The sequence below is a fragment of the Triticum urartu genome, chromosome 1A (assembly GCF_056163025.1).
Source record: "Triticum urartu cultivar PI428250 chromosome 1A, HENAU_Tu73, whole genome shotgun sequence".
In the NCBI taxonomy this organism is placed as follows: Eukaryota; Viridiplantae; Streptophyta; class Magnoliopsida; order Poales; family Poaceae; genus Triticum; species Triticum urartu.
Window position 1 is genome coordinate 428670762 of NC_141873.1, and position 72089 is coordinate 428742850.

A 72089-nucleotide genomic window follows, 5' to 3' on the forward strand; every position below is an offset into this window, starting at 1 on the left:
ATTTAACAATAGCAACAGCCAAGAAATAAGAATGTATGACTTAGACAGTTTGTGTTTGTGAACAGTGCATAAATTCCGAGTAGACATTTCAGAGCTGAGTTAACCATCTTCCATCTATTTAGTAAAAGACATGTAGTACACGAGACCAAATGGGCAATTTGGTAAATTCATGCTATTGTCACTACAAAATCACATCAACTGACTGAGCATACATGTCATGCCAAAGCACCAACGGTTCAAACAGACAAAACTAATCTCCCACCACCAACGGTCCAAACATATAAACCATGAATAATCATCGGAATCAGAACTATAAGTTCTAGTTGCTCTTCAAACATAATTAACATAACAGGATAGTCTGTGAACAATGCAAAAGAACAGAAGGCACATATATACATGAACAAAAGCAACAGCCAAGAATAGATGACTTAACAGTTCGTGCTTGTGAACACTACATAAACAGATAACAGTAACCCAATGAACATGGCCAAGTTCCGAGTGGACATTTCATAGTTAGTTAGCTATCTGATGACTTTAGTAAAAACACATAGCATTCGGTACTACAAGAGACAAAATGGGAATCAGAGTATCCAACATCCCAACTTGGTAAATCCATGCTACTACCGGTAAATAATGACATCAACTAACTGAACAAACATGGTAAGGCACCACCGATTCAACAACCACGGCCGGTCTCCCACCACCAGGGCAGCATCAAGCATCACGAAGCTTTGCAATAACGACCCACTCTCCTTTTCTACATGTATTTTCGTGCTTCGGATAGTATGATGCGCGCATCCTAGAATCAATTAGGCCACATCTACTGCGCAGGACACCACAGCAGCGAAAGATTCATCAAGTAAAGCGAGGGGCTAAGGGGAGAGAGGTGGGGGGCACTTACGGCGATGATGTCGCGGTCGCACCAGGGGATGTTGTCGCCGCCGGAGAAGAAGGAGCCCACCGACTCGAAGAACTTGCTCATCTGCGCCTCCATGGCTCTCGGCCGATCTGCTTGGGGATGGGGGTAGGGGTTTCGATTTTGGGGGAGGAGGCGGTGGCCGGTGCTGGTGGGTGGGCGAGGGTTTCTGGACGCGGAAGGAAGCAGCGTCGTATCTCTATCTATGGGCCAGAAGAGGAGAATGAGAATGCAACTAACGACGGATTCGAGCGCAAGTCAAGTCCGCCGCGTGGATTTGCGTTTGCTTAGCCCACGCGGCCACGACTTCTCTCACCCACGCCTCGTGGGTCCCACGTTTTAAGCAGATCGTATGGTGTCTTTTTTTTTCTTTTTGACGATCAAGTCGAATGAAAATAGATCTAAAATGAAATGTTGGTAATTTCCCTCAAAATAAGTAAAATGTTTTTCTATGGACAGAGATCTGTTTTAAAGGTTGGTAAGAAATATAGAGCAATCCAAACATAATAAAAATTGCATCACCGCCAAATGGCCATTGTCGCCGTCAGAATGAGTCGCTGACGTGCCACTGTCGTTGCTCCCCTATTGGAGCCAGTTTGACCATGTCGATGATAGCTAAAAAATCTTCGTGCACATGCTACTAAGGACCAACGTCCCAGAGCCACAGTCGTCGCCATTAAACCATTGAACCGATCTGAAGTGTCTGACACCTACTCTCGTTGGCTAGCACACATGGCGAGAAACTCTAACCTTGTCATCCCAAGGAGACCAAGGGAATCTACGCCGAAGCTCCATCAACTATGTCCCGATAGACGAACTTGAGGAGGATCGAAGTATAAAAGACCAACTCAAAAATAAAGAGCCATCATCTGCCGAAACACTACTTAGAAAGAAAAAAAAACTAGCCTAAACTACTAATCGAAGCCGAGGCATCAGGATTCGCTCTTCTGAGCAGTGAGGAGATGAGAGGTGAATCCACGGCTCACCAGCAAAGCTTGAAGGGAAGAGTATCTTAGACGCCACAGTTGTAGGACATGAGTGTCGATATTCCTAATAGCACTCCCTTTCTACTTCCATAGAAGCAGGCCAAAAATTATTATTACTCACTCCAATCTGAATCAATTAATTTGGATGGGAGTTGTACTGGAGCTGCGTCAATTAATTTAGATTGGAGAGTAGCAAAGTCTAGTGCAAAGTAGCCCAAAATAAAATACTTAAAGGGCCTTTGTTGGGGTTTTTCTAACCATTGGATAGGAGCAGTTCAGAAAGCATTTCTGCCGGACAACAAAGTTAACATGGTTGTGCCCCACGTATCTTGCAGTATTGCACCATGTATCCCCCCTGTATTTGTTAGGTGTATTACTTTCTGCATAATTCAGTACGCATACCCCCTGTAACATCCTAAATTTTCAATTTAAAATATTATACATAGATCATCCATACATATCATGATTTATAGTATTTCCGTTCCGCAATTCTCAAAATCCTAAGCAACTCAAGGACCCACGGAGAGAGTTGGGGATTTTCCGGTTTTCATATTTGATTTTTATCAAATAATGAAACGAGGATTTTGATTTTAATAATTTTCTCTCCGAGAAATATTTCATATTAAATCAAATGAGTGGAGATAATATGACTTCTCCAAAATAATTGAAATATCGGAGGAAAAATATTAAAATCATTTATTGGATTTTATTTGGTTTTATTCGAATTTTATTTGCATTAGAAAAATTGCATGTTTTCGAAATTTCATTTTAGGGCCAAGAAAATGTTCAACTCGTCCTAAATATTTTATTTAAACGGTAAAATTTGTTTTGGCATTTTTAGGTTTTTTTTCTAGGATTTTATTTCGGTCGGCGAAGTTTAAAAAAAAAAAGGGTTCCCGCGCCGACTGGGCCTAAGGCCCAGCCGCGCCAGGCCGCCGCCGCCGCCACTCGGACCGGAGTCCGAGTTGGACTCCGCCTCCGCCGCGCCTTACCCCCTCCTCCAAGTCGCTGCCCCACCCCCTTTATATACGCCGCCACCCCGCCCCCAACACCACACCACCACCGCCGCCGCTGCCTCGCCTCGCCGGACCTATCGCCAGAGGTAGCCGCCGCGCCCCGCCGCCGGTTTTTTTATAAAGACCGTTCGGTTTTTTAGAAACCCTAGATCTGGGTTTTTTCGGATTCGCCGGTTTTTTCGGTTCTTCTAGTTAGCGGACGTTCGTCCGAACGTTCGTTTTAACGAATGGTTCCTCGCCCGTTAGTTACAACTAACGAACGCTCGTTCGTTAGTCTGTTCGTGAGTTTTCTTTTATCAGATTTATTCCGTGATTTTCTCTGATCGCGATTTCTGATCCGATCTTAGATTCTGTTTATCTTTTCGCTCGTTTATCGGAATCAGGCGATTCAAGCGCCTGGAGTTTCGTCTCGAAACCCTCTTTCTGTTTAACCAACTCAAACAAGTTTTCTCTACTGTAAAATTTGACCTAGTTTCAGATTAGTAAACGAAGCTTCTTTCTTTCGCCGTCTGAGTTTCGTTGCTTCGTTTGATTTGATTCTTTTTGCGTACCGGAGTTCTTAAGTTGAACTTTCTGGTCAACCTCTCTTATTTGAGTTTTGCTTGTGCTTCGTTGCTTGTTATTTATGTATATTATTGTCTGCTTGCGATAGAATTCCCGGAGTGCGAAGCGTGTTACTACGAGTCTCTAGGATTCGCGGATCGTCAGCAAGGCAAGTAACACTTTGATCATATCCCATTATTACCCAGTTTTTATGCATTAGTTCCAATCCTCAAACATTGCATGATTAGGATGTCATTAACTTGTGGGTTGGGAAGTAGTTGCTGAGGTAGAACTTATTGCCCTGTTATATTCAAACCCTTGGGAGTTACTTCTACGTATTGCTTATATTGCTATGCTATGCTCGTAGACGTGGTTTGGGTTTGAGTGAAATTCATGTCAGATATGAGATTGTTAATTAATGGTTCAACTTAAGGTGGCAACTTAATCAAACAACTGGGTGGATTGAGGCACCTGGGGAACCCAGTGTTGTCTGTATTTTTTTTGGAAATCCCAGGGTACCCGTGTGATCTTCCTATGGACCGCCACCCAGGCTCAAAGGGAACTGAGATGATTCATGCTAGAAACTTCCGTGTGCAGCCACAAGCTATTATGGGCTCTAGCATAGTTGAGTAAGTTACGTGAAGCTCTTGAAGAGGTAGATCAGCAGGTAGTGGGTTTTGTAGGTTTGGTATGGTCTACCCAGAGTGGAGAGTTAACGTTTCTGAAAGACTGTGTCTCGGTCATCCGTTTCTCAAACACCATGTAGTGCGAGGAATCCAACGGAGGCGATCGAGTCTTGTGGGGAAAAGTGCGCAAACCTCTGCAGAGTGTACAATCTAATCATGGTTAGCCGTGTCCCCGGTTATGGACAATTCTTGAGTATCTAGTACTTGGGTTATCACATGTATCTCACCATGTTTAATTAATATTGTTGGGTTGTTAATCACTTTAATTGGGATTGAGTTGGGGTTACCTTCTCAATGATGTTTCAACCACCATGATAGTAAAAATTAAAATCTATTCCTTTGTTGTAGGGAAAAATTGGCTTTTCGCAAAACTATAACCATAGAGCTTTCCACCAGCCATATATGCATATAGTGATAGTATTATTTTGTTCTTACTCTAATGTGTTACTTTGCCAGCATATTCCATGTGCTGACCCGTTTTCGGGCTGCAACGTATTATGTTGCGGACTTTTCAGACGAGGAGTAAGGTTCGGCCGTGCAGCTCAGCTATGCCGTTGGAGTTGATAGACTCACCTTATCTTCCAAGCCTTCCGCTGTCATCGCATTAGATGGCCTTAAGCCATATTATTGTAATAAGTGTGTGATTGCTACTCTGTTATAAATCCTCGAGTACTGTGTGTGTCAGCATTACTGATCCAGGGATGACACTGAAGCACAGAGACTTGACCATCTGAGGTCGGGTCGCTACAAGATGGTATCAGAGCACACGCTGAGTGTAGGGCACGACCACTAAGATAAACACTAGGTCACACTTCTCTTCTCATTTCTGAGTCCTCTCCATTTTCTACTCTTTAGGATGACGAAGATGAAGAACAAGTTTGCACAACCGGATGAAGACATACCTTTTAGACGCCACTTGAAGGAAGTCACTAGGTACTTGAACATTGGAATACCAAGCTTCACCGGGACGTACAACGCCACTTTACCAGAAGAAGAGCGCTGAATGATTCAAGTACAAGTTCCAGGAAGGACGTTCTCGCCAACTTCTAAACCCATAGAGTTTTCCTTCGAAGCACCAACCTGGAGTCTAGGCAAGAGCATGGCAGCTCACATCACCATGGGACGCATTGGAGAAGTTTACAACAGGGAGCTTAAGGACACTATCTACCAAATATGTGGGCGCCGAGACGAGCAATGGGAAGTGATCAGCACCTAGAAGGATAAATCCATTGCAGCTTTCATCCAGGAGTTAAACTAGCACATTCGACGTCAGGAGAACCAGATGTGCGCTGACATGATGGACCTGAAGAAGGCGAAGACTAGGATCATCGAGCTAGAGGAAGAACTCAAGTTTACCCGTGATGGATATGAGGAGGAAATCAAGACACTACTGGAGAAGAATGATGACCCAGTCAAGAAGATCTGAGTATTCATGGAAGGACCAGCACCGGGAGTAGAAGACAACGATTCCACTTGCCCAGACAACTACATCATCATCGACGACACCGACTCCGACCCTAGTGATGATGACTTTGAAGACGAAGCTGGAGCAGACATCATGGAGTCTTCCACCGATCAAAATTTCTAGATGACCACCAACTATTAGTAGTATTCTCCCATGTATTTAGTAGTAGTTGAGCACTTGTGCGATAGTTCTAGATCGTTTGTATGCCCTTTCTTGATTGATTGAGTGAAATGATTGTGTTTGTCTCATATGCATATGGGTAGTGCTTTCTCATTAGACCTCTTCTATTCTAAATCTCTCCCATCTAAACCCCTCAGATGCCTCCGAGACGTGACCCCGGTTTTGCCTTCCCGCCGGAGCTCACCCAGTTGATCCAGCAGCAGAATGCCTTGATGCAATTGCTAGTTCAGAACCAGGGCAACAACAACAACAACAACCCAACGCCAGTGGACAACCTAGCCCGTTTTCTAAGGTTACAGCCGCCGGTGTTTTCCAGTAGCACCGAGCCTATAGTTGCTGATGATTGGCTACGCCATATTGGAAGGGAGTTGAACACCGCAGGTTGCACAGATGCTGAGAGGGTGCGCTTTGCCGCACATCAATTGGATGGACCAGCAGCCTCATGGTGGGAGAATTACACAGCCACTTTTCCTGTAGCCAACGTCACTTGGGACCAGTTTCAGCAAGCTTTCCGCACCGCCCATGTCTCAACTGGAGCTATGCAGATGAAGAAGCGAGAGTTCCGCAACCTACGCCAGGGGAACCGTACTGTGGCTCAGTACGTGGATGAGTTTAGCAAGTTATCACATTATGCCCCTGATGATGTAGCCACAGATGCCGCGAAGCAGGAGAAGTTTATGGAAGGGCTGAATGAGGAGATGAGCATGCAGTTGATGGTAGCAACCTTCAACAACTACCAGGAGTTGGTAGATAAGGCTCTTATGATTGAAGGGAAACAACAGCAGATTGAGAGCCACAAGAGAAAGTATGGACAAGGGAAGTATAACTCAGGAGCTCAGCAGAAGCCTCGCCTAGCCCCAAACTCGGGAGGACTTGTTCACAACCATGGAGGTCACAACCACACTGGAGGAGGATCACATAACCACAGTGGTGCTAAGAATGGGAATGGGAACGGAGCTAACAACAATCAGAACCGCTCCAACCCGTCCACTCCTGCCAAAAGAGACTTAAGTCAGGTTACCTGTTTTAGGTGCGGGAAGACATGGCACTATGCCAATGATTGCCCCGAAGGAAGGAATGGAAACGGAAATGGAAGCGCTGGGAAGAAGCCCAATTCATTCAACAAAGGACAAGTGAACCACGTTAACGTGGAGGAGGTTGAAGAGTAGCCGGACGCGGTAATAGGTAAGTTTTTGGTTAAGTCATTTACCACTCTTGTTCTTTTCGATACTGGTGCATCGCATTCATACATATCAAGGGGATTCGTGGATAAGTTTAAACTACCAACCCAAACCCTTAGGACCCCTCTTTTAGTGAGTTCACCCGGAGCAGAATATATGGCTAGCCGATGGTGTGACCAGATACCCTTAACCATTGGCACACATGTGTTTCCGTCCGACCTAATTATCTTGGAGTCGCAAGGATTGGATGTGATATTGGGTATGGACTAGATGTCAAAGTATGGAGGAAGCATTGACTGTGCGAGTAAGTCGATTTATCTCACCACCCCGGAGGGAAAAAGGATTAAGTATGTGTCTAGGCATGTTCCAAAAAGGAGCCAAGTGAATGCCCTTACGGGAGTTGTTCAGGAGGAAGTGCCGGTAGTAAAGGATTACCCGGATGTTTTTCCCAGAGGAGTTACCAGGCATGCCACCGGACAGAGACATTGAGTTTTTGATAGAGCTGTTGCCAGGTACAGGACCAATATCCAAGAGACCCTATCAGATGCCCGCAAATGATCTGAAAGAAAATTAAGAAACAGATCAAGGAGTTATTGGAGAAAGGATACATCCGAAGAAGTGCATCACCTTGGGGAGCCCCAGTACTTTTGGTTGAGAAGAAGGATAAATCCCTAAGGATGGTTGTTGATTATCGAGCCTTGAATGAAGTGACGATAAAGAACAAGTACCCACTACCGATGATCAACGATCTGTTTGATCAGTTGCAAGGAGCTAAAGTGTTCTCAAAGATCGATTTACGATCAGGGTATCATCAGTTGAAGATACGAGAGAAGGACATACCAAAGACAGCGTTCACAACGCGATATGGATTATACGAGTACACGGTCATGTCGTTTGGACTGACTAACGCCCCTGCCTATTTCATGAGCATGATGAACAAGGTGTTCATGGAGTATTTGGACAAGTTTGTTGTGGTATTTATTGATGATATCATGGTATACTCGAAGAACGAGGAGGAGCACAAAGAGCAATTGCGTTTAGTTCTCGAGAAGCTCAGGGAACACCAATTGTATGCTAAGTTTAGCAAATGCGAGTTTTGGCTGAAGGAATTCGGATTCCTTGGACATGTTATATCAGGAGAAGGTATAGCAGTAGACCCCAGCAAGGTTCAGTCAGTCGCTGAATGGTTGGCACCCACCTCAGTTAGCGAGATCCGCAGTTTTCTTGGATTCGCAGGATACTACCGGAGATTCATTGAGAATTTTTCCAAGATTACAAAACCAATGACTGAACTGTTGAAGAAGGATACCAAGTTTAAATGGACAGAAGATTGTGAAGCAAGTTTCCAGGAGTTGAAGAAACGTTTGACTACAGCCCCAGTGCTAGTACTGCCAGATATACATAAGGAGTACCAAGTGTATTGCGACGCCTCTCGCTTAGGACTTGGATGTGTGCTTATGCAGGACGGAAGAGTTGTTTTGTATGCCTCACGACAGCTAAAACCTCATGAGTTGAATTATGCTATGCATGATTTGGAGCTAGCGGCCGTAGTGCATGCGTTGAAGACTTGGAGACATTACCTTATTGGAAACCGTTGTGATGTGTACACGGATCACAAGAGTTTGAAGTACATCTTCACCCAGAAGGAGTTGAACCTTAGGCAGAGGAGATGGTTGGAGCTTATAAAGGATTATGACATGAAGCTACACTATCATCCAGGAAAGGCCAATGTCGTAGCAGACACATTGAATCGAAAGAGTTATGCTAATATCCTTGAAAGTAAAGGACCGTCGAAGGAATTAGCAAAGGGCATCATGGAACTTCGATTAGAGATTGTACCTAGAAGGTTCATTGCCACAATGGAGGTTCAGTCGACATTGCTGGACAAGATTCGGGAAGCTCAGAAAGATGATAAAGAGATTGCCAAGATAAAGGAGAAGATGGGCAAAGGAAAGGCCAAAGGTTTTCGTGAAGATGAGCACGATACCCTATGGTTTGAGGACTGAGTTTATGTGCCCAACAACCAGGAGATCAGGAAGTTAATACTTCAAGAGGCCCATGACTCACCATACTCGATACACCCAGGGAGCACCAAGATGTATTTGGATTTGAAGGAACGTTTCTGGTGGACTGGTATGAAGAAGGATATTGCCGAGTATGTAGTCGTATGTGATGTATGTCAGAGAGTTAAGGCAGAACATCAGAAGCCAGCAGGACTGTTACAGTCTATGCCGATACCCGAATGAAAGTGGGATAAACTTGGCATGGACTTTATCACCGGATTACCCAGGACTAAAGCAGGATATGATTCCATATGGGCAGTAGTTGATCGTTTGACCAAAGTAGCTCACTTCATCCCAGTGAAAACCACCTATACAAGTGCAAAGTTGGCCAAGATCTATATGTCCAGGATCGTATGTCTGCATGGAGTTCCGAGGACCATCGTATCGGATCGAGGAACACAGTTTACTTCAAAGTTTTGGCATCAGTTACACCAGACTCTGGGAACGAGATTGGAGTTCAGTACAACGTTTCACCCGCAGACAGATGGACAGACTGAGAGAGTCAATCAAATTTTGGAGGACATGTTGAGAGCCTGTGCGCTAGATTATGGATCTAGTTGGGATGACAATTTGCCGTATGCAGAGTTCTCATACAACAATAGCTACCAAGCCAGTTTGAAGATGGCACCGTTTGAAGCCCTGTATGGACGCAGGTACAGAACACCGTTGATGTGGGATGAGGTAGGAGACCGAAAGTAGTTTGGACCATACCTGATTAAAGAATCTTAGGAGAAGGTAAAATTGATCCGAGACCGACTGAAAATTGCTTAGTCCAGGTAGAAGAGTTATGCAGACTCAAAACGCAAGGAGGTAACCTACGAAATTGGAGATAGAGCATATCTGCGAGTATTGCCCTTGCGAGGAGTGAAACATTTTGGAGTTAAAAGAAAGTTAGCCCCGAGATTTGTAGGACCGTATCACATTTTGGAACGGATGGGAGAAGTTGCCTACAAGTTGGAGTTACCTGAGGGGTTGTCAGGAGTCCACGATGTGTTCCACGTTTCACAACTGAAGAAGTGTCATGCTGAGATGGCGGATATACCATTAAGAGATACAGTACCCTTGGAGGCGATTCAGTTGGACAGTGATTTGACTTACGAGGAGAAGCCAGTTAAGATTCTTGAGTTTGCCAGCAGAGTCACCCGCAGTAAGGTTATCAAGTTTTGCAAAGTTCAGTGGAGCCACCATACCGAGGATGAAGCTACCTGGGAACGAGAGGACGATCTCCGCAAGGACCACCCATACCTATTTTCTAGCCAACCCGAATCTCGAGGGCGAGATTCATCTTAAGGGGGGTAGGTTTGTAACATCCCAAATTTTCAATTTGGAATGTTATACATAGATCATCCATGCATATCATGATTTATAGCATTTCCGTTCCGCAATCCTCAAAATCCTAAGCAACTCAAGAACCCACGGAGAGAGTTGGGATTTTCCGGTTTTCATATTTGATTTTTATCAAATAATGAAACGAGGATTTTGATTTTAATAATTTTTCTCTCCGAGAAATATTTCATATTAAATCAAATGAGTGGAGATAATATGACTTCTCCAAAATAATTGAAATGTTGGAGGAAAAATATTAAAATCAATTATTGGATTTTATTTGGTTTTATTCAGATTTTATTTGCATTAGAAAAATTGCATGTTTTTGAAATTTCATTTTAGGGCCAAGAAAATGTTCAACTCATCCTAAATATTTTATTTAGACGGTGAAAATTTGTTTTGGCATTTTTTAGGTTTTTATTTATTTTTTTCTAGGATTTTATTTCGGTCGGCGAAGTTTAAAAAAAAAAGGGGTTCCCGCGCCGACTGGGCCTAAGGCCCAGCCGCGCCAGGCCACCGCCGTCGCCGCCTCCTACGCGCGCGCGCCGCCGCCGCCGCCACTCGGACCGGAGTCCGAGTTGGACTCCGCCTCCGCCGCGCCTTGCCCCCTCCTCCAAGTTGCTGCCCCATTATATACGCCGCCACCCCGCCCCCAACACCACACCACCACCGCCGCCGCCCGCGCCATGCCAAGCCGCCGCCACCGCCGCCGCCGCTTGCCGTCGTCGTCGCCGCCGCCTGCCGCAGCTCGCGCCGCCGCCCCGCAAGCCGCCGCCCACCGCTGCCTCGCCTCGCCGGACCTCTCGCCGGAGGTAGCCGCCGCACCCCGCCGCCGGTTTTTTATAAAGATCGTTCGTTTTATTAGAAACGCTAGATCCGTTTTTTCGGATTCACCGGTTTTTTTTCAGTTCTTCTAATTAGCGGACGTTCATCCGAACGTTCGTTTTAACGAACGGTTCCTCGCCCGTTAGTTACAACTAACGAACGCTCGTTCGTTAGTCTATTCGTGAGTTTTCTTTTATCGAATTTATTCCGTGATTTTCTCTAATCGTGATTTCTGATCCGATCTTAGATTCTGTTTATCTTTTCGCTCGTTTATCGGAATCATGCGATTCAAGCGCCTGGAGTTTCGTCTCGAAACCCTCTTTCCGTTTAACCAACTCAAACAAGTTTTCTCTACTGTAAAATTTGACCTAGTTTTAGATTAGTAAACGAAGCTTCTTTCTTTCGCCGTCTGAGTTTCGTTGCTTCGTTTGATTTGATTCTTTTTGCGTACCGGAGTTCTTAAGTTGAACTTTCTGGTTAACCTCTCTTATTTGAGTTTTGCTTGTGCTTCGTTGCTTATTACTTATGTATGTTATTGTTTGCTTGTGATAGAATTCTCGGAGTGCGAAGCGTGTTACTACGAGTCTCTAGGATTCGCGGATCGTCAGCAAGGCAAGTAACACTTTGATCATATCCTATTATTACCCAGTTTTTATGCATTAGTTCCAATCCTCAAACATTGCATGATTAGGATGTCATTAACTTGTGGGTTGGGAAGTAGTTGCTGAGGTAGAACCTATTGCCCTGTTATATTCAAACCCTTGGGAGTTACTTCTACGTATTGCTTATATTGCTATGCTATGCTCGTAGACGTGGTTTGGGTTTGAGTGAAATTCATGTCAGATGTGAGATTGTTAATTAATGGTTCAACTTAAGGTGGCAACTTAATCAAACAACTGGGTGGATTGAGGCACCTGGGGAACCCAGTGTTGTCTGTATTTTTTTTGGAAATCTCGGGGTACCCGTGTGATCTTCCTATGGACCGCCACCCAGGCTCAAAGGGAACTGAGATGATTCATGCTAGAAACTTCCGTGTGCAGCCACAAGCTATTATGGGCTCTAGCATAGTTTAGTAAGTTACGTGAAGCTCTTGATGAAGGAAATATGCCCTAGAGGCAATAATAAAGTTATCATTTATTTCCTTATATCATGATAAATGTTTATTATTCATGCTAGAATTGTATTAATTGGAAACATAATACATGTGTGTAGACAAATAGAGTGTCACTAGTATGCCTCTACTAAACTAGCTCGTTAATCAAAGATGGTTATGTTTCCTAACCATGGACAAAGAGTTGTTATTTGATTAACGGGATCACATCATTAGGTGAATGATCTGATTGACATGACCCATTCCATTAGCTTAGCACCCGATCGTTTAGTATGTTGCTATTGCTTTCTTCATGACTTATACATGTTCCTATGACTATGAGATTATGCAACTCCCGTTTACCGGAGGAACACTTTTTGTGCTACCAATCATCACAACGTAACTGGGTGATTATAAAGGTGCTCTACAGGTGTCTCCAAAGGTGCATGTTGGGTTGGCGTATTTCGAGATTAGGATTTGTCACTCCGATTGTGGGAGAGGTATCTCTGGGCCCTCTCGGTAGTACACATCACATAAGCCTTGCAAGCATTGCAACTAATGAGTTAGTTGTGAGATGATGTATTACGGAATGAGTAAAGAGACTTGCCGGTAACGAGATTGAAATAGGTATTGAGATACCGATGATCGAATCTCGGGCAAGTAACATACCGATGACATAGGGAACAACGTATGTTGTTATGCGGTCTGACCGATAAAAGATCTTCGTAGAATATGTAGGAGCCAATATGAGCATCCAGGTTCCGCTATTGGTTATTGACCGGAGACATGTCTCGGTCATGTCTACATTGTTCTCGAACTGGTAGGGTCCGCACACTTAAGGTTTCGATGACAGTTATATTATGAGTTTATGAGTTTTGATGTACCAAAGGAGTTCGTAGTCCCGGATGGGATCGGGGACATCACGAGGAGTCTCGAAATGGTCGAGACATAAATATTGATATATTGAAAGCCTATATTTGGATATCGGAAGTGTTCCGGGTGAAATCGGGATTTTACCGGAGTACCGGGAGGTTACCGGAACCCCCCGGGAGGTATATGGGCCTTAGTGGGCCTTAGTGGAAGAGAGGAGAGGTGGCCAGGGCTGGGCCACGCGCCCCTCCCCCCCTAGTCCGAATAGGACAAGGAGAGGGGGGCGGCGCCCCCCTTCCTTCTCTCTCTCCTCTTTCCCCCTTCCCGAATCCTATTCCAACTAGGAAAGGGGGGAATCCTACTCCCGGAGGGAGTAGGACTCCTCCTGGCGCGCCCTCTCCTAGCCGACCGCACCCCCCTTTGATCCTTTATATACGGAGGCAAGGGGCACCCCTAGAGACACAAGTTGATCCACATGATCATATTCTTAGCCGTGTGCGGTGCCCCCTTCCACCATAGTCCTCGATAATATTGTAGCGGTGCTTAGGCGAAGCCCTGCGAGGGTAGTACATCAAGATCATCACCACGCCGTCGTGCTGACGGAACTCTTCCCCGACACTTTGCTGGATCAGAGTCCGGGGATCGTCATCGAGCTGAACGTGTGCTAGAACTCGGAGGTGCCGTAGTTTCGGTGCTTGATCGGTCGGGCCGTGAAGACGTACGACTACATCAACCACGTTGTGCTAACGCTTCCGTTGTCGATCTACAAGAGTACGTAGATTACACTCTCCCCTCTCGTTGCTATGCATCACCATGATCTTGCGTGTGCGTAGGAAAATTTTGAAATTACTACGTTACCCAACAGTTGGCATCAAAGCCTAGGTTTTATGTGTTGATGTTATTTGCACGAGTAGAACACAAGTGAGTTGTGGGCGATATAAGTCATACTGCTTACCAGCATGTCATACTTGAAGGAAATATGCCCTAGAGGAAATAATAAAGTTATTATTTATTTCCTTATATCATGATAAATGTTTATTATCCACGCTAGAATTGTATTAACTGGAAACATAATACATGTGTGAATACATAGACAAACAGAGTGTCACTAGTATGCCTCTACTTGACTAGCCTGTTGATCAAAGATGGTTATGTTTCCTAGCCGTAGACATGAGTTGTCATTTGATTAACGGGATCACATCATTAGGAGAATGATGTGATTGACATGACCCATTCCGTTAGCTTAGCACCTGATCGTTTAGTATGTTGCTATTGCTTTCTTCATGACTTATACATGTTCCTATGACTATGAGATTATGCAACTCCCGTTTGCCGGAGGAACACTTTGTGTGCTACCAAATGTCACAACGTAACTGGGTGATTATAAAGGTGCTCTACAGGTGTCTCCAAAGGTACATGTTGGGTTGGCGTATTTCGAGATTAGGATTTGTCACTCCGATTGTCGGAGAGGTATCTCTGGGCCCTCTCGGTAATGCACATCACATAAGCCTTGCAAGCATTGCAAGTAATGAGTTAGTTGCGAGATGATGTATTACGAAACGAGTAAACAGACTTGCCGGTAACGAGATTGAACTAGGTATTGAGATACCGACGATCGAATCTCGGGCAAGTAACATACCGATGACAAAGGGAACAACGTATGTTGTTATGCGGTCTGACCGATAAAGATCTTCGTAGAATATGTGGGAGCCAATATGAGCATCCAGGTTCCGCTATTGGTTATTGACCGGAGACGTGTCTCGGTCATGTATACATTGTTCTCGAACCCGTAGGGTCCGCACGCTTAAGGTTTCGATGACAGTTATATTATGAGTTTATGAGTTTTGATGTACCGAAGGAGTTCGGAGTCCCGGATGAGATCGGGGACATGACGAGGAGTCTCGAAATGGTCGAGACATAAAGATTGATATATTGGAAGCCTATATTTGGATATCGGAAGTGTTCCGGGTGAAATCGGGATTTTACCGGAGTATCGGGAGGTTACCGGAACCCCCCGGGAGGTATATGGGCCTTAGTGGGCCTTAGTGGAAGAGAGGAGAGGTGGCCAGGGCTGGGCCGCGCGCCCCTCCCCCCCTAGTCCGAATAGGACAAGGAGAGGGGGCGGCGCCCCCCCCCTTCCTTCTCTCTCTCCTCTTTCCCCCCTCCCGAATCCTATTCCAACTAGGAAAGGGGGGGAATCCTACTCCCGGAGGCAAGGGGCACCCCTAGAGACACAAGTTGATCCACGTGATCATATTCTTAGCCGTGTGCGGTGCCCCCTTCCACCATAGTCCTCGATAATATTGTAGCGGTGCTTAGGCGAAGCCCTGCGACGGTAGCACATCAAGATCGTCACCACGCCGTCGTGCTGACGGAACTCTCCCCCGACACTTTGCTGGATCGGAGTCCGGGGATCGTCATCGAGCTGAACGTGTGCTAGAACTCGGAGGTACCGTAGTTTCGGTGCTTGATCAGTCGGGCCATGAAGACGTACGACTACATCAACCACGTTGTGCTAACGCTTCCGTTGTTGATCTACAAGGGTACGTAGATTACACTCTCCCCTCTCGTTGCTATGCATCACCATGATCTTGCGTGTGCGTAGGAATTTTTTTGAAATTACTACGTTACCCAACAGTGGCATCCGAGCCTAGGTTTTATGTGTTGATGTTATTTGCACGAGTAGAACACAAGTGAATTGTGGGCGATATAAGTCATACTGCTTACCAGCATGTCATACTTTGGTTCGGCGGTATTGTTGGACGAAGCGGCCCGGACCGACATTACGCGTACGCTTACGCGAGACCGGTTCTCCCGACGTGCTTTGCACAAAGGTGGCTAGCGGGTGACAGTTTCTCCAACTTTAGTTGAACCGAGTGTGGCTACGCCCGGTCCTTGCGAAGGTTAAAACAGCACCAACTTGACAAACTATCGTTGTGGTTTTGATGAGTAGGTAAGATTGGTTCTTGCTTAAGCCCGTAGCAGCCACGTAAAACTTGCAACAACAAAGTAGAGGACGTCTAACTTGTTTTTGCAGGGCATGTTGTGATGTGATATGGTCAATACATGATGCTAAATTTTATTGTATGAGATGATCATGTTTTGTAACCGAGTTATCGGCAACTGGCAGGCATCATATGGTTGTCGCTTTATTGTATGCAATGCAATCGCGCTGTAATGCTTTACTTTATCACTAAGCGGTAGCGATAGTCATGGAAGCATAAGATTGGCGAGACGACAACGATGCTACGATGGAGATCAAGGTGTCGCGCCGGTGACGATGGTGATCATGACGGTGCTTCGAAGATGGAGATCACAAGCACAAGATGATGATGGCCATATCATATCACTTATATTGATTGCATGTGATGTTTATCTTTTATGCATCTTATCTTGCTTTGATTGACGGTAGCATTATAAGATGATCTCTCACTAATTATCAAGAAGTGTTCTCCCTGAGTATGCACCGTTGTGAAAGTTCTTCGTGCTGAGACACCACGTGATGATCGGGTGTGATAGGCTCTACGTTCAAATACAACGGGTGCAAAACAGTTGCACACGCGGAATACTCAGGTTATACTTGACGAGCCAAGCATATACAGATATGGCCTCGGAACACGGAGACCGAAAGGTCGAGCCTGAATCATATAGTAGATATGATCAACATAGTGATGTTCACCAATGAAACTACTCCATCTCACGTGATGATCGGACATGGTTTAGTTGATTTGGATCACGTAATCACTTAGAGGATTAGAGGGATGTCTATCTAAGTGGGAGTTCTGAAGTAATATGATTAATTGAACTTAAATTTATCATGAACTTAGTCCTGGTAGTATTTTGCAAATTATTTTGTAGATCAATAGCTCGCGTTGTTGCTTCCCTGTGTTTATCTTGATATGTTCCTAGAGAAAATTGTGTTGAAAGATGTTAGTAGCAATGATGCGGATTGGATCCGTGATCTGAGGTTTATCCTCATTGCTGCACAGAAGAATTATGTCCTTGATGCACCGCTAGGTGACAGACCTATTGCAGGAGCAGATGCAGACGTTATGAACGTTTGGCTAGCTCAATATGATGACTACTTGATAGTTTAGTGCACCATGCTTAATGGCTTAGAATTGGGACTTCAAAGACGTTTTGAACGTCATGGACCATATGAGATGTTCCAGGAGTTGAAGTTAATATTTCAAGCAAATACCCGAGTTGAGAGATATGAAGTCTCTAACAAGTTCTATGGCTAAAAGATGGAGGAGAATCGCTCAACTAGTGAGCATGTGCTCAGATTGTCTGGGTACTACAATCGCTTGAATCAAGTGGGAGTTAATCTTCCAGATAAGATAGTGATTGACAGAATTCTCTAGTCACAATCACCAAGTTAGTAGAACTTCGTGATGAACTATGATATGCAAGGGATAACGGAAACGATTCCCAAGCTCTTCGTAATGCGGAAATTGACGAAGGTAGAAATCGAGAAAAACATCAAGTGTTGATGGTAGACAAGACCACTAGTTTCAAGAAAAGGGCAGAGGGAAGAAGGGGAACTTCAAGAAGAACAGCAAGCAAGTTGCTGCTCAAGTGAAGAAGCCCAAGTCTGGTCCTAAGCCTGAGACTAAGTGTTTCTACTGCAAAGGGACTGGTCACTGGAAGCGGAACTACCCCAAGTGATTGGCAGATAAGAAGGATGGCAAAGTGAACATAAGTATATTTGATATACATGTTATTGATGTGTACTTTACTAGTGTTTATAGCAACCCCCCAGTATTTGATACTAGTTCAGTTGCTAAGATTAGTAACTCGAAACGGGAGTTGCAGAATAAACAGGGACTAGTTAAGGGTGAAGTGACGATGTGTGTTGGAAGTGGTTCCAAGATTGATATGATCATCATCGCACACTCCCTATACTTTCGGGATTAGTGTTGAACCTGAATAAGTGTTATTTGGTGTTTGCGTTGAGCATGAATATGATTTGATCATGTTTATTGTAATACAGTTATTCATTTAAGTAAGAGAATAAATTGTTGTTCTGTTTACATGAATAAAACCTTATATGGTTACACACCCAATGAAAATAGTTCGTTGGATCTCGATCGTAGTGATACACATAATCATAATATTGAAACCAAAAGATGCAAAGTTAATAATGATAGTGCAACTTATTTGTGGCACTGCCGTTTAGGTCATATTGGTGTAAAGCGCATGAAGAAACTCCATGCTGATGGGTTTTTTTGGAATCACTTGATTATGAATCACTTGATGCTTGCGAACCATGCCTCATGGGCAAGATGACTAAAACGCTGTTCTCCGGAACAATGGAGCGAGCAACTGACTTATTGGAAATAAATACATACTGATGTATGCGATCCGATGAGTGTTAAGGCTCGTGGAGGGTATCATTATTTTCTGACCTTCACAGATGATTTGAGCAGATATGGGTATATCTACTTGATGAAACATAAGTCTGAAACATTTGAAAAGTTCAAAGAATTTCAGAGTGAAGTGGAAAATCATCGTGACAAGAAAATAAGGTTTCTACGATCTGATCGCGGAGACAAATATTTGAGCTACGAGTTTGGTCTTCAATTTAAACAATGTGGAATAGTTTCACAAATTCATGCCACTTGGAACACCACAGCATAATGGTGTGTCCGAACGTCATAACCGTACTTTATTGGATATAGTACAATCTATGATGTTTCTTACCGATTTACCAATATCGTTTTGGGATCATGCATTAGAGACAGCTGCATTCACGTTAAAAAAAGGGGCACCATCTAAGTCCGTTGAGACGACACAATATGAACTATGGTTTGGCAAGAAACCAAAGTTGTCGTTTCTTAAAGTTTGGGGTTGCGATGCTTATAACAAAAGGTTTCATCATGATAAGCTCAAACCCAAATCGGAGAAATGTGTCTTCATAGGATACCCAAAGGAGACAGTAGGGTACACCTTCTATCACAGATCCAAAGGCAAGACATTCGTTGCTGAGAATGGATACTTTCTAGAGTAGGAGTTTCTCTCGAAAGAAGTGAGTGGGAGGAAAGTAGAACTTGATAAGGTAACTGTACCTGCTCCCTTATTGGAAAGTAGTTCATCATAGAAATCTATTTCTGTGACACCTACACTAATTAGTGAGGAAGCTAATGATATTGATCATGAAACTTCAGATCAAGTTACTACCGAATCTCGTAGGTAAACCAGAGTGAGATCCGCACCAGAGTGGTATGGTAATCCTGTTCTGGAAGTCATGTTACTAGACCATGACGAACTTGCGAACTATGAGGAAGCGATGATGAGCCAAGATTCCGCGAAATGGTTTGAGGCCATAAAATCTGAGATATGATCCATGTATGAGAACAAAGTATGGACTTTGATGGATTTACCCGATGATCGGCAATAAATGGATCTTCAAGAGGAAGACGGACGTTGATAGTAGTGTTACTATCTACAAAGCTAGACTTGTCGAAAAAGGTTTTTGACAAAGTTCAAAGTGTTGACTACGATGAGAGTTTCTCACTCGTATCTATGCTTAAGTTTGTCCGAATCATGTTAGCAATTGCCGCATTTTATGAAATCTGGCAAATGGATAAACAAAACTGCATTCCTTAATGGATTTATTGAAGAAGAGTTGTATATGATGCAACCAGAAGGTTTTGTCAATCCTAAAGGTGCTAACAAAATATGCAAGCTCCAGCGATCCATCTATGGACTGGTGCAAGCATCTCAGAGTCGGAATATACGCTTTGATAAGTTGATCAAAGCATATAGTTTTATACAGACTTGCGGTAAAGCCTGTATTTACTAGAAAGTGAGTGGGAGCACTACAACATTTCTGATAAGTATATGTGAATGACATAATGTTGATCGGAAATAATGTAGAATTATTCTGCAGAGCATAAAGGAGTGTTTGAAAGGAGTTTTTCAAAGAAAGACCTCGGTGAAGCTGCTTACATATTGAGTATCAAGATCTATAGAGATAGATCAAGACGCTTTATAAGTTTTTTCAATGAGTACATACCTTGACAAGATTTTGAAGTAGTTCAAAATGGAACAGTCAAAGAAAGAGTTCTTGCCTGTGTTACAAGGTGTGAAATTGAGTAAGACTCAAAACCCGACCACGGCAGAAGATAGAAAGAGAATGAAAGTCATTCCCTATGCCTTGGACATAGGTTCTATAAAGTATGTCATGCTGTGTACCAGATCTATTGTATACCCTACACTGATTTTAGCAAGGGAGTACAATAGTGATCTAGGAGTAGATCACTGGACAGCGGTCAAAATTATCCTTAGTGGAATAAGGATATGTTTCTCGATTATGGAGGTGACAAAAAGGTTCGTTGTAGAGGGTTACGTCGATGCAAGTTTTGACACTAATCTAGATGACTCTAAGTCTCAATCTAGATACATATTGAAAGTGGGAGCAATTAGCTAGAGTAGCTCCGAGCAGAGTATTGTTGACATAGAAATTTGCAAAATACATATAGATCTGAATGTAGCAGACCCGTTGACTAAAATTATCTCACAAGCAAAACATGATCACACCTTAGTACTCTTTGGGTATTAATCACATAGCAATTACTGAATCTAGTAAACCCTTTGGGTGTTGGTCACATGGCGATGTGAACTATGGGTGTTAATCACATGATGATGTGAACTATCGATGTTAATCACATGGTGATGTGATCTAGATTATTGACTCTAGTGCAAGTGGGAGACTGAAGGAAATATGCCCTAGAGGCAATAATAAAGTTATTATTTATTTCCTTATATCATGATAAATGTTTATTATTCATGCTAGAATTGTATTAACTGGAAACATAATACATGTGTGAATACATAGACAAAACAGAGTGTCACTAGTATGCCTCTACTTGACTAGCCTGTTGATCAAAGATGGTTATGTTTCCTAGCCGTAGACATGAGTTGTCATTTGATTAACGGGATCACATCATTAGGAGGATGATGTGATTGACATGACCCATTCCGTTAGCTTAGCACCTGATCGTTTAGTATGTTGCTATTGCTTTCTTCATGACTTATACATGTTCCTATGACTATGAGATTATGCAACTCCCGTTTGCCGGAGGAACACTTTGTGTGCTACCAAACGTCACAACGTAACTGGGTGATTATAAAGGTGCTCTACAGGTGTCTCCAAAGGTACATGTTGGGTTGGCGTATTTCGAGATTAGGATTTGTCACTCCGATTGTCGGAGAGGTATCTCTGGGCCCTCTCGGTAATGCACATCACATAAGCCTTGCAAGCATTGCAACTAATGAGTTAGTTGCGAGATGATGTATTACGAAACGAGTAAACAGACTTGCCGGTAACGAGATTGAACTAGGTATTGAGATACCGATGATCGAATCTCGGGCAAGTAACATACCGATGACAAAGGGAACAACGTATGTTGTTATGTGGTCTGACCGATAAAAGACCTTCGTAGAATATGTAGGAGCCAATATGAGCATCCAGGTTACACTATTGGTTATTGACCGGAGACGTGTCTCGGTCATGTCTACATTGTTCTCGAACCCGTAGGGTCCGCACGCTTAAGGTTTCGATGACAGTTATATTATGAGTTTATGAGTTTTGATGTACCAAAGGAGTTCGGAGTCCCAGATGAGATCGGGGACATGACGAGGAGTATCGAAATGGTCGAGACATAAAGATTGATATATTGGAAGCCTATATTTGGATATCAGAAGTGTTCCGGGTGAAATCGTGATTTTACCGGAGTACCGGGAGGTTACCGGAACCCCCCGGGAGGTATATGGGCCTTAGTGGGCCTTAGTGGAAGAGAGGAGAGGTGGCCAGGGCTGGGCCGCGCGCCCCTCCCCCCCTAGTCCGAATAGGACAAGGAGAGGGGGGCGGCGCCCCCCTTCCTTCTCTCTCTCCTCTTTCCCCCCTCCCGAATCCTATTCCAACTAGGAAAGGGGGGAATCCTACTCCCGGAGGGAGTAGGACTCCTCCTAGTGCGCCCTCTCCTGGCTGGCCGCACCCCCCCCTTTGATCCTTTATATACGGAGGCAAGGGGCACCCCTAGAGACACAAGTTGATCCACGTGATCATATTCTTAGCTGTGTGCGGTGCCCCCTTCTGCCATAGTCCTCGATAATATTGTAGCGGTGCTTAGGCGAAGCCCTGCGACGGTAGCACATCAAAAACGTCACCACGCCGTCGTGCTGACGGAACTCTCCCTCGACACTTTGCTGGATCGGAGTCCGGGATCGTCATCGAGCTGAACGTGTGCTAGAACTCGGAGGTACCGTAGTTTCGGTGCTTGATCAGTCGGGCCGTGAAGACGTACGACTACATCAACCACATTGTGCTAACACTTCCGTTGTCGATCTACAAGGGTACGTAGATTACACTCTCCCCTCTCGTTGCTATGCATCACCATGATCTTGCGTGTGTGTAGGATTTTTTTTGAAATTACTACGTTACCCAACAATACTTTGGTTCAGCGGTATTGTTGGACGAAGCGGCCCGGATCGACATTACGCGTACGCTTACGCGAGACCGGTTCTCCCGACGTGCTTTGCACAAAGGTGGCTAGCGAGTGGCAGTTTCTCCAACTTTAGTTGAACCGAGTGTGGCTACGCCCGGTCCTTGCGAAGGTTAAAACAGCACCAACTTGACAAACTATCGTTGTGGTTTTGATGCGTAGGTAAGATTGGTTCTTGCTTAAGCTCGTAGCAGCCACGTAAAACTTGCAACAACAAAGTAGAGGACGTCTAACTTGTTTTTGTAGGGCATGTTATGATGTGATATGGTCAAGACATGATGCTAAATTTTATTGTATGAGATGATCATGTTTTGTAACCGAGTTATCGGCAACTGGCAGGAGCCATATGGTTGTCGCTTTATTGTATGCAATGCAATCGCGCTGTAATGCTTTACTTTATCACTAAGCGGTAGCGATAGTCGTGGAAGCATAAGATTGGCGAGACGACAATGATGCTACGATGGAGATCAAGGTGTCGCGCCAGTGACGATGGTGATCATGACGGTGCTTCGAAGATGGAGATCACAAGCACAAGATGATGATGGCCATATCATATCACTTATATTGATTGCATGTGATGTTTATCTTTTATGCATCTTATCTTGCTTTGATTGACGGTAGCATTATAAGATGATCTCTCACTAATTATCAAGAAGTGTTCTTCCTGAGTATGCACTGTTGCAAAAGTTCTTCGTGCTGAGACACCACGTGATGATCGGGTGTGATAGGCTCTACGTTTAAATACAACGGGTGCAAAACAGTTGCACACGTGGAATACTCAGGTTATATTTGATGAGCCAAGCATATACAGATATGGCCTCGGAACACGGAGACCGAAAGGTCGAGCGTGAATCATATAGTAGATGTGATCAACATAGTGATGTTCACCAATGAAGCTACTCCATCTCACGTGATGATCGGACATGGTTTAGATGATTTGGATCACGTAATCACTTAGAGGATTAGAGGGGTGTCTATCTAAGTGGGAGTTCTTTAAGTAATATGATTAATTGAACCTAAATTTATCATGAACTTAGTACCTGATAGTATCTTGCTTATTCATGTTTGATTGTAGATAGATGGCCCGTGCTGTTGTTCCGTTGAATTTTAATACGTTCCTTGAGAAAGCAAAGTTGAAAGATGATGGTAGCAATTACACGGACTGGGTCCGTAACTTGAGGATTACCCTCATTGCTGCACAGAAGAATTATGTCCTGGAAGCACCGCTGGGTGCCAGGCCTGCTGCTGGAGCAACACCAGATGTTATGAACGTCTGGCAGAGCAAAGCTGATGACTACTCGATAGTTCAATGTGCCATGCTTTACGGCTTAGAATCGGGACTTCAACGACGTTTTGAACGTCATGGAGCATATGAGATGTTCCAGGAGTTGAAGTTAATATTTCAAGCAAATGCCCGGATTGAGAGATATGAAGTCTCCAATAAGTTCTATAGCTGCAAGATGGAGGAGAACAGTTCTGTCAATGAGCATATACTCAAAATGTTTGGGTATAATAATCACTTGATTCAATTGGGAGTTAATCTTCCAGATGATTGCGTCATTGACAGAATTCTCCAATCACTGCCACCAAGCTGCAAGAGATTCGTGATGAACTATAATATGCAAGGGATGAATAAGACTATTCCCGAGCTCTTCGCAATGTTGAAAGCTGCGGAGGTAGAAATCAAGAAGGAGCATCAAGTGTTGATGGTCAACAAGACCACTAGTTTCAAGAAAAAGGGCAAAGGGAAGAAGAAGGGGAACTTCAAAAAGAACAGCAAGCAAGTTGCTGCTCAAGAGAAGAAACCCAAACCTGGACCTAAGCCTGAAACTGAGTGCTTCTACTGCAAGCAGACTGGTCACTGGAAGCGGAACTGCCTCAAGTATTTGGCGGATAAGAAGGATGGCAAGGTGAACAAAGGTATATGTGATATACATGTTATTGATGTGTACCTTACTAATGCTCGCAGTAGCACCTGGGTATTTGATACTGGTTCTGTTGCTAATATTTGCAACTCGAAATAGGGACTACGGATTAAGCGAAGATTGGCTAAGGACGAGGTGACGATGCGCGTGGGAAATGGTTCTAAAGTCGATGTGATCGCAGTCGGCACGCTACCTCTACATCTACCTTCGGGATTAATATTAGACCTAAATAATTGTTATTTGGTGCCAGCGTTAAGCATGAACATTATATCTGGATCTTGTTTGATGCGAGACGGTTATTCATTTAAATCAGAGAATAATGGTTGTTCTATTTACATGAGTAATATCTTTTATGGTCATGCACCCTTAAAGAGTGGTCTATTCTTATTAAATCTCGATAGTAGTGACACACATATTCATAGTGTTGAAACCAAAAGATGCAGAGTTGATAATGATAGTGCAACTTATTTGTGGCACTGCCGTTTAGGTCATATCGGTATAAAGCGCATGAAGAAACTCCATACTGATGGGCTTTTGGAACCACTTGATTATGAATCACTTGGTACTTGCGAACCGTGCCTTATGGGTAAGATGACAAAAACACCGTTCTCCGGTACTATGGAGAGAGCAACAGATTTGTTAGAAATCATACATACAGATGTATGTGGTCCGATGAATGTTGAGGCTCGTGGCGGATATCGTTATTTTCTCACCTTCACAGATGACTTAAGCAGATATGGGTATATCTACTTAATGAAACACAAGTCTGAAATGTTTGAAAAGTTCAAAGAATTTCAGAGTGAAGTTGAAAATCATCGTAACAAGAAAATAAAATTCCTACGATTTGATCGTGGAGGAGAATATTTGAGTTACGAGTTTGGTGTACATTTGAAACAATGTGGAATAGTTTCGCAACTCACGCCACCCGGAACACCACAGCGTAATGGTGTGTCCGAACGTCGTAATCGTACTTTACTAGATATGGTACGATCTATGATGTCTCTTACTGATTTACCGCTATTGTTTTGGGGATACGCTGTAGAGACGGCCGCATTCACGTTAAATAGGGCACCATCAAAATCCGTTGAGACGACGCCTTATGAACTGTGGTTTGGCAAGAAACCAAAGTTGTCGTTTCTGAAAGTTTGGGGCTGCGATGCTTATGTGAAAAAGCTTCAACCTGATAAGCTCGAACTCAAATCGGAAAAATGTGTCTTCATAGGATATCCAAAGGAAACTATTGGATACACCTTCTATCACAGATCCGAAGGCAAGACTTTTGTTGCTAAATTCGGAAACTTTCTGGAGAAGGAGTTTCTCTCGAAAGAAGTGAGTGGGAGGAAAGTAGAACTTGACGAGGTAATTATACCTAACCCCTTATTGGAAAGTAGTACATCACAGAAATCTGTTTCTGTGACACCTACACCAATTAGTGAGGAAGCTAATGATAATGATCATGAAACTTCAGAACAAGATACTACTGAACCTCGTAGATCAACCAGAGTGAGATCCGCGCCAGAGTGGTACGGTAATCCTGTTCTGGAAGTCATGCTACTAGATCATGATGAACCTATAAACTATGAAGAAGCGATGGTGAGCCCAGATTCCGCAAAATGGCTTGAAGCCATGAAATCTGAGATGGGATCCATGTATGAGAATAAAGTATGGACTTTGGTTGACTTGCCCAATGATCGGCAAGCAATAGAGAATAAATGGATCTTCAAGAAGAAGACGGACGCTGACGGTAATATTACTGTCTACAAAGCTCGACTTGTCGCAAAAGGTTTTCGGCAAGTTCAAGGGATTGACTACGATGAGACCTTCTCACCCGTAGCGATGCTTAAGTCTGTCCGAATCATGTTAGCAATTGCCGCATTTTATGATTATGAAATTTGGCAGATGGATGTCAAAACTGCATTCCTGAGTGGATTTCTGGAAGAAGAGTTGTATATGATACAACCAGAAGGTTTTGTCGATCCAAAGGGAGCTAACAAAGTGTGCAAGCTCCAGCGATCCATTTATGGACTGGTGCAAGCCTCTCGGAATTGGAATAAACGCTTTGATAGTGTGATCAAAGCATTTGGTTTTACACAGACTTTTGGAGAAGCCTGTATTTACAAGAAAGTGAGTGGGAGCTCTGTAGCATTTCTGATATTATATGTGGATGACATATTACTAATTGGAAATGATATAGAATTTTTGGATAGCATAAAAGGGATACTTGAATAAGAGTTTTTCAATGAAAGACCTCGGTGAAGCTGCTTACATATTAGGCATTAAGATCTATAGAGATAGATCAAGACGCTTAATTGGACTTTCACAAAGCACATACCTTGACAAAGTTTTGAAGAAGTTCAAAATGGATCAAGCAAAGAAAGGGTTCTTGCCTGTGTTACAAGGTGTGAAGTTGAGTCAGACTCAATGCCCGACCACTGCAGAAGATAGAGAGAAAATGAAAGATGTTCCCTATGCTTCAGCCATAGGCTCTATCATGTATGCAATGCTGTGTACCAGACCTGATGTGTGCCTTGCTATAAGTCTAGCAGGGAGGTACCAAAGTAATCCAGGAGTGGATCACTGGACAGCGGTCAAGAACATCCTGAAATACCTGAAAAGGACTAAGGATATGTTTCTCGTTTATGGAGGTGACAAAGAGCTAATCGTAAATGGTTACGTCGATGCGAGCTTTGACACTGATCCGGACGATTCTAAATCGCAAATTGGATACGTATTTACATTAAACGGTGGAGCTTTCAGTTGGTGCAGTTCTAAACAAAGCGTCGTGGCGGGATCTACGTGTGAAGCAGAATACATAGCTGCTTCGGAAGCAGCAAATGAAGGAGTCTGGATGAAGGAGTTCATATCCGATCTAGGTGTCATACCTAGTGCATCGGGTCCAATGAAAATCTTTTGTGACAATACTGGCGCAATTGCCTTGGCAAAGAAATCCAGATTTCACAAGAGAACCAAGCACATCAAGAGACGCTTCAATTCCATCCGGGATCTAGTCCAGGTGGGAGACATAGAGATTTGCAATATACATATGGATCTGAATGTAGCAGACCCGTTGACTAAGCCTCTTCCACGAGCAAAACATGATCAGCACCAAGGCTCCATGGGTGTTAGAATCATTACTGTATAATCTAGATTATTGACTCTAGTGCAAGTGGGAGACTGAAGGAAATATGCCCTAGAGGCAATAATAAATTTATTATTTATTTCCTTATATCATGATAAATGTTTATTATTCATGCTAGAATTGTATTAACCGGAAACATAATACATGTGTGAATACATAGACAAACAGAGTGTCACTAGTATGCCTCTACTAGACTAGCTCGTTAATCAAAGATGGTTATGTTTCCTAACCATGGACAAAGAGTTGTTATTTGATTAACGGGATCACATCATTAGGTGAATGATCTGATTGACATGACCCATTCCATTAGCTTAGCACCCGATCGTTTAGTATGTTGCTATTGCTTTCTTCATGACTTATACATGTTCCTATGACTATGAGATTATGCAACTCCCGTTTACCGGAGGAACACTTTGTGTGCTACCAAACGTCACAACGTAACTGTGTGATTATAAAGGTGCTCTACAGGTGTCTCCAAAGGTACATGTTGGGTTGGCGTATTTCGAGATTAGGATTTGTCACTCCGATTGTCGGAGAGGTATCTCTGGGCCCTCTCGGTAATACACATCACATAAGCCTTGCAAGCATTGCAACTAATGAGTTAGTTGTGAGATGATGTATTACGGAACGAGTAAAGAGACTTGCCGGTAACGAGATTGAACTAGGTATTGAGATACCGACGATCGAATCTCGGGCAAGTAACATACCGATGACAAAGGGAACAACGTATGTTGTTATGTGGTCTGACCGATAAAAGACCTTCGTAGAATATGTAGGAGCCAATATGAGCATCCAGGTTCCTCTATTGGTTATTGACCGGAGACATGTCTCGGTCATGTCTACATTGTTCTCGAACCCGTAGGGTCCGCACGCTTAAGGTTTCGATGACAGTTATATTATGAGTTTATGAGTTTTGATGTACCGAAGGAGTTCGGAGTCCCAGATGGGATCGGGGACATGACGAGGAGTCTCGAAATGGTCGAGACATAAAGATTGATATATTGGAAGCCTATATTTGGATATCGGAAGTGTTCCGGGTGAAATCGGGATTTTACCGGAGTACCGGGAGGTTACCGGAACCCCCCGGGAGGTATATGGGCCTTAGTGGAAGAGAGGAGAGGTGGCCAGGGCTGGGCCGCGCGCCCCTCCCCCCTAGTCCGAATAGGACAAGGAGAGGGGGGTGGCGCCCCCCTTCCTTCTCTCTCTCCTCTTTCCCCCTTCCCAAATCCTATTCCAACTAGGAAAGGGGGGGAATCCTACTCCCGGAGGGAGTAGGACTCCTCCTGGCGCGCCCTCTCCTGGCCGGCCGCACCCCCCCTTTGATCCTTTATATACGGAGGCAAGGGGCACCCCTAGAGACACAAGTTGATCCACGTGATCATATTCTTAGCCGTGTGCGGTGCCCCCTTCCACCATAGTCCTCGATAATATTGTAGCGGTGCTTAGACGAAGCCCTGCGACGGTAGTACATCAAGATCGTCACCACACCGTCGTGCTGACGGAACTCTTCCCCGACACTTTGCTGGATCGGAGTCCGGGGATCGTCATCGAGCTGAACGTGTGCTAGAACTCGGAGGTGCCGTAGTTTCGGTGCTTGATCGGTCGGGCCGTGAAGACGTACGACTACATCAACCACGTTGTGCTAACGCTTCCGTTGTCGATCTACAAGGGTACGTAGATTACACTCTCCCCTCTCGTTGCTATGCATCACCATGATCTTGCGTGTGCGTAGGAAAATTTTGAAATTACTACGTTACCCAACACTTGAAGAGGTAGATCAGCAGGTAGTGGGTTTTGTAGGTTTGGTATGGTCTACCCGGAGTAGAGAGTTAACGTTTCTGAAAGACTGTGTCTCGGTCATCCGTTTCGCAAACACCATGTAGTGCGAGGAATCCAACGGAGGCGATCGAGTCTTGTGGGGAAAAGTGCGCAAACCTTTGCAGAGTGTACAATCTAATCATGGTTAGCCGTGTCCCCGGTTATGGATAATTCTTGAGTATCTAGTACTTGGGTTATCACATGTATCTCACCATGTTTAATTAATACTGTTGGATTGTTAATCACTTTAATTGGGATTGAGTTGGGGTTACCTTCTCAATGATGTTTCAACCACCATGATAGTAAAAATTAAAATCTATTTCTTTATTGTAGGGAAAAATTGGCTTTTCGCAAAACTATTACTCTACTGTGTTACTTTGCCAGCATATTCCATGTGCTGACCCGTTTTCGGGCTGCAACGTATTATGTTGCCGACTTTTCAGACGAGGAGTAATGTTCGTTAGGTCGTGGCCGTGCAGCTCAGCTATGCCGTTGGAGTTGATGGATTCACCTTATCTTCCAAGCCTTCCGCTGTCATCGCATTAGATGGCCTTAAGCCATATTATTGTAATAAGTGTGTGATTGCTACTCTGTTATAAATCCTCGAGTACTGTGTGTCAGTATTACCGATCCAGGGATGACACTGAAGCACAGAGACTTGACCATCTGAGATCGGGTCGCTACACCCCCTCTACTGTATACGAGTTATAAGCTGCTTAGCCAGCTAACCCTTCTTCATCAGACATGAAAACACCCAAGTGTGTTCACTGACAGATGCTTGTAATGAACTTAAAAATGGTGCTTTTCTCCCAAGAAACCAAATGCGGAAGAGGCGTTTTGGCGCCCGAGCTCAGCTTAGCTCGATATCGTCACTTTACGTTCTGTACTCGGGATCTGCAAAAAGACGTCTGACTGGACTGACGCGGGATTTACTCCCTCCGGTCCTTTTTACTCTGCATATTAGGTTTGTCCGAAGTCAATCTCATCCAACTTTGACCAAGTTTATATAAAAAATTATAGACATTCACATAACAACACCAATATCATTAGATTCATCTTGAAATATATTTTTATATTATATTTATTAGATATTATAGATGCTAATAATTTCTAATATAAATTTGATCAAACTTAGCAAAGTTTGATTTTCGGCAAATTCAATGTGCAGAGTAAAAAGGACGGAGGGAGTAGAAAATAGGTCTGGTGGCGCAATACAGGACGGAACAGTGCGCGTACACGGGCCTTGTGCGTAGCGGATGGGCGACGGAAACGAGCGCGTGGTCTGGTCCGTGGACCAGAACGTGACGGGATTACGGGAACAGGTCGTTAAGAAAACCTGAGCCATTTGTTATGCACGTTTGTTATGCGTGTGCAAACGGGGGCGGCACCCCCGATCCGCCTAGTATGTGGGCGGCACCCCCACCCCCTCCCGGCGGCGCAGGTTCTACACCGGCAGTCACTGCGCGCAAATAATGGAGGATGGTGGCATGGAGTTCCTCTTGGATGCGGTTGATAGGTTAGGCATCTCTCATCTGCTGCTTTATCTTGACCAAGATTTATTTGTTATGCCCGCTGACGGGGCCTAGGCGCCACCATTGCTATCTGTTACTCAGATCCCCCCTGCGAGAGGAGTTTGCCGACAGCCATGAACAGCCAGATCCGGTGCCTCTGGTCCTGCTGGCAAGCATCGGTTCGGGAGCAGTCGTGCTGGCGGACACAAAGGCTGGCTCCGGATGTGGTCCGCAAAACGCCGGTGAAGGCAATGACACGGCAAGGGCTGGGATCCGATGAAGGCCGGACTCGTCGCCGACGAGGTCCGCGCAGTCCACCGACAGGATGAATCCACAGGCCCCTGGGTGGACCTGGTGGACTCGGTCTAATTGCGAGCAGACCATCTCGGTTCCATCTGTGTCACGTTTTCACCTCCTTCCCTCCCGCTCCCTCTCCACTGGCGACCACAACGGCGATTTGGGCGACCACCGCGGTGAGGGCGAGGAGCACTGGCATGCCCTGAAGGATCTCACCGGCAGGCGTCCATCAGGTTAGTGTGCTTCATCCCCCAATGTGAAAAGCTCTTGTTCTGATGCATTGAAATGTCGCCCGTGGTTGCTATTTATTATGGTGGTTTTGTGGGGCTCCAATTTTGGGACTAGGGTTTGATGATCATCTGCCCCGACGGTTTTAGGGGGCTTTTGTAGTTCAAACGTTTGAAATATGTATACATTTGCCTAGTCCGAGTTAGGATTTGTATGAAAAAATGGCTGTACCTTTGTCTTTTGGATATGTGAAGATGATGTCAAAGATCCAGTGGCTGTAGCTTTCTCTTCTGGACATGTTAAACTTCAGTTTATGGTTTAGGCTATGTAAAATTCAGTCTTGACTATGTGAACTGAAAGCCAAGTTTCGTGTTGCTGTTATGCCAAGTTTCATGCATGTTGCTGTAAAATTCAGTCTAACTATGTAAACTGAACCTGAGTGCATCTTATATAATCTTATATATATAATGAATGTTGTTTTGTTCTCAGTGCCAAGATTATTGCGTAATGTTGCTGTGGTCAGCCTATGGCAGATAATATTGGTTCTTTTCTTGTCAAAGTGAAAATACACATACAAACTCGTTTCAGACACACAAACTCTTGAATTTTTTCAGACAATATTCAGACAAATTGTCACTGATACTAAAGGTACTCCTGATACAAAATACTTTTTTTTGTCTAATGCTTCTACCCCAAATCACAGTCATCATATTGCCATTCTCACTTGCTTGACAGAGCCTACCAACAAACGTGGAAAATGAAATGGAAATGAACCACCACATCTTGCTAAACCAACTCCAATCTGACTTCATCTTCAATGATTTTATTTCTAAAGCTTGGAACTGCAACTTCTGCAATTTCTGCATTTCAAACTTGTGCGTTGCTTCTGTAAGATCGTGATGATAGACTTCTTTTCTCTCTTTCTCCAGTTCGTCTCTGAGCCAAAAATTCTTGCAAAATCTGAACACAAATTCCAAATCAGAAAACAGAGAAGGGAAGTCAATCCAACCAGAAAAAGAGAACACTGCAGGAAATATCACCGTCCTTAGCTGCATTTGCTGTATATAGCGACTCCATACGGGATCGGAGGACCAATGTTGCAGCGGGGCTGCAAAACAGGACGACCGGGACGAATAGGAGCTGCCTGTGAGGCCTGTGCTGTGGACCACGAACAGGGCGACCGGGACGAACAGGAGCTTCCTGTGCTGCGTGCCGCCATGGATTCGAGCAGGATTAGCAAGAAAAGAAGATGAACCCTCAGCCTAGCTCAGGGAAGAAGAGAGGGGGGAACATCATTCGCGCGCTAGTTCTGGAGGCCCTCAGCTGTTCCGCGCCTTTTCTATCCAGCCGACACGCCTTGCTGGCAGGGGCCACTGGCACATTCCCAAAACCACCGTCCTAAACCACCAAACCAGACCCCAGGGGGTGTTTTGCCCGGTTTAAGCAAGTTCAGGGGATTAAGTAGGCCAAAATTCAGTCCAGGGGGTTATGTGGTCTAAATGTGAGAGTTCAAGGGGGTATATACATTTAACTCCTGGACAAAAAGGTATGACTGCAGGATATTGGTGCTGTAGGAATTTAACGTTTATCTTTAGTACCAGCGCATTACTGTATGTCGAGCATATATTCAGCGCAAACACCTAGTGCTGTAGGATTTTAACCTTAATGTCTGGTGCCTACACATTACTGGGTGCTGAAAAAAAAGTTCAGTTGTAGATTAGAATGTCTGGGTTTCATTCAACGTAGGGTTAGTACAAATGGATTGTGTGCATCTGAATCGTTTGGAGCCTTGGGCTATCATTTCAATTCTGAGTTGTGCTGTCTTGGTGTCTGACTTGGGTTATATAGAACAGAAAAAATCGTCAACAGATTGAAGACTGCTAATGGTGTTGTCGTGAACTACAGGTTATGGCTGGGTAGTGCACCACCAGATCGGACGCCATGCCCTTCCAGGATGAGTGCTATGGAGAAGTCGATCCGCAAATACGCGGAGGAGCCAACAAAGAGTGTAATAAGGCCTGAGCTTGGACTGAATTGAAGCGGCGGCGTACAATGTCACTGAAATAGAGAAGATGAGGAAGTATGTCATAGTGCCCAACAATGCAGCAAAAAGGGAGAAATGGAGCAGGGTTGAGTATGAGGTGAACATAAGTGAAGACAAAGAAGAATTTACGTGTGAATGTGGACAGTTCAAGCACACTGGGATGTTATGCTGCCATGTTCTAAGGGTAAATTGACTTATGAACTCCGTTCGTTAGAAAAGAAAATGTATCGGCGACCAACAAAACTAAAACGTTTTTGCACTGACGCAGGTGATGGAAATACTTCATGCTGAGGAAATCCCGGCTAATCATATATTGAAGCGGTGGACAAACGACGTGAGGGACATACTACCCCAACATCTGGTTCAGTACCAGAGAGATGATCCAGTTAACCTGTCATTCACGTGTAGGCACTCCACCTTGTACTTGAAAGCCATGGATGTAGTACGTTTGGGTGATGCAAGTGCAGAGGCTGTCGATCACATTTATGTTGGTCTGGATGCTTTAATGGTGAGTGGAACACCTTTGGCCGAGAGGAGGGATGGTCTGGATTTTGAAGACCGCATGGCCGGCTTAGTTCCTGGTACATTACCTAGGAACGGAGAGATTGCTTGTGTTGGCAAGCAACGAAATTGCCGAAAAATGCATTAGCACTGCCAACCCTGTCAGTGTGAATGCTCTGCATGGCTAACAGTACCAGAGAAGCAGAGAGAAGGCACCGTATGAGTGCTGAGCAAGCGTACAAGATTCTGCAACATACTAGCTGAGTGCCCGTGCGTTGCCACGGAACATAAATTTAAATACCGCTCACCATTGTTATTCCCCTCCAACGTTGATCCAACCTTGCTAGTTGCTCGCTGTTATCTACTAACCCACTTGAAGCCTTGACAACCCATCCTGCTTAAAGCGTTCACCCCACGAAATAGTATGATACCTTCTTCCCTATACAATGTACTCCCTCCGTTCCAAAATAAGTGTCAGTTTAAATTTGAACTAAAACTCGACATTTATTTTGAACGGAAAGTACTACTAAACCAAGTACATGTGACTCAAACTTGAATTCCAGATATACATACTTATCATCACGAGTTAAAAAAAAGTATCCTTATGTTCTTAATCAAATCTCGTATAGCTTGAGGGATATTGGTCACCAAGAGAAAAATGTCCGCACAGTGCCACAAAACAATAAATTTAGGCGTAGAGATCTTGAGTCAGAAAAAAAATCAAGAATTTATGTGTCGTATGTTGCTTATTACTATAGTGTGACAAATATTAAACCACCAAACCAATGTACATAGTGAAGTTTCTGAAGCTTGACATATTATAATCAAATCAATTATCTCAACTGTAGTAATGCAACATATATCTTTGCCATGATGCTTCCTTGATAGTCTTGTTCAAAAACAAATTTCTCTCTAAAATCTACCAAAGTAGCTTGATAGACAAGCAAGTAGCAAGTAAGCAAATATTAAAAAAAAATACACATATCCACATCAAAGCAAGCATCACTGCCTCCACATAACTAAATAAGAATCCTATCAAGCAGGTGCATCTGATATATCCATCTTTAATCTATGTTTTCTTCCAACTAAATAGCTCCAAGTAAACCACTATAATTGTAATCCCAGAAGCTTTACTATTGATAAAAGCATATGAAACAGCAAGTGCAAATGACAGATGAGTTATCGCTCCACGCTAACTATAGACATGTACTCTGTTGTAAAAAAAGAACTACTACAAAGATGTACTCTACATAATAGTATTCAAGGCGAATCCTTGTCCATGCCAAAAGGAAAAAAATAGAAGAGGCTTAGCAGTCTGGAATACATAGTTAGATGCCCGTGCGTTGCCACGGGAATAACAAAAAGACATGAACCTAAATGTGTCATGTGTATTTTTTTTACCATGTCATTGTACATGTTTATTGTCTTCCTCTGCCATGCTCTTCCGGTTTATTTTAGACATAAGGGTGAGAAAGAAAAGAGAATGACAGAGAAAGAATGAAGAGAGAATGGGTTAAAATAAACTGAATGTCATTGTATTTCTTTTTCCCTCTCACCATGTCATTGTACATGTTTATTGTCTTCCTCTCATTTTCTCTATTGTTTCCGCCTGCCATGCTTGGAATTTTTTATGTGATCTCTGTGTTGGATTGTACGTGAAGCTTGAGTCCACGAGGTTTCAAACAGAAGGAACACATTGCAGGTTTTGGGGCCAGCCTTTTTCTTGGTACCCATCTGACGAGCCTTGCATTCTGTTTCCTGCTGGTTCTCATTCCTGTAGCTGGCTAGAAAGTATATATCAGAGGGTGCGCTCAAGTATCAACATTCTTTGCTAGGTGGCAATGATACCATTTGGTAAGATAAGAGCATGATAGCTCAAAAATGTTGCACGAAGGTACATTGTCATTCTTGCTGTTAATGGCATCATGTGCCCGGCCGGATTCATCGGCGAGCTCAGGGTGGTCGATGTAGCCACTGCATCATACATCCTATCTAATCCATGGATGGTTGTGTGCATAAATGAAGTTCTCGGCGGCCAACCTTCTCAAGTTACTAAAATTCCTATCTGCATCAACAGAGATAGTGTAAAAATTAAGGAGAAAAGGTTTATTTAAAAAAAAAAGTTTTGCTTGTTTACTTGTAAACTAAAATTAATATTTACTTGCGAACAAGTTTAAATTTTTGATCAAAAAAATCATTTGCAATTGCAATTTCCATTCTTGGAAATACAACAATAAATTACCATTCACTTTAAAGATTGCTAAAAGCAGATGTGTTGCTACATAGAAGAATCATATTACCTGAGATTCTTAAAATGCGAAGCTCTGCAATGCTTGGTCTGCCACCCCAGAATTGAACAGAGAGCATTAACTGCTAGCACTAATTGACCTTAACGATGGCAATTAAGGACTACAAAATAATAAACACAAAGTGATGAGAAATACAAAGCCCACCAAACTTAGCCCTTTTCCATGTGAAAAATTCATGTCAAGCAGAAAACTACAGCATATGAAACAACACACGAATCTAGTATTCCTCAGAATACTGTACTGAAAATTGTTGTCTAAATATTGATCACTGCGTGTTTCAAACCTTTGCCTACAATGCTATTATGAAACACATTATATATGTGATTTTTTATACAGAGATAACTGTATTTAATAGGGCCATGACAAGAGGATAACAACTGGCATTTGTTCTTACCAGCACAAGAAAAAAAGTCAAAAGGCAAGGCAAGCTTTTAACCTCGCTGGGTTAGCGATTGAGTAGGGTAGTCAGAATACAATATATAGAAAAGTGCACTGATGTTAAGTTTTCATCGTCGCTTCTAAGGTAGTTTAAAAGTTTAAAAATAAAAGGAAAAGTATATACTGACTGTACTACACAGAGTGATGGTCCACAGATTGCAAACGGAAAGGAAATATATACTGAGAAGTTCCTGCACAAATAAAAGGAAAAGTTTGCAGGAAATAGCAAACATGTGAGAGGAGTTTATCCACTTATGTTGTGGTGCATAAATTATTATCCAATCAAAATTACTTCGGTGCCCAGTTTTTGTGGTACCAAGTAGTTCTCTTTAAGCATGCAACCAAAAGTATCTCATCCTTTCATAGCTGTACTATAACATTAAAGGATCATGATTTAGTGGCTTGACCGCTTGATTTGTTAAATGCTAAATTTTCATCCTAAAATTAAATTCTTTCATCTGACAAGAAAACAACAGAATTTGATAAGCAATACACTTCATCTCTTGGTCTTACATTAAGATCAACAAAGACTGGAGCAGTCGCAGTTGCATAGTTTCAGGGGAAATGGCAAAACAGTTGAACATGAGTTAACATTACATATATATCCAGTTCTCCTCACGGGCTTATCTTTATAAGCAGCTAGCAACCTTCTTGTTTACCAGGCGTGAAAAATCAGACCAACCACCAAACCAATCTATCAGTGGCACAAGAGACATCCATAATTCATCTCGATCAGGAGAGGGCAAACAACTACCAAGCAAATTAGCAGAGTACTTGTGAGAGTAGACACTGTAAAATGTCGTTTGGCTTCCTTGCTGAACTTAATCTTGGCATTGCTGTTCCCGAACTGCTTGATTAGGATTATTTTTTCGTCTCCACAAGCTCTTAGACCAGATTATCCGAAATCATCGCCATTTACCCTAACCTAAAAAAATCATATCAACCAATGAATTTAAAGTCTGGAAGAAAAAGGAAACACAGTATATATCTCACCATAACCGAGAGCTTCTCCATAACGGCGGCATATCAGGCTCTTTCTGATGGCCGCCCTGAACTGCACGTCAGACGACGACGGCGGCGTTTGGAGTTATGATGACCGTGATGGACTACAGACCATCTTGGGTGACATGAGGAGAAGGTGCGCCTGCGGCCAGAAGCAAACAAGGAAGTCGACGGCCGTGCCTCAGCATCGCCGACCCGCGATGCGTCGGAACCACGACCTCATCTTCCACTATCGGCGATTAGGCCAGCGCCCCCGCTGTCTGCTCCTCCCTCTCTCTCCCACCTCTCTCTTTCTCTCTCCCTCTCTTCCACGACGGGCGCAAGGGACGGGAGACACGCCTCACCTAGATCCGCGCGCGGCAGCGGATGGAGAGGAGGCGGGGTGACGAGCACAGCCGGCGGCGGCGGCAACTTTTCATGGAGAGAGATGGGATCGGGAGCGACTTGGGGAGAGAGGAGAAACGGAGGCGTGTGTGTGCGTGTGTAGCGACAGTTTTCTCTCTCTCTGTTCGGTCGTGGATGGGGCCACGTTGTACCGATCATTCGCGGGGTGGGCTGCTTTTCTTACGCGCGCGTGGAAGGGAGATCCGATCGTACATGGGAAACAGCAGATCGAATCATCACGACGTTCGATTCTGCTTTAATAGTACAGATGTCGTCGAGAGGGCGACAAGCGGACTACGTGTCCTGAAAGAGGGGATGCACCCAAAAAAACGCGGAGGCCTGGGAAGTGCAAAAATTGCGGCATGGAAGGACATCGTCGGACCACTTGCACTAGGCGGATGGGTGTTGTTGAAACATGAAAACTGAATTTTGATAATTTGTAGTTCCGAGGATTTTCCGGTGTGTTTTTGTGAGCTTTGATCGAGGCTTGTTCCTCAGTTTGGAGAGGCACGTCACAGACTGTAAACATAGGTTTGTTTCTTAATAATTTGTGACATGCATTTGGCAGACTGTAACATAAGTGTCAAATTAAAATATTTGCTAGGACATGTTCGATGTGCCATTTTTTTATCTGAACAAATTGCAGTTTGCTGAAACTCAGTTTGGTCTCCTTTTCAGCAAGAGGTGATTGCCGGGGCAATGAAAAAATAACTATGTGCATTTAAAATGGGGATTCTCACTGGATTTGGAGGGCTAGTGCAATGGTCACCGCTACGTATGAAATGGGGATTTTTCTGTTTAAGTGCGTCTGGATGGAAGTGGAGGGCGAGATAATGGGTGGGTGCATTTAAAGCCAGCCCGTCTACGCACCGTTTGGAGACCGGTGGAGTGGATGGCTCAGCCTGGCTCTGAAAACACGCTGATCCATCAGCCTGCTGCATGTTCCACCTCACTACTGTAACGCGCCGTTGCAATGATTACGCTACAGCGGTTCAGTGGGAAAATGAGAATACGACAGTGAAATACACTGGGTGGCACGGATCCACATGTGAATCGGTGGTGTAGATTTCAGGATCATGTGAGCTCGGGCTCAGAAACTGATTTTCGAACAACAATGTCTATCTTTCATATAAAAAGAAGGATTTACATGCAACCCTAATCCTTTTGTACAATTGTTCTCAAATTACAACTGCATACAAATAGCTGTAAGCCTGGAGAAAAGAAAACACCACCCATTTTCTAACTGCCGGTAGTTACATGACTGAACATCGACAGATTAACTGATTGTTCTAGCCTAAGTTGATACAGCACAACTCAAAATCTTGATACATGGGCTGCTAAGCATCTACAGACGAGAAATCTTCGCCGTCGCCCCAACCAGAAAAAATGTATGCATGTCGAATGTTGACCTTGATAGGGATGCTAGGCATGGATGGACACTAATACCTTCGATAGCCCCAAGGTTCTGGGCTGGCACCATGTTGAATTAGGGTGCAAAATGTGGTGGCTGAGGCTTCTGCGAGAACCTAGGACCTGACCTCATACCTTCCAGCCTGAGTTTGGGCTCGAAAACCTTTGTATGGTGCGCTTGGTGTATTTTTCACGTCCAGTTTATCAATTTGAAGCCCAGACAGCGCAGCCCCCATAATCCTGAATTTCACCTGAAATATTGGAAATGCATGCAGATGAGCGAGTCCTTCCTCGAGACGTAGATTTCCAGAGAGGGATGGTGCTTTGTCTTTCGGAATATGCCCAATTGTCCACACACAGGTCTGCATAAATAAACAGATGCTATTATTAGACAGACATTTCAACGTATATAGAGTGCTCGAGTGTAGAAAACATTATATTTATTCAGTAAAAATCAATTAGTATATGATTGATTCACCAGCGCACCATAACGTTTTTTAGTTCCTAGCTTCCTTAAGAAGGGAGCTAGGTCATAGGTTCACGTGTGACAACGAAAAAACCAGTATCAATCGAAGTTATAGAACTTTGGTGGTAAGCAATGTACTGACCTGATCAGCAAGGATGTCGACTGTGCCGTGGTTTGCCGTCAAATCAGCAGAAGCAATAAGGGGAGGCAACTGAAACTGCACTATTATAGAATCAATAGGTTTCCCAGGATCATTCCGAATCCCCACCATCACATGAACACGGCAATTCCCAGAATCAGATGATAATTGTGGTTTCACGTAAATTGGTGTGGTCTTCAATTTCTTAACCCTGATTATTTGCAATCAAACGATGAGAATATATAACAGGCAACCCAAGATAGCAAAAACATAGAAGAACCCATTGACAGTGGATATTTATGCACCTATAACTCATAAGCTTGAACTGCCCATCAGGAGGAACAAATGATAGGATCTGATTGGCTTCCCAGGGTCTAAATCGGACACAAGGGTGGAACCTCACATCATTGATAATTGTAGGATTTGCAAATGACAATGTCAACTCTGGTAACCCTGGAAGACTTGAATTCACTTCAATTTCACCACATGCCTCACATTTCACTAGAACCCCTTCCCTGCAAATCCGGTCAACCAATAAAGATGTCAACAGCGGAAAATTTATTTCAGAGTCATGGAAGCCAAAAGACAATAAAGTGAGGTAGATGGATCTACTCCTCACAAAGAAGAAGAAAACATATATGTCCTTCTACACTGCTAACCACCACTTTACCTACTCGATTAAATCTTCGAGCTTAAATTGTGTTTAATATTTAGTGAGACATATATTAGCTAATGGTGGATTTCAAACACAACATTCAGTAGTCGGTACTTCCGATATACTAAAGTCCAGTTTTAGTTTCCTGCAGATAGTTTAACAAAGTGTTACTGTAAGCCAAAGCCACAAATTTGATAATAACTTCTATTTACTTATAGAAAACTAAAATGTGTGAACATAATACTTGTTCACACATGATCAAGGGATCTAAAAGCCAAATTTATAGATGTGAGGAAATTTACTATATCTAGAGCATCTAAAAGGAAAAAGGTCAGAATACCTGTTCACACATGCATCTAGTTCCTCAACTATGTTAACATAGACTTCATTGCTTGCATCCTTGACAATTGTTGTTCTCCAAGGTACAAAAGAAGCAGTTGCATCTGGAAGTTTGCTACCGATAGTAGAACTCTTACCAGTCATAACATTCAACATTTTGCTGACCATATTTGGTTGGGCAACCAACTCTTTCAAGATGTTTGGCTCAGTAGTTAGTGGAAAGCCATTGTCCATCATTTCATCTAGAATCTGGATTAATGTAAGAATATAAACCTATATAAAAATCACATATTCGGTTTTACCAATCATGGATTAAACTTGATGATCGTTATTAAAAGTTCGAATGCAACACACATTCTGGTTTGATGTTGCTTTGACAGAATGAACTTAACAGTGGACTAGCATATGCATTGCCTTCATCAATCGATGGAAACAGAGTACTTGGATAGAAGCACCTAATTTTTAAGAAGTAAATAGGTAGCCTTATGTATTGAAATTTCATGAGCTTTCTACCTCTCTATAATGTGACAGGGGTAAGAAAATATACCTGATAAACAATTACGAAGTTGTCTTTGATTGTGTCTTCATTTATATCTCCAAGGTAATCTGTCAAGACATCAGCCACGCGAGAGAGAAACTGGATACAATGGAATCATATGAGCACACCCGTATGAAAGGGAACGGAAGCTAAAATTTGTAGACAATCAGGCTATCTGCTATTTCAGGGATAGATAACTTTGGGAAGTAACTTCAATATTGACCATTTCAGGCAGGGAAAGACTTGTGGATAACAATAACATTTCTTAGCTACAACCTGCAAATCCTTACTGAAAATGCATTCAACATCCCAGAGTACTTAATGTCTTGCTGTTTAATATAACATTATATGTCTTAAAAAAAGTGCACATGGGAGCCAACTTGCAACAGATCTATGTTCAGACATATCTTAAACATAACTACTGCACAGAATGGAGTGCCTGATTCAAGTTGGAGAAAACCAAAATCATATAGGTGATAAAGTACAACTCTTGGATCAGAATGAGCAGGTTTAACACATTTCCACTAGTATTTTTCAGCATGAGAACTAGCATATGTAATGTAGATGATTATATTAGTTTCCTTGCAAAACAGATACCATGATGAAGTATCATCTATCAGGCTATTTATTTAATTTTACATTTACACAGGCTTTTGGAATGTCAATAGCAAGTTCTAGAAATATTAGCTATTTCATACATATCATGTATTGGACTATTGATAAACCGGCAAGCTTAATTGTGGCTGTGATTTTGGATGCCACATACTCTTCAGAAAAAGTGTAACATCATATCAAAGCATACACCATGCATGGCAGGAAACAGGGAGCAATCCCAACCCCAATTAAAAACTGATCAGATTGAGTAGCTTTTTCTTAGGCAACTATGTTACACTATGTCTTGTAGGCAAGCAAACGATACCGAATTAAAGACAAAAGTGTGTAAGGGTATGAAGCACAGACCTCGATAGCCATCAAGGGGGGCATCTCCACTTGGGTGCACGCCAAGAACGTCACCCCACTGCGATATACTTGAAACAAGTAGTGTGTTGGGGACACCACAACCTGCAAGACCTTCCAGGGTCCAAGAAACATAATAAGTGGCGGTCCAATGAAGAAATAGGCATGAGCTCAACACTACAACAGCTCAAAATTCACTAGTTTATGCTAGATTTCTCTACAATAGCAGCAGCAATGGCACAAGATGCTGAAACCTTGGGCTAGCCCAGGAGTCCCCAGAATATAATTCAGCAAGCCATACACAACAAGGGCGTCGGGAATCAAGAACTACTAGGAGCTTCCCAAGAAGTGCTGAACAAAAGGTGGGAAGTGCAGGAGCATAGGCTGTACTTATTACCTTGGACGGGTCGCCGGCGGCGTGGGCGAGAACGTACTCCCAGAACCAGCCGCAGATGGCGCGGTCCACGCGGTGCGCCGTCATCTGCTTCTCCACCATCACCTCCCTGCCGATCCCGGAAGCCCAGCCCAACGAATCGCATCAAATTCATTTCGGATCAGTCCAAGGGTCGGAGGGATCCGGCCGGAAAAGGCGTGGGGCAACGGAAATCGGAGGGCTGCGGCGCTGAGATTACCCGGAATCGGAGAGGAGGAAGACGCACTGCAGCATTCCGCTGTCCTTCGCGGCTGGGCGCGGCGGGGTGGTGTGAGGATCTTAGGAGCGACCAGCGGAAGACGCCGTGCCGGAGAAGAAGCAGGAGCAGCAGAACGAGGCGAACCTGGAGTCGTGACTTGGCTGAAGCTTATTACAGTACTAGGGGCTGTTTATGCGAAATTGCCACCGATTTATTCCCTTGAAATGAAAATATCCACCTAACCCGATCCAATGAAAATATCCACCACGAAAACTTAACAATTTATAAGCTATGCTTAGTTACAAAATGTTTTAAACTCATACTGACCAAAGTGCAGTAAAATCTTCTTTTTACGGGGAAAGCCCTCTGGTGTACTTTATTGATTTGTGAATAAACTTGCATCGTTCAAAACTTCATCCAAAATAACACTGAGAGGACTACCATCCCAGGAAATTATAAATTTAGAATCAAAAGAATAACGCTCTAACTTGTGCGCCAATTGATTAGCTTCCCGCAGAGAATGCTTGAACGAGATCGATTCAATCCTTCCCCCAACAAGAAAATTTCTGCTAGAACCGTTGTACAATAAGGAGTTCCCCCCGCTTTATATATAAAGTAGACAACCGATACATCCAGTTTGCTGGGGCCACAGCATAGCAGAGCCCAAAAGAAAAAACAAAAAGAAAAAAGAAGAGAAATAAATGCCGACATCGGCATATCAACGGAGAAAAGGAAAGCCCGGCAACCGCTGCACCTTCCGAAGAAGTACCACCACGCTCCCAGCATCCCGAAGTGCCGTGCACCAAGCAACACCTTTAAGAAGGAATGAGATGGCGGCGTCGTTGTTGCCCGAACAAGTTCTAGGGTTTCCCCCAGTACACGGGGAATGGTGGGGAAGGGATACATCTGACGCCTCTCAGGAGGGATCGATGGCGCCCACAGGCGTCACCGCATCGCTGCCGGGCAAGCCGACATGAATTTCTCCCAGTCCACGACCACCACCACCGCCCTAGGCATTTCGACATGCATCACCCCAACATCCGCCCACCAGCGTGTGCCACCACGATTACCGGGCAACCCTCGCCGCCTCACTGGAGCTGCCAACACGAGACCTGGAGATGGAAAGGGAACAACGGCCACGGGAGCGATCACAACGCGACCGGAGGGAGGGAACAACCTCCACCGCCTCAATGGGGCTGACCGGACGTGGCGACAAGGACTTGTCGGGCACCGAATGCCCGGCCGGGCACTACTAGAAAAAGGCCTGTTAGTGGCGCACCTATTTTAGCCATTAATGGCGCACTATAGGTGCGCCACTATTACCACGCCACTAGTAACAAATACTAGTGCGCCATTAGTATACCAGATAATAGTGGCGCACCTGGCAGTGCGCCATTACTATGTCCAATAGTGCGCCATTACTATGCCTTCTAGGGGGCCATATTTACCTTCACGTATGCCCCTAGTGCGCCATTACTATGCCCCGTAATGCGCCACTGGTATTTAGCCCTGGTGCGCCACTAATGCTCAACAAGGTGCACCACTATTATGAATATTAGGATTTTTTTTTGCTTTTCTAATATTTGCACAGGTTATAAAATACATTACAGCACATAATATAAACAGCACAACATATAAACAACAGATTTATCGAATACAATAGAAGATTAGTCTCCGAATACAATTCATCATATTAGTCTCCAAATTCAAAATACCGAACAAAGTTAGAACATTACAAGTCTCGAGACCGCGAGTAGCGAGTTTGTCGTCACATTACAAAGTCGATATCGATCATTTAAACTACCATCACATAGAAGAGAGCTGCGGTTACGATGAGCATCATCGCGATGAAACTGGTCTTCATTCGGTTCCTCCTCCGCTCCCTCCTCTGTCCCGCTAGATAACGCGCGTATCTAGCTTCCGCCTCTGCCCTAGTGGTGTACCCTTTATAACTGTTACCGCTGAAACGGTGAACCTGTCTCCGACACTCCTCCCAGTCGTCGTAGACTGTGGAAACCTTACCCTTGTACACGACATACGACGACATCTCTATGCACTAGACAAACAAAACGTTAGTAGCAATTCACAGACAATATATAAGCAATATATAAGTATGCAACAAAAGGATCGGAAGAGAAAAGCAACACATTAATAGCACGATTCATGGTCCTACTAATAAATAGTATCGATTACATATAAGTTGAACGACTGTCCAAACTAAAGAGACATACAAGTTCATTAAAGTTTAATTACAACATGAGCTAATCGATATTTCAGAACTACATAGCATCACTACTTTCGACTCGACTCAGAGACCAGAGCGTGGATGAAGCCGCCGTCTTTCGTGATGGTCATGAACTGTCAGCCTGCATTTGTAGCGTTGTTTCTATTTCACTGTTGGACGGTTGATATTTGAGGTAGAACTGCCCCGAGGTATGCTACCTCTTGAGCACTATGTTGGTTTTCCCTTGAAGATGAAAGGGTGATGCAGCAGAGCAGCGTAAGTATTTCCCTCAGTTTTTGAGAACCAGGGTATCAATCCAGTAGGAGTCCACGCATGAGTCCCTCGCACCTACACAAACAAATAAACTCCTCGCAACCAACATGATAAAGGGGTTGTCAATCCCTTCACGGTCACCTACGAGAGTGAGATCTGATAGATATGATAAGATAATATTTTTGGTATTTTTATGATAAAGAGAAATAAAGATGCAAGTAAAATAAATGGCAAAGGAAATAACTAAGTATTGGAAGATTAATATGATGGAAAATAGACCCAGGGGCCATAGGTTTCACTAGAGGCTTCTCTCGAGAGTATAAGTATTACGGTGGGTGAACAAATTACTGTTGAGCAATTAACAGAATTGAGCATAGTTATGAGAATATCTAGGTATGATCATGTATATAGGCATCATGTCCGAGACAAGTAGACTGACTCCCGCCTGCATCTACTACTATTACTCCACACATCGACCGCTATCTAGCATGCATCTAGAGTATTAAGTTCAAGAGAACAGAGTAACGCTTTAAGCAAGATGACATGATGTAGAGGGGTAACTCATGCAATATGATATAAACCCCATCGTGTTATCCTCGATGGCAACAATACAATACATGCCTTGCTGCCCCTACTGTCACTGGGAAAGGACACCGCAAGATTGAACCCAAAGCTAAGCACTTCTCCCATTGCAAGAAAGATCAATCTAGTAGGCCAAACCAAACTGATAATTCAAAGAGACTTGCAAAGATAACCAATCATACATAAAAAAATTCAGAGAAGATTCAAATATTGTTCATAGATAAACTTGATCATAAACCCACAATTCATCGGTCACAACAAACACACCGCAAAAAAAGATTACATCGAATAGATCTCCACAAGAGAGGGGGAGAACTTTGTATTGAGATCCAAAAAGAGAGAAGAAGCCATCTAGCTAATAACTATGGACCCGTAGGTCTGAAGTAAACTACTCACACTTCATCGGAGAGGCTATGGTGTTGATGTAGAAGCCCTCCGTGATCGATACCCCCTTCGGCGGAGCTCCGGAAAAGGCCCCAAGATGGGATCTCATGGATACAGAAAGTTACAGCGGTGGAATTAGGGTTTTGGCTCCGTATCTGGTAGTTTGGGGGTACGTAGGTATATATAGGAGGAAGGAGTATGTCGGTGGAGCAACGTGGGCCCCATGAGGGTGGAGGGCGCGCTTGGGGGGGGGGGGGGGGTAGGCGCGCCCCCGTACCTCGTGCCTTCCTGGTTGATTGCTTGATGTAGGGTCCAAGTCCTCTGGATCATATTCGTTCCGAAAATCACGTTTCCGAAGGTTTCATTCCGTTTGGACTCCGTTTGATATTCTTTTTCTGCGAAACTCTGAAATAGGCAAAAAAACAACAATTCTGGGCTGGACCTCCGATCAATAGGTTAGTCCCAAAAATAATATAAAAGTGTATAATAAAGCTCAATAATGTCCAAAACAGGATATAATATAGCATGAAACAAATCAAAAATTATAGATACGTTGGAGACGTATCAAGCATCCCCAAGCTTATTCCTGCTCGTCCTCGAGTAAGTAAATGATAAAAACAGAATTTTTGATGTGGAATGCTACTTGGCATAATTTCAATGTAATTCTCTTAATTGTGGTATGAATATTCAGATCCGAAAGATTCAAGACAAAAGTTCAATATTGACATAGAAATAATAATACTTCAAGCATACTAACTAAGCAATTATGTCTCTTCAAAATAACATGGCTAAAGAAAGTTATCCCTACAAAATCATATAGTCTGGCTATGCTCCATCTTCACCACACAAAGTATTTAAATCATGCACAACCCCCATGACAAGCCAAACAATTGTTTCATACTTTTGGTGTTCTCAAACTTTTTCAATCTTCACGCAATACATGAGCGCGAGCCATGGACATAGCACTATAGGTGCAATAGAATGGTGGTTGTGGAGAAGACAAAAAGGGAAGATAGTCTCACATCAACTAGGCGTATCAACGGGCTATGGAGATGCCCATTAATAGATATCAATGTGAGTGAGTAGGGATTGCCATGCAACAGATGCACTAGAGCTATAAGTATATGAAAGCTCAACAAAAAGAACTAAGTGGGTGTGCATCCAACTCGCTTGCTCATGAAGACCTAGGGCATTTTAAGGAAGCCCATCATTGGAATATACAAGCCAAGTTCTATAATGAAAAATTCCCACTAGTATATGAAAGTGATAACATAGGAGACTCTCTATGAAGATCTTGGTGTTACTTTGAAGCATAAGTGTGGTAAAAGGATATAGCATTGTCCCTTCTCTCTTTTTCTCTCATTTTTTTATTTGGGCCTTTTCTCTCCTTTTTTGGACTCTTATTATTATTATTATTATTATTATTATTATTATTATTATTATTTATTTAGTCCGGAGTCTCATCCCGACTTGTGGGGGAATCATAGTTTCCATCATCCTTTCCTCACTTGGGACAATGCTCTAAAAATGATGATCATCACACTTTTTTATTTACTTACAACTCAACAATTACAACTCAATACTTAGAACAAAATATGACTCTATGTGAATGCCTCCAGCGGTGTGCCGGGATATGCAATGAATCAGGAGTGACATGTATGAAAGAATTATGAACGGTGGCTTTGCCACGAATACAATGTCAACTACATGATCACGCAAAGCAATATGACAATGATGGAGCGTGTCATAGTAAACAGAACGGTGGTAAGTTTTGCATGGAAATATATCTCGGAATGGCTATGGAAATTCCATGATAGGTAGGTATGGTGGCTGTTTTGAGGAAGGTATATGGTGGGTGTATGATACCGGCGAAAGTTGCGTGGTATTAGAGAGGTTAGCAATGGTGGAAGGGTGAGAGTGCATATGATCCATGGACTCAACATTAGTCATAAAGAACTCATATACTTATTGCAAAAATCTACAAGTTATCAAAGCAAAGTATTACGCGCATGCTCCTAGGGGGATAGATTGGTAGGAAAAGACCATCGCTCGTCCCCGACCGCCACTCATAAGGAAGACAATCAATAAATAAATCATGCTCCGACTTCATCATATAACGGTTCACCATACGTGCATGCTACGAAAATCACAAACTTTATCACAAGTATTTCTCAAATTCACAACAACTCAACAAGCATGACTCTAATATCACCATCTCCATATCTCAAAACAATTATCAAGTTTCAAACTTCTCATAGTATTCAACACACTCATAAGAAAATTTTATTATTAATCTTGAATGCCTAACATAATTAAAGCAAATTACCATGCTGTTTTGTAGGACTATCAAAATAATCTAAGTGAAGCATGAGAGAACAATGGTTTCCATAAAACAAATCTACCAACGTGCTCTAAAAGATATAAGTGAAGCACTAGAGCAAAAACTATATAACTCAAAAGATATGAGTGAAGTACATAGAGTATTCTAACAATTTCCGAATCATGAGTGTCTCTCTCAAAAAGGTGTTGTTGGAAATATGCCCTAGAGGCAATAATAAATTAGTTATTATTATATTTCCTTGTTCATGATAATCGTTTATTATCCATGCTAGAATTGTATTGATAGGAAACTCAGATACATGTGTGGATACATAGACAACACCATGTCCCTAGTAAGCCTCTAGTTGACTAGCTCGTTGATCAATAGATGGTTACGGTTTCCTGACCATGGACATTGGATGTCATTGATAACGGGATCACATCATTAGGAGAATGATGTGATGGACAAGACCCAATCCTAAGCCTAGCACAAAGATCGTGTAGTTCGTTCGCTGAAGCTTTTCTAATGTCAAGTATCATTTCCTTAGACCATGAGATTGTGCAACTCCCGGATACCGTAGGAGTGCTTTGGGTGTGCCAAACGTCACAACGTAACTGGGTGACTATAAAGGTGCACTACGGGTATCTCCGAAAGTGTCTGTTGGGTTGGCACGAATTGAGAATGGGATTTGTCACTCCGTGTGACGGAGAGGTATCTCTGGGCCCACTCGGTAGGACATCATCATAATGTGCACAATGTGATCAAGGAGTTGATCACGGGATGATGTGTTACGGAACGAGTAAAGAGACTTGCCGGTAACGAGATTGAACAAGGTATCGGGATACCGACGATCGAATCTCGGGCAAGTATCGTACCGCTAGACAAAGGGAATTGTATACGGGATTGATTAAGTCCTTGACATCGTGGTTCATCCGATGAGATCATCGTGGAACATGTGGGAGCCAACATGGGTATCCAGATCCCGCTGTTGGTTATTGACCGGAGAGTCATCTCGGTCATGTCTGCATGTCTCCCGAACCCGTAGGGTCTACACACTTAAGGTTCGGTGACGCTAGGGTTATAGAGATATTAGTATGCGGTAACCCGAAAGTTGTTCGGAGTCCTGGATGAGATCCCGGACGTCACGAGGAGTTCCGGAATGGTCCGGAGGTAAAGAATTATATATAGGAAGTGCTATTTCGGCCATCCGGACAAGTTTCGGAGTCACCGGTATTGTACCGGGACCACCGGAAGGGTCCCGGGGGTCTACCGGGTGGGGCCACCTGCCCCGGGGGGCCACATGGGCTGTAGGGGTGCGCCTTGGCCTATATGGGCCAAGGGCACCAGCCCCAAGAGGCCCATGTGCCAAGAATCAAGGGAAAGGAAGAGTCCTAAAGGGGGAAGGCACCTCCGAGGTGCCTTGGGGAGGAGGGACTCCTCCCTGGCCGCACCCTTCCTTGGAGGAAGGGCCAAGGCTGCGCCTCCCCCCTCTCCCTTGGCCCTATATATAGTGGGGGGAAGGGAGGGCAACCATACCTAAGCCCTGGCGCCTCCCTCTCCCTCCCATGACACATCTCCCTCCTCCCGCAGCGCTTGGCGAAGCCCTGTTGGAATCCCGCTACTTCCACCACCACGCCGTCGTGTTGTTGGATCTCCATCAACCTCTCCTCCCCCCTTGCTGGATCAAGAAGGAGGAGACGTCGCTGCTCCGTACGTGTGTTGAACGCAGAGGTGCCGTCCGTTCGGCGCTAGGATCATCGGTGATTTGGATCACGACGAGTACAACTCCATCAACCCCGTTCTCTTGAACGCTTCCGCGCGCGATCTACAAGGGTATGTAGATCCACTCCTCCCTCGTTGCTAGATGACTCCATAGATTGATCTTGGTGACACGTAGGAAAATTTTGAATTTATGCTACGTTCCCCAACAGGTGTGTGCATCAATGATGATTGTGTAAAACTAACAAATAAAGACTCAAATAATACAAGACGCTCCAAGAAAAACACATATCATGTGGTAAATAAAAATATAGCTCCAAGTAAAGTTACCGATAGAAGTAGACGAAAGAGGGGATGCCTTCCGGGGCATCCCCAAGCTTTGGCTTTTAGGTGTCCTTAGATTATCTTGGGGTGCCATGGGCATCCCCAATCTTAGGCTCTTGCCACTCCTTGTTCCATAATCCATCAAATCTTTTACCCAAAACTTGAAAACTTCACAACACAAAACTTAAAGTAGAAAATCTCGTGAGCTTTGTTAGCGAAAGAAAACAAAACACCACTTCAAGGTACTGTAATGAACTCATTCTATATTTATATTGGTGTTAAACCTACTGTATTCCAACTTCTCTACGGTTTATAAACTATTTTACTAGCCATAGATTCTATCAAAATAAGCAAACAACACACAAAAAACAGAATCTGTCAAAAACAGAACAGTCTGTAGTAATCTGTAGCTAACGCAAGATATGGAACCCCAAAAATTCTAAAATAAATTGCTGGAAGTGAGGAATTATCTATTAATCATCTGCAAAAAGAATTAACTAAATATCAATTCCCAAATAAAAATTTCAGCAGTTCTCGTGAGCGCTAAAGTTTCTGTTTTTTACAGCAAGATTAAAAAGACTTCCCCCAAGTCTTCCCAATGGTTCTACTTGGCACAAACACTAATTAAACACAAAAAACACAAACAAAACAGAGGCTAGATAAATTATTTATTAATAAACAGGAGCAAAAAAATAAGGAATAAAAATAAAATTGGGTTGCCTCCCAACAGGCGCTATCGTTTAACGCCCCTAGCTAGGCATAAAAGCGAGGATAGATTTAGGTATTGCCATCTTTGGAAGGCAATCTATAAGTGGCTCTCATAATAGATTCATAAGGTAATTTAATTTTCTTTCTAGGGAAGTGTTCCATGCCTTTCCTTAACAGAAATTGGAATCTAATATTCCCTTCCTTCATATCAATAATTGCACCAATCGTTCTAAGGAAAGGTCCACCAAGAATAATAGGACATGAAGGATTGCAATCTATGTCAAGAACAATAAAATCCACGAGCACATAATTCCTATTTTCAACAATAAGAACATAATTAATTCTTCCCATAGGTTTCTTAATAGTGGAATCCGCAAGGTGCAAGTTTAAAGAGCAATCATCAAAATCACGGAAACCTAGCAAATCACACAAAGTCTTTGGAATCGTGGAAACACTAGTACCCAAATCACAGAAAGCATAGCACTCATGATCTTTAATCTTAATTTTAATAGTAGGTTCCCACTCATCATAAAGTTTTCTAGGGATAGAAACTTCCAACTCAAGTTTTTCTTCATAAGATTGCATCAAAGCATCAACGATATGTTTGGTAAAGGCTTTATTTGGACTATAAGCATGAGGAGAATTTAGCTCGGATTGCAACAACGAAATACAATCTATCAAAGAGCAATTATCATAATTAAATTCCTTGAAATCCAAAATAGTGGGTTCATTAATATTTAAAGTTTTGACTTCTTCAATCCCACTTTTAATAATTTTAGCATCAAGATCTAAAGACTCCGAATTTTTGGAACGCCTTATAGGTAAAGGTGGATCATATTCAGTCCCATCATTATCAAGATTCATATTACAAAACAAAGATTTAATAGGGGACACATCAATAACTTTTAGATCTTCATCTTTATTATCATGGAAACTAGAAGAACACGCTTTTATAAAGCAATCTTTCTTTGCACGCATCCTAGCGGTTCTTTCTTTGCACTCATCAATGGAAATTCTCATGGCTTTGAGAGACTCATTGATATCATGCTTAGGAGGAATAGATCTAAGCTTCAAAGAATCAACATCAAGAGAAATTCTATCAACGTTCCTAGCCAACTCATCAATCTTAAGCAATTTTTCTTCAATCAAAGCATTGAAATTCTTTTGTGAGGTAATAAATTCTTTAATATTAGATTCAAAATAAGAGGGCATCTTATTAAAATTTCCATAAGAATTGTTGTAGGAATTACCATAATTATTAGCGGAATTACTAGGATACGACATAGGATTAAAGTTTCCTCTATACGCGTTGTTACCAAAATTATTCCTACCAACAAAATTCACATCCAAAGATTCATTATTATTCTCAATCAAAGTAGACAAAGGCATATCATTAGGATCAGAAGAAACACTTTTATTAGCAAATAATTTCATAAGTTCATCCATCTTACCACTCAAAACATTAATTTCTTCTATCGCATGCACTTTCTTATTAGTAGATCTTTCAGTGTGCCATTGAGAATAATTAACCATAATATTATCTAGGAGTGCCTCCCATGGCCGAATCTAAAAGATTTCTAGAAGCAAAATTCAATCCAGCATAATTTTTTTGTATAATCATCCACAAATTCAAACCATGTGTAGGGCAATTACGTATCATTAATTTCATCCTCTCCCAAGCTTGTGAAACATGTTCATGATCAAGTTGCTTAAAATTCATAATATCATTTCTAAGAGAGATGACCTTAGTGGGAGGAAAATACTTAGAGATAAAAGCATCTTTGCACTTATTCCACGAATCAATACTATTTTTAGGCAAAGACGAAAACCAAGCTTTAGCACGATCTCTAAGCGAAAACGGGAATAGCTTCAATTTAACAATATCATTATCCACATCTTTCTTCTTTTGCATATCACACAAATCAACGAAGTTGTTTAGATGGGTAGCGGCATGTTCACTAGGAAGGTCGGAAAACGGATCTTTGATGACAAGATTTAGCAAGGCAGCATTAATTTCACAAGATTCAGCATCGCTAAGAGGAGAAATCGGAGTGCTAATAAAATCATTGTTGTTGGTATTGGTAAAGTCACACAATTTGGTATTATCTTGAGCCATTGTGACAAGCAAGCAATCCAACACACAAGCAAACAAGAAACGGGCAAAAAGAGGCGAATAGAGAAAGAGAGGGAGGATGGAGAGAGAGGGCGAATAAAAAGGCAAGGGTGAAGTGGGGGAGAGGAAAACGAGAGGCAAATGGCAAATAATGTAATGCGGGAGATAAGGGTTTGTGATGGGTACTTGGTATGTTGACTTTTGCGTAGACTCCCCGGCAACGGCGCCAGAAATCCATCTTGCTACCTCTTGAGCACTGCGTTTGTTTTCCCTTGAAGAGGAAAGGGTGATGCAGTAGAGCAGTAGGAGGCCACGCACGAGTCCCTCACACCTACACAAACAAATAAACTCCTCACAACCAACGCGATAAAGGGGTTGTCAATCCCTTCACGGTCACCTACGAGAGTGAGATCTGATAGATATGATAAGATAATATTTTTGGTATTTTTATGATAAAGAGAAATAAAGATGCAAGTAAAATAAATGGCAAAGGAAATAACTAAGTATTGGAAGATTAATATGATGGAAAATAGACCCGGGGGCCATAGGTTTCACTAGAGGCTTCTCTCGAGAGCATAAGTATTACGGTGGGTGAACAAATTACTGTTGAGCAATTGACAGAATTGAGCATAGTTATGAGAATATCTAGGTATGATCATGTATATAGGCATCACGTCCGAGACAAGTAGACCGACTCCTGCCTGCATCTACTACTATTACTCCACACATCGACTGCTATCCAGCATGCATCTAGAGTATTAGGTTCAAGAGAACAGAGTAACGCTTTAAGCAAGATGACATGATGTAGAGGGGTAAACTCATGCAATATGATATAAACTGTTGGGGAACGTAGTAATTTCAAAAAAATTCCTACGCACACGCAAGATCATGGTGATGCACAACAACGAGAGGGGAGAGTGTTGTCCATGTACCCTCGTAGACCGAAAGCGGAAGCGTTAGCACAACGCGGTTGATGTAGTCGTACGTCTTCACGATCCGACCGATCAAGTACTGAACGCACGACACCTCCGAGTTCAGCACACGTTTAGCCCGATGATGTCCCTCGAACTCCGATCCAGCCGAGTGTTGAGGGAGAGTTTTGTCAGCACGAGGCGTGGTGACGATGTTGATGTTCTACCGATGCAGGGCTTCGCCTAAGCACTGCTACAGTATTATCGAGGTGGACTATGGTGGAGGGGGGCACCGCACACGGCTAAAAGATCAACTTGATCAATTGTTGTGTCTATGGGGTGCCCCCTGCCCCCGTATATAAAGGAGCAAGGGGAGGAGGCGGCCGGCCAGGGAGAGGCGCGCCAAGGGGGAGTCCTACTCCCACTAGGAGTAGGACTCCTCTTATTCCTAGTAGGAGTAGGAGAGGGGGAAGGAAAGGGAGAGGGGAGAAGGAAAGAGGGGGCCGACCTCCCTTGCCCTAAACCAATTCGGTTTGGGCCTTGGGGGGCGCGCCCCACACTCCCCTTGCTGCCCTCTATTTCCACTAAGGCCCATGTAGGCCCATTAAGCCCCCGGGGGGTTCCGGTAACCTCCCGGTACTCCGGTAAAATCCCGATTTCACCCGGAACACTTCCGATATCCAAACATAGGCTTCCAATATATCAATCTTCATGTCTCGACCATTTCGAGACTCCTCGTCATGTCCGGGATCACATCCGGGACTCCGAACAACCTTCGGTACATCAAAACATATAAACTCATAATATAACCGTCATCAAAACGTTAAGCGTGCGGACCCTACGGGTTCGAGAACTATGTAGACATGATCGAGACATGTCTCCGGTCAATAACCAATAGCGAAACCTGGATGTTCATATTGGCTCCCACATATTCTACGAAGATCTTTATCGGTCAAACCGCATAACAACATACGTTGTTCCCTTTGTCATCGGTATGTTACTTGCCCGAGATTCGATCGTCGGTATCTCAATACCTAGTTCAATCTCGTTACCGACAAGTCTCTTTACTCGTTCTGTAATACATCATCCCGCAACTAACTCATTAGTTGCAATGCTTGCAAGGCTTAAGTGATGTGCATTACCGAGAGGGCCCAGAGATACCTCTCCGACAATCGGAGTGACAAATCCTAATCTCAAAATACGCCAACCCAACAAGTACCTTTGGAGACACCTGTAGAGCACCTTTATAATCACCCAGTTATGTTGTGACGTTTGGTAGCACACAAAGTGTTCCTCTGGTAAACGGGAGTTGCATAATCTCATAGTCATAGGAACATGTATAAGTCATGAAGAAAGCAATAGCAACATACTAAACGATCGGGTGCTAAGCTAACGGAATGGGTCATGTCAATCACATCATTCTCCTAATGATGTGACCTCGTTAATCAAATGATAACTCATGTATATGGTTAGGAAACATAACCATCTTTGATCAACGAGCTAGTCAAGTAGAGGCATACTAGTGACAATCTGTTTGTCTATGTATTCACACATGTATTATGTTTCCGGTTAATACAATTATAGCATGAATAATAAACATTTATCATGATATAAGGAAATAAATAATAACTTTATTATTGCCTCTAGGGCATATTTCCTTCATAAACCCCATCTTGTTATCCTCGATGGAAACAATACAATACGTGCCTTGCTGCCCCTACTGTCATTGGGAAAGGACACCGCAAGATTGAACCCAAAGCTAAGCACTTCTCCCATTGCAAGAAAGATCAATCTAGTAGGCCAAACCAAACTGATAATTCGAAGATACTTGCAAAGATAACCAATCATACATAAAAGAATTCAGAGAAGATTCAAATATTGTTCATAGATAAACTTGATCATAAACCCACAATTCATCGGTCACAACAAACACACCACAAAAGAAGATTACATCGAATAGATCTCCACAAGAGAGGGGGAGAACTTTGTATTGAGATCTAAAAAGAGAGAAGAAGCCATCTAGCTAATAACTATGGACCCGTAGGTCTGTAGTAAACTACTCACACTTCATCGGAGAGGCTATGGTGTTGATGTAGAAGCCCTCCGTGATCGATACCCCCTCCGGCAGAGCTCCAGAAAAGGCCCCAAGATGGGATCTCATGGGTACAGAATGTTACGGCGGTGGAATTAGGGTTTTGGCTCCGTATCTGGTAGTTTGGGGGCACGTAGGTATATATAGGAGGAAGGAGTACGTCGATGGAGCAACGTGGGCCCCACGAGGGTGGAGGGCGCGCCTGGGGGGTAGGCGCGCCCCCTACCTCGTGCCTACCTGGTTGATTGCTTGACGTAGGGTCCAAGTCCTTTGGATCATGTTCGTTCCGAAAATCACGTTCCCGAAGGTTTCATTCCGTTTGGACTCCGTTTGATATTCTTTTTCTGCGAAACTCTGAAATAGGCAAAAAAACAACAATTCTGGGATGGGCCTCCGGTTAATAGGTTAGTCCCAAAAATAATATAAAAGTGTATAATAAAGCTCAATAATGTCCAAAACAGGATATAATATAGCATGGAACAATCAAAAATTATAGATACGTTGGAGACGTATCAAGGTTCGAAGGACATCTTGATGGATGATTTCCGCAAACTCCGACTGGATGCGAAAGAATTCTTATCTGAGGTCCGCGTCCTGGATTGTCGACAAGCATGCGGCCCAATCTTTGAGACTATTTGGTAGCAGAAGGTGATTATGGTCCCGTACGATCGCCCGCATGTGATGGAGGGCGTAGTAGGCATCCTTCTGACCACTAGGCGGCTGCTTGACACAGGGGAACGTCATTACATGGGTGAACACGTGCTTGTCGTACCTAAAAATTGGCCTCCTAAAGGTGCCTCCAGATTTGGCGTAGCTGGGGAGAACATTGCTACCTCTTGAGCACTGCGTTGGATTTCCCCGAAGAGGAGAGGATGATGCAGCAAAGTAGCGTAAGTATTTCCCTCAGTTTTTGAGAACCAAGGTATCAATCCAGTAGGAGGCTACGCCCAAGTCCCTTGTACCTACACAAAAACAATAGCTCAACGCAACCAACACGCTTAGGGGTTGTCAATCTCTTCATGGTCACTTACGAAAGTGAGATCTGATAAAGATGATAAATAATATTTTTGGTATTTTTGGTATAGAGATGCAAAGTAAAAAGTAAAAGGCAAAGTAAAAGCAAAGCAATAATAAAGTGATGGAGATTAATATGATGAGAAAGAGACCCGGGGGCCATAGGTTTCGCTAGTGGCTTCTCTCAAGAGCATAAGTATTCTATGGTGGGTGAACAAATTACTGTTGAGCAATTGACAGAATTGAGCATAGTTATGAGAATATCTAGGTATGATCATGTATATAGGCATCACGTCCGAGACAAGTAGACCGAAACGATTCTGCATCTACTACTATTACTCCACTCATCGACCGCTATCCAGCATGCATCTAGAGTATTAAGTTAAAAACAAAGTAACGCCTTAAGCAAGATGACATGATGTAGAGGGATAGTTTCATGCAATATGATAAAAACCCCATCTTGTTATCCTCGATGGCAACAATACAATACGTGCCTTGCTGCCCCTTCTGTCACTAGGAAAGGACACCGCAAGATCGAACCCAAAGCTAAGCACTTCTCCCATGGCAAGAACAACCGATCTAGTAGGCCAAACCAAACTGATAATTCGAAGAGACTTGCAAAGATAACCAATCATACATAAAAGAATTCAGAGAAGATTCAAATATTATTCATAGATAGACTTGATCATAAACCCACAATTCACCTGTCTCAACAAACACACCGCAAAAACAAGATTACATAGAATAGATCTCCACAAGAGAGGGGGATAACATTGTATTGAGATCCAAAAAGAGAGAAGAAGCCATCTAGCTACTAACTATGGACCCGTAGGTCTGAGGTGAACTACTCACACTTCATCGGAGAGGCTTGGATGATGATGTAGAAGCCCTCCGTGATCGATGCCCCCTCCGGCGTAGCTCCGGAACAGGCCCCAAGATGGGATCTCGTGGATACAGAAAGTTGCGGTGGTGGAATTAGGTTTTTGGCTCCGTATCTGATCGTTTGGGGGTACGTGGATATATATAGGAGGAAGAAGTACATCGGTGGAGCAATAGGGGGCCCACGAGGGTGGGGGGCGCGCCTGGGGGGGGGCAGGCGCGCACCCTACCTCGTGACCTCGTGTTAATTGTTTTGACGTAGGGTCCAAGTCTCCTGAGTTATATTCGGTCAGAAAATCACGTTCCCGAAGGTTTCATTCCGTTTGATATTCCTTTTCGTCGAAACCCTAAAACAGGCAAAAAACATCAATTCTGGGCTGGACCTCCGGTTAATAGGTTAGTCCCAAAAATAATATATAAGTGGAAAATAAAGCCCAATATAGTCCAAAATAGTAGATAATATAGCATGGAGCAATCAAAAATTGTAGATACGTTGGAGACGTATCAAGCATCCCCAAGCTTAATTCCTGCTCGTCCTTGAGTAGGTAAATGATAAAAACAGAATTTTTGATGCGGAGTGCTACTTGGCATAATTTCAATGTAAATCTTCTTAATTGTGGTATGAATATTCAGATCCAAAAGATTCAAGACAAAAGTTCATGTTGAAATAAAAATAATAATACTTCAATCATACTAACAAAGCAATTATGTCTTCTCAAAATAACATGGCCAAAGAAAGCTATCCCTACAAAATCATATAGTCTGGCTATGCTCTATCTTCACCACACAAAGTATTTAAATCATGCACAACCCCGATGACAAGCCAAGCAATTGTTTCATACTTTTGACATTTTCAAAACTTTTTCGATCTTCACGCAATACATGAGCGTGAGCCATGGATATAGCACTATATGTGGAATAGAATGGTGGTTGTGGAGAAGACAAAAAGAGGGAAAGATAGTCTCACATTAGCTAGGCGTATCAACGGGCTATGGAGACGCCCATCAATAGATATCAATGTGAGTGAGTAGGGATTGCCATGCAACGGATGCACTAGAGCTATAAGTATATGAAAGCTCAACAAAAGAAACTAAGTGGGTGTGCATCCAACTCGCTTGCTCACGAAGACCTAGGGCATTTTGAGGAAGCCCATCATTGGAATATACAAGCCAAGTTCTATAATAAAAAATTCCCACTAGTATATGAAAGTGATAACATGAGAGACTCTCTACTATGAAGATCAAGGTGCTACTTTGATTCACAAGTGTGGTAAAAGGATAGTAACATTGTCCCTTCTCTCTTTTTCTCTCATTTTTTTGTTTGGGCCTTCTCTTTTTTTAGCCTCTTTTTTAATTATTTTTCGTCGGAAGTCTCATCCCGACTTGTGGGGGAATCATAGTCTCCATCATCCTTTTTCTCACTTGGGACAATGCTCTAAAAATGATGATCATCACACTTTTTTTTTCTTACAACTCAACAATTACAACTCAATTCTTAGAACAAGGTATGACTCTATGTGAATGCCTCCGGCGGTGTACCGGGATATGCAATGAATCAAGAGTGACATGTATGAAAGAATTATGAACGGTGGCTTTGCCACAAATACGATGTCAGCTACATGATCATGCTAGCAATATGACAATGATGGAGCGTGTCATAGGAACGGTGGAAAGTTGCATGGCAATATATCTCGGAATGGCTATGGAAATGCCATGATAGGTAGGTATGGTGGCTGTTTTGAGGAAGGTATATGGTGGGTGTATGATACCGGCGAAAGGTGCGCGGTATTAGAGAGGCTAGCAATGGTGGAAGGAAGGAAAGTGCATATAATCCATGGACTCAACATTAGTCATAAAGAACTCATATACTTATTGCAAAAATCTAGAAGTTATCAAAGCAAAGTATTACGCACATGCTCCTAGGGGGATAGATTGGTAGGAAAAGACCATCGCTCGTCCCCGACCGCCACTCATAAGGAAGACAATCAATAAATAAATCATGCTCCGACTTCATCACATAACGGTTCACCATACGTGCATGCTACGGGAATCACAAACTTTAACACAAGTATTTCTCAATTTCACAACTACTCAACTAGCATGACTCTAATATCACCATCTTCATATCTCAAAACAATTATCAAGCATCAATCTTTTCTTAGTATTCAATGCACTCAAAAGAAAGTTCTACAAATCTTGAATACCAAGCATATTATTATTAAGAAAATTTCCATGCTATTAAAGACTCTCAAAATAATCTAAGTGAGGCATGAGAGATCAAATAGTTTCTATAAAACAAATCCACCACCGTGCTCTAAAAGATATAAGTGAAGAACATAGAGCAAAACTATAAAGCTCAAAAGATATAAGTGAAGCACATAGAGTATTCTATCAAATTCCAAATTATATATGGCTCTCTCAAAAGGTGTGTACAGCAAGGATGATTGTGGTAGATTAAAAAGCAAATAATCAAATCATAAAAGACGCTCCAAGCAAAACACATATCATGTGGTGAATAAAAATATAGCTCCAAGTAAAGTTACGATAGAAGTAGACGAAAGAGGGGATGCCTTGCGGGGCATCCCCAAGCTTTGGCTTTTAGGTGTCCTTAGATTATCTTGGGGGTGATATGGGCATCCCCAAGCTTAGTCTCTTGCCACTCCTTGTTCCACAATCCATCAAATCTTTACCCAAAACTTGAAAACTTCACAACACAAAACTTAAAGTAGAAAATCTTGTGAGCTCCGTTAGCGAAAGAAAATAAAAGATCACTTCAAGGTACTGTAATGAACTCATTCTTTATTTATATTGGTGTTAAACCTACTGTATTACAACTTCTCTATGGTTTATAAACTATTTTACTAGCCATAGATTCATCAAAATAAGCAAACAACACACGAAAAACAGAATCTGTCAAAAACAGAACAGTCTGTAGTAATCTGTAGCTAGCGCAAGATCTGAAACCCCAAAAATTATAAAATAAATTGCTGGACGTGAGGAATTTATCTATTAATCATCTGAAAAAAATAATTAACTAAATAACACTTTACAAATAAAAATTACAGCAGTTCTCGTGAGCGCTAAAGTTTCTGTTTTTTTACAGCAAGTTCAACAAGACTTTCCCCAAGTCTTCCCAACGGTTCTACTTGGCACAAACACTAATTAAACACAAAAAACACAACCAAAACAGAGGCTAGAAAAATTATTTATTAAATAACAGCAAGGAAAAATATTGGGTTGTCTCCCAACAAGCGCTTTTCTTTAAAGCCTTATAGCTAGGCATAATATTTCAATGATGCTCACATGAAAGACAAGAATTGAAGCACAAAGAGAGCATCATAAAACACGTGACAAACACATCTAAGTCTAACATACTTCCTATGCATAGGCATCTTATAGGCAAACAAATTATCAAGGCAAGCAAAAACTAGCATATGCAAGGAAGCGGAAAGAAACAGTAGCAATCTCAACATAACGAGAGGTAATTTAGTAACATGAAAGTTTCTACCACCATATTTTACTCTCTCATAATAATTACATGTAGGATCATAAGCAAATTCAACAATATAGCTATCACAAAACATATTCTTAACAAGATCCACATGTATGCAAAGTTGAAACTCTTCCAAAATAGTGGGATTAACATTAACTAAAGTCATGACCTCTCCAAACCCACTTTCAATAATATTGCAAACACTATTATCAATCTCATATTGATCATGGGGCTTAAATAAATTTTCAAGATCAAAAGTAGAATCACCCAAATCATGATCATTGCAACAAATAGTAGTCATAGCAAAACTAGCATCCCCAAGCTTAGGGTTTTGCATATCATTAACACAATTGACACTAAGAGAATTTATAATAACATCATTGCAATCATGCTTTTCATATAAGGAACTATCAAGTATGGGTGCAATAGCAACGATCTCATGTTTAACATAAGGAACTATAGCAAATTTATCTTCATAAATATTGGCATCATGGCCACAAGAATAGCAGGCATCATGTTCATCAAGGGATATTTCAACAAAATCATCGGAATCATCATTATCTATAGATTCATGCATATTATTATTTTCTTCCAAAGCAACGTTCATTCTTTCAATAAATTCTTGGACATAGACATTATGAGAAAAGTTTTCATTGCAATATTTAAGTATGACGGAATTTTCAGATTTATTTAGAGTAAAATCATACTTTTCAATCAAAGAAGCAACTTCATGAGCACCCTTAAAAATGACAAATTCTTCAATTTGTTCGATATCATAATAACTATAAACACCCTTTGCATAAGAAGATAAGATTTCATTATCATTGAACTCACATAGGTAGGGAAGGTGTTTTTAGGGTTCTTAGAGCAACAAGTAAAATCACAAATTTCACAAAGATTCCAAGCATAGATAGCAAACTATTTATATGATACCATAAGAGCTTCCCTTTTTCAGTCAAACGATGACGCAAAAAATGAGCATGCTCATCTAAAGATTTCCCATCAACTAGGCTAGTTGGGGTTTCAGCACGAGCACATAAGGATCGAAGATGATCTAAGTAGAACACTTTAAGTGGATCCATATCAATAGTTTTTTAGCAAGCAAAGATGCAAGCAAATATAAGGCACATGGAAACACAAACAAGGATACATACGGGAAGAAGGCAAACAAAAGAGGAGTCGAATAAAACGGCAAGGGTGAAGTGGGGGAGAGGAAAACGAGAGGCAAATGGCAAATAATGTAACACGGGAGATAGGAATTGTGATGGGTACTGGTATGTTGACTTTTGCGCAGACTCCCCGGCAACGGCGCCAGAAATTCTTCTTGCTACCTCTTGAGCACTACGTTGGATTTCCCCGAAGAGGAGAGGATGATGCAGCAAAGTAGCGTAAGTATTTCCCTCAGTTTTTGAGAACCAAGGTATCAATCCAGTAGGAGGCTACGCCCAAGTCCCTTGTACCTACACAAAAACAATAGCTCAACGCAACCAACGCGCTTAGGGGTTGTCAATCCCTTCACGGTCACTTACGAAAGTGAGATCTGATAAAGATGATAAATAATATTTTTGGTATTTTTGGTATAGAGATGCAAAGTAAAAAGTAAAAGGCAAAGTAAAAGAAAAGCAATAATAAAGTGATGGAGATTAATATGATGAGAAAGAGACCCGGGGGCCATAGGTTTCACTAGTGGCTTCTCTCAAGAGCATAAGTATTCTACGGTGGGTGAACAAATTACTGTTGAGCAATTGACAGAATTGAGCATAGTTATGAGAATATCTAGGTATGATCATGTATATAGGCATCACGTCCGAGACAAGTAGACCGAAACGATTCTGCATCTACTACTATTACTCCACTCATCGACCGCTATCCAACATGCATCTAGAGTATTAAGTTAAAAACAGAGTAACGCCTTAAGCAAGATGACATGATGTAGAGGGATAGTTTCATGCAATATGATAAAAACCCCATCTTGTTATCCTCGATGGCAACAATACAATACGTGCCTTGCTGCCCCTTCTGTCACTAGGAAAGGACACCGCAAGATCGAACCCAAAGCTAAGCACTTCTCCCATGGCAAGAACTACCGATCTAGTAGGCCAAACCAAACTGATAATTCGAAGAGACTTGCAAAGATAACCAATCATACATAAAAGAATTCAGAGAAGATTCAAATATTATTCATAGATAGACTTGATCATAAACCCACAATTCACCTGTCTCAACAAACACACCGCAAAAACAAGATTACATAGAATAGATCTCCACAAGAGAGGGGGATAACATTGTATTGAGATCCAAAAAGAGAGAAGAAGCCATCTAGCTACTAACTATGGACCCGTAGGTCTGAGGTGAACTACTCACACTTCATCGGAGAGGCTTGGATGGTGATGTAGAAGCCCTCCGTGATCGATGCCCCCTCCGGCGGAGCTCCAAAACAGGCCCCAAGATAGGATCTCGTGGATACAGAAAGTTGCGGCGGTGGAATTAAGTTTTTGGCTCCGTATCTGATCTTTTGGGGGTACGTGGATATATATAGGAGGAAGAAGTACGTCAGTGGAGCAACAGGGGGCCCACGAGGGTGGGGGAGCGCCTGGGGGGGGGGGCAGGCGCGCCCCCCTACCTCGTGACCTCCTGTTAATTGTCTTGACGTAGGGTCCAAGTCTCCCGAGTTGTATTCGGTGAGAAAATCACGTTCCCGAAGGTTTCGTTCCGTTTGGACTCCGTTTGATAGTCCTTTTCTTCGAAACCCTAAAACAGGCAAAAAACAACAATTCTGGGCTGGGCCTCCGGTTAATAGGTTAGTCCCAAAAATAATATAAAAGTGGAAAATAAAGCCCAATATAGTCCAAAACAGTAGATAATATAGCATGGAGCAATCAAAAATTATAGATACGTTGGAGACGTATCAAGCATCCCCAAGCTTAATTCCTGCTCGTCCTCGAGTAGGTAAATGATAAAAACAGAATTTTTGATGCGGAGTGCTACTTGGCATAATTTCAATGTAAATCTTCTTAATTGTGGTATGAATATTCAGATCCAAAAGATTCAAGACAAAAGTTCACGTTGAAATGAAAATAATAATACTTCAAGCATACTAACAAAGCAATTATGTCTTCTCAAAATAACATGGCCAAAGAAAGCTATCCCTACAAAATCATATAGTCTGGCTATGCTCTATCTTCACCACACAAAGTATTTAAATCATGCACAACCCCGATGACAAGCCAAGCAATTGTTTCATACTTTTGACATTTTCAAAGAGAGAGAAGAAGCCATCTAGCTACTAACTATGGACCCGAAGGTCTGAGGTAAACTACTCACACTTCATCGGAGAGGCTATGATGATGTAGAAGCCCTCCGTGATGATGGCCCTCTTCCGACGGAACTCCGGAACATGCCCCAAGATGGGATCTCATGGATACAGAAAGTTGCGGCGGTGGAATTAGGTTTTTGGCTCCGTATCTGATCGTTTGGGGGTACGTGGATATATATAGGAGGAAGAAGTACGTCGGTGGAGCAACAGGGGCCCACGAGGGTGGGGGCGCACCTGGGGGGTAGGCGCGCCCCCTACCTCGTGACCTCCTGTTAATTGTCTTGACGTAGGGTCCAAGTCTCCTGAGTTGTATTCGGTGAGAAAATCACATTCCCGAAGGTTTCATTCCGTTTGGACTCCGTTTGATATTCCTTTTCTTCGAAACCCTAAAACAGGCAAAAAACATCAATTCTGGGCTGGGCCTCCGGTTAATAGGTTAGTCCCAAAAATAATATAGAAGTGGAAAATAAAGCCCAATATAGTCCAAAATAGTAGATAATATAGCATGGAGCAATCAAAAATTATAGATACGTTGGAGACGTATCAAACATCATCAAGAGGACCTAACTTCACGGAACTCATTTTTGGAAGGAAAGAAGCCCAGAAGACTTGGAGTGCACGTCAGGGGACCTTCGAGGAGGCCACGAGGTAGGGGGGCGCGCCCTCCACCCTCGTGGGCCCCTCGTGGCCCCCCTGATGTACTTCTTCCGCCTATATATCTCCATATACCCTAAAAACATCAGAACACAATAGATCGTGAGTTCTGCCGCCAAAAGCCTCCGTAGCCACCGAAAGCCAATCTAGACCCATTCCGGCACCCTGCCGGAGGGGGAAATCCCTCTCCGGTGGCCATCTTCATCATCCCGGTGCTCTCCATGACGAGGAGGGAGTAGTTCTCCCTCGGGGCTGAGGGTATGTACCAGTAGCTATGTGTTTGATCTCTCTCTCTCTCTCTCGTGTTCTTGATTTGGCATGATCTTGATGTATCGCGAGCTTTGCTATTATAGTTGGATCCTATGATGTTTCTTCCCCCCTCTACTCTCTTGTAATGGATTGAGTTTCCCGTTTGGAGTTATCTCATCGGATTGAGTCTTTAAAGATTTGAGAACACTTGATGTATGTCTTGCCGTGCGTATCTGTGGTGACAATGGGATACCACGTGATTCACTTGTTTGGTGATCAACTTGCGGGTTCCGCCCATGAACCTATGCATAGGGGTTGGCACACGTTTTCGTCGTGATTCTCCGGTAGAACTTTGCGGCACTCTTTGAGGTCCTTTGTGTTGGTTGAATAGATGAATCTGAGATTGTGTGATGCATATCGTATAATCATACCCACAGATACTTGAGGTGACATTGGAGTATCTAGGTGACATTAGGGTTTTGGTTGATCTGTGTCTTAAGGTGTTATTCTAGTATGAACTCTCGGGCTGTTTGTGACACCTATAGGAATAGCCCAATGGATTGATTGGAAATAATAACTTTGAGGTGGTTTCTTACCCTACCATAATCTCTTCGTTCATTCTCTGCTATTAGTGACTTTGGAGTGCGAGTGACTCTTTGTTGCATGTTGAGGGATATTTATGTGATCCAGTTATGTTATTATTGTTGAGAGGACTTGCACTAGTGAAAGTATGAACCCTAGGCCTTGTTTCCTATCATTGCAATACCGTTTATGCTCACTTTTATCACTTGCTACCTTGCTGTTTTTATATTTTCAGATTACAAAAACCTTTATCTACTATCCATATACCACTTGTTTCACCATCTCTTCGCCGAAGTAGTGCACCTATACAATTTACCATTGTATTGGGTGTGTTGGGGACACAAGAGACTTTTTTTTATTTGGTTGCAGGGTTGCTTGAGAGAGACCATCTTCATCCTACGCCTCCTATGGATTGATAACAGGAGGTCATTGAGAGTTCGTATATGGTACATCCGTTGGCCAATAGAATCCTGTACGGAAGGCCTTGCTTACAAGAGCCCGGGCTGCGGCGTGATGACCGCCGAGTCCGGCGTGAATTTCTGCCAAAAGATTCCGCCCTTCCTCTTCGGAGATGCACCTTTGAAGGACTCCAATAGTGCTTTTCTTGTACAATTCTCCCTCATGGACCCTGTAGGCCTTGGATCGCCGCACTATGTAGCGTGCCTCATTTTGGTCCTCCGGAAGTTCCTGTCTAGTTAGGTAGGCCAGGAATGGTTCTGTCCACGGGGCAATAATGGCCATTATTTCGTGGGATGATGGTGTTATTTCGGTGGCGGAGCCTCCGATTGTGTCAGAGAGTTCGGTATCGGGTATTTTGGCCGGGTCCGGACTGTTGTTACCGGTGTCCCCTTCCCATGCTACGGATGGCTTGAAGAGCCTCTCCAGAAATATGTTGGGGGGGACCGCGTCGCGTTTTGCGCCAATGCGGGCGAGGATATCCGTCGCCTGATTGTTTTCCCGAGCCACATGATGAAATTCGAGTCCCTCGAACCAAGCTGACATTTTTAGGACGACATTTCGATAGGCTGCCATTTTCGGATCCTTGGCGTCGCAATCTCCATTTATTTGGGATATTGCGAGGTTTGAATCCCCATGCACCTCCAGGCATTGAATGCCCATGGAGACTGCCATCCGAAGACCATGCAACAGAGCTTCGTATTCGGCTGCATTGTTGGAATCTGTATACAATATTTGCAGTATGTACTGAATGGTATCTCCGGTTGGGGACGTCAGGATGACGCCAACCCCTAGACCGGCCAGCATTTTAGAACCGTCGAAGTGCATGATCCAATTGGAGTATGCGCTGTACTCTTTAGGGAGTTTGGCCTCCGTCCATTCGGCGACGAAGTCGGCCAGTACTTGTGATTTAATGGCTCGGTGAGGTTTGTATGTTATGTCGAATGGGAGGAGCTCAATGGCCCATTTGGCAATCCGACCCGTAGTGTCGCGGTTGTTGATAATATCATTAAGTGGCACTTCCGAGGCTACTGTAATCGAACACTCTTGAAAGTAGTGTCACAGTTTCCACGATGCCATGAATACCGCATATGCTATCTTTTGGTAATGCGGGTACCGTGATTTGCATGGAGTGAGGACAGTGGATACATAGTATACCGGCTTTTGAAGAGGGAATTTGTGTCCGTCCGCTTCCCATTCGACAACGAGCACCGCGCTTACAACTTAATGAGTTGCCGCAATGTACAACATCATTGGTTCGCCGATGTTTGGTGCGGCCAGGATCGGGTTGGTTGCCAGAATGGCCTTTATTTCTTCCAATCCGGCTATGGCCGCGTCCGTCCACTCGAAGTGTTCGGTGCGCCGAAGGAGGCGATAAAGGGGTAAAGCCTTTTCTCCCAAGCGGGAGATAAAGCGCCTAAGAGCCACCACACATCCAGTTAGCTTCTGGATTTGTTTGAGGTCTGCTGGGGTAGCCAACTGTGACAACGCTCGGATTTTGGCTGGATTAGCTTCAATACCTCTACTGGAGACAATGAATCCCAGGAGCTTTCCGGCTGGTACGCCGAAAACGCATTTTTCCGGATTGAGCTTGATGTCATATGTTCGGAGGTTGTCGAATGTGAGCCTCAAGTCGTCTATCAAAGAGTCGACGTGTTTGGTTTTGACGACCACATCGTCTACGTATGCCTCTACTGTTTTTCCGATTTGTTTCTCCAGACATGTCTGAATCATGCGCTGATATGTTGCGCCGGCGTTTTTGAGCCCAAAAGGCATTGTGTTAAAACAAAAGGGACCGTATGGTGTGATGAATGTTGTTGCGGCTTGGTCGGACTCCGCCATCTTGATTTGGTGGTAACCGGAGTATGCGTCGAGGAAACACAATGACTCGTGTTCTATAGTAGCATCAATGATTTGATCGATGCGTGGGAGGGGGAAGGGATCCTTTGGGCAAGCTTTATTGAGGTCTTTGAAGTCGACACAAAGGCGCCAGGATTTTTCCTTCTTTGGTACCATCACCAGGTTTGCTAGCCAGTCCGGGTGTTTTATTTCTTTGATGAATCCGGCCTCCAATAACTTGGCTAGTTCCTCTCCCATGGCCTGTCTATTAGGTTCAGAGAAACGCCGAAGAGCTTGTTTGACCGGCTTGAATCCCTTTAGGATATTGAGGCTATGCTCGGCCAGCCTGCGTGGGATTCCTGACATGTTTGAGGGATGCCAGGCGAATATGTCACAGTTCTCGCGCAGGAACTCTCGTAGTGCGACGCCCACAGCGGGGCTTAGTTGTGCCCCGATGGAGGCTGTTTTTGTAGGGTCCGTTGGGTGGACTTGGAAGACTATTTCATCCGCTGATTTAAAAGAGGTGGACTTGGATTCCTTGTCGAGTATCACGTCGTCCCTGTCCACTGTGGAGTGTAGCGTAGTTAATTCCTCGGCCGAGAGGGCTTCGGATAGTGCCTCGAGGGCCAATGCGGCTATTTTGTTTTCGGCGCGGAGTGCTGTGTCCGGATCGCTGGTGAGAGTGATGATTGCGTTGGGCCCGGGCATTTTGAGCTTCATGTACCCGTAATGGGGTACGGCTTGGAAGATTGTGAATGCCTCTCGTCCTAAAAGAGCGTGATAACCACTGCTGAACAGGGCCACTTGGAATGTAATTTCTTCGGACCTGTAATTATCCGGCGTGCCGAATACCACATCTAGTGTGATTTTCCCAGCACAGCGTGCTTCCCGACTGGGGATAATTCCTCTAAAGGTTGTGCTACTTTGCTCGATGCGGTTCCAGTCTATTTCCATCTTTTGAAGGGTTTCCTCATAGATGAGGTTTAGTCCGCTGCCGCCGTCCATGAGTACTTTGGTGAGTCGAAAGCCGTCCACGATTGGACTGAGGACCAGTGCGGCTGGTGCTCGAGCTATTCAGAATTTGGGTTCATCACTGGCATTGAAGGTAATAGCCGTGTCACTCCATGGATTTGTTGCTGCTACGTGGCAGATTTCGGCCATGCTGCGGAGTGTTCGCTTGCGCCTGTTATTTGACGCAAAGGTCTCGAACACTGTTAACACCGTATTGCTATCCACTGGATGGTGCTCCGTGGTATGTGGGATAAGAAGATCCTCACCACTTTTGGCCACCTGCCGGAGTATCCAACATGCTCTAAGGCTGTGCGCTGGTATTGTATCTGCTGTACTATGAATTTTGCAGGGTCCGTTGAGCCATCCTTCCAGTACGGTTCCATACCCTGTAGAGGGTTTTTGCTTTTTGATAGTTGCCCCGGGTGTATTGTGATAATGCACCCTTTTGTTTCGGACTGGGTTTGTATTCAGGGACGGATTATCCCAAAAGTTTACTTCGGTTTTCCAGGCACTTTCCATCACACAGTACTTTCGTACTATGGATGCCAAGTCAGCGAAGCGTGTTATCTCACGGCGATTTATGGCGTTAAGGATTCCCTTGTCCTTGCAATTATTGCAGAAAAATAGGATTGCGTCTTCCTCGCGACAATCCTTAACCTTGTTCATCGGAAGGAGGAATCTGGCCCAATAGTGATGTACTGTTTCCTGGGGCTCTTGCCTGATGTGTGAAAGATCGCTTATGTTTGGGTGGGTGGGTGGAATTGAATCCGAACCGTCACCTGATCTGGGATCCAGGGGCCGAGGAATTTCCAATTTTGAAAGTTCTGGTTCCGGGGTGTGACCCGATAATCCTGGCCCGCTGCTTGACTCTAAGTTCAGGGATTGGGTGTTGTCCTCCCACGAACGGGCGTCCGGCTCGGAGAGCTCGGGAATCCGGACATATTTGGTCCTCGGGATAGAGGAAAGGTCGCTGCATTGTTCCTCCACCACTGCAATATGATGGGTGACCGGTGGAGAGTTAATCTCCCTTTGATCGGGTTTAAGCCCAATCCGATCATAGTCCGTAGTGACTCCCAAGGCGGCGATGCGATCCAAGAGCTCGTTTAAGGAGGAGAACAGGCGGTCATGATGAACCCGCCTAGCCGGAGAGTTTGGCCAACAGCCAAAGCTCCCCCAACAGTAGTACCGTCTTTAAAGACGAGACTAGACATCCTTCCTTCTGGCGATGGCACAAGGGCAAGTAATACCCTGTATATAGATATGTATATATAAAAGAAGTATGATTGCAAAATGACAGGATCATCGTATATTTACCAGGGGCCACAACCGAGGTGGCGACCCTGAAGCAAGCGCTAACCAAGGCTGAAGATAAAGCGGCCAAGGAGCGCACCGAGCGAGAAAAGCAAGAGGCTCGGGTGGGCGAGGTGCAGCAAGAGCTCCAGGCTCTCGTGACGAAGCACGGGGCGTTGGAGCTTGACTCAAAGACGCGGGAGTCTGAGCTTGCCGCAGCCCTCGAGAGCGCAGAAAGTGCCAAGGCCGAAGCCCAAATGGCCCTCCAA

General features: G+C 43.3%; 3 protein-coding genes and 1 long non-coding RNA gene across 5 annotated transcripts in view; 1 reads left to right on the forward strand and 3 right to left on the reverse strand.

Annotated features, from left to right (window-relative positions):
- The window catches only part of BIGYIN (Tetratricopeptide repeat (TPR)-like superfamily protein), a 3272-nt gene extending 2091 nt beyond the window's left edge, over positions 1 to 1181 (reverse strand). The window contains exon 1 of the mRNA XM_048681428.2: positions 902 to 1181. Within this exon, the coding sequence (XP_048537385.1) occupies positions 902 to 994 (93 nt within the window). The 5' untranslated portion in view covers positions 995 to 1181. The remainder of the gene's footprint in view (positions 1 to 901) is intronic.
- A 30193-nt stretch (positions 1182 to 31374) lies between these two features.
- On the forward strand, positions 31375 to 36184 carry LOC125515956 (uncharacterized). The gene is made up of 4 exons (XM_087538717.1): positions 31375 to 31579; positions 33480 to 33490; positions 33608 to 33802; positions 33887 to 36184. Exons 1-4 carry the CDS (start codon positions 31375 to 31377, stop codon positions 34265 to 34267), a joined length of 792 nt encoding a protein of 263 aa, XP_087394843.1. The 3' UTR covers positions 34268 to 36184.
- A 1160-nt stretch (positions 36185 to 37344) lies between these two features.
- LOC147991546 (uncharacterized) lies at positions 37345 to 38643 on the reverse strand. The gene is made up of 2 exons (XR_015603524.1): positions 37860 to 38643; positions 37345 to 37791 (listed from the first exon to the last, which is right to left on the reverse strand). It is a non-coding gene; the product is annotated as an uncharacterized LOC147991546 (long non-coding RNA).
- A 710-nt stretch (positions 38644 to 39353) lies between these two features.
- ZIP4 (Clathrin adaptor complexes medium subunit family protein) lies at positions 39354 to 43571 on the reverse strand. 2 transcript variants are annotated; one of them, XM_048681412.2, is made up of 8 exons: positions 43389 to 43571; positions 43154 to 43259; positions 42760 to 42870; positions 41809 to 41898; positions 41263 to 41510; positions 40573 to 40782; positions 40271 to 40478; positions 39354 to 40024 (listed from the first exon to the last, which is right to left on the reverse strand). In XM_048681412.2, exons 1-8 carry the CDS (start codon positions 43421 to 43423, stop codon positions 39779 to 39781), a joined length of 1254 nt encoding a protein of 417 aa, XP_048537369.1. In that variant the 5' UTR covers positions 43424 to 43571; the 3' UTR covers positions 39354 to 39778. The 2 variants fall into 2 exon arrangements, with proteins under 2 accessions (XP_048537369.1, XP_048537359.1); XM_048681402.2 differs by having other exon boundaries at positions 41263 to 41534.
- Positions 43572 to 72089: the final 28518 nt, after the last annotated feature.

Coding starts and splice junctions, on each gene's coding strand:
- LOC125515956 (XM_087538717.1), top strand. CDS start 31,375: ATGAATCCACAGGCCCCTGGGTGGACCTGGTGGACTCGGTCTAATTGC. Junction 33,803..33,886: donor TATGCTGCCATGTTCTAAGG/GTAAATTGACTT, acceptor GCACTGACGCAG/GTGATGGAAATACTTCATGC.
- ZIP4 (XM_048681402.2), bottom strand. CDS start 43,423: ATGCTGCAGTGCGTCTTCCTCCTCTCCGATTCCGG. Junction 43,260..43,388: donor TTCCTCCTCTCCGATTCCGG/GTAATCTCAGCG, acceptor CGGGATCGGCAG/GGAGGTGATGGTGGAGAAGC. Junction 41,899..42,759: donor CCCCCTTGATGGCTATCGAG/GTCTGTGCTTCA, acceptor CATTGTATCCAG/TTTCTCTCTCGCGTGGCTGA.